Source organism: Dermacentor silvarum, chromosome 4, assembly GCF_013339745.2.
Source record: "Dermacentor silvarum isolate Dsil-2018 chromosome 4, BIME_Dsil_1.4, whole genome shotgun sequence".
Lineage (NCBI taxonomy): Eukaryota > Metazoa > Arthropoda > Arachnida > Ixodida > Ixodidae > Dermacentor > Dermacentor silvarum.
Genome location: NC_051157.2, coordinates 212,498,319 through 212,570,407, shown reverse-complemented (window position 1 = coordinate 212,570,407; position 72,089 = coordinate 212,498,319). Strand labels below are relative to the sequence as shown.

Here is a 72,089-nt window from a genome sequence, read left to right as displayed (position 1 = left end):
CTCGTGAAGAAAGTTCTTGATCACATCATGGCATTTAGGCAGTTCGGTGACAACGCAAAGCTTCTCTGCTTTGCGTTATTATCAAATTCATCTGGTGGGAGTGAATTTGCTGTGTTTATCCGGTGCAGCCAGACAGCACGGTACTTGCTGTCGCTCTTACCGCTTGGTATCACGAAAAGCGCTTTCCCGGACTACCGGCGGTTGCTACACGCAAAAGCGCAGCACCCGGGCATTTACTTTTGTATTGAAGGTACCTCAAACGCCACATGTTTTCTCAGGGCGCATTTCCCCTCTCCGGCACTCTTCTCATGTAAGCGAGCTCCCACGAGCGAAGGGTAGCAAGGCTGTTATTCGCTTGTTTTGTCACTGCATTTTTTCTACTCATCCTCTGTGTGATCTCTCTACCTCCGCTCAACCATCATATCTATGTCCTCTCTGGATTTAAGCACGTGAGTACGAAGGTAGGTGCTCCAGATTCTGCAATGCGTCTGCGGGTGGCTCGCGTGTAATTACAGTCGCCCTGAAGGCGGTGACAGCCAGTGGTGATGGCCAGCGATTGCTTGTTTCAAAGGTCTCACAGACCCCAAACAAGGCGTGTTTTCTGACGTCGTCTGTCCCGTTTTCCGCACCCCTGCCATTTAGGTTATACATGCCCCCCCCCCCCCCTCACCCGCGTACAAGACAGCAGCAGCAGCAGCAGCGGAAACGTCGTCGACGGAACCTTGGCTTTAACATGCGAAGCGTGCCATGAGCAACACGGAGTCCTTTCATATTGTTACGCGAAGGACCAGTCAGTAAGACTACCAACTACTTACAGGTTGTATTTACAACAGCGGTTGCAGCGCTGACCGGTTAGACTCACAGCGCGAGCCCAGCTCCTTCTTCCTCTTCTTTTCTCGAGTGATGGCGCCCGCGCGCATCGTTCAAACAAGCCAAACACCACACGCGTGTAGCATAATCCCCCGGCGGCAGAAGCGACATCCCGGAGTGTCTAAATGTCATCACTGGGAGGGTAATACTGCTTCAGTCGTGTAACGTGCACGATATCACAGGACTGGGAAACAGTTGGGGCGTCAGGGGCGATCTCATAGGTGACGGGAGTCACGGCACGAAGCACTCGGTAGGGGCCTGTGTAACGGGACAGCAGTTTTTTCCGACAGGCCGACCTGACGCGACGGAAACCATAGAAGCACCAAAGAAAAGAACCAGGCGGGAAGTGCACGTCTCGGTGTCGCTGGTCGTACAAACGCCTTTGACTCTCTTGGGAGTGCAGAAGGTGGTCACGGGCAATTTCCCTTGCGTGGGCAGCGCGGGCGACGGCATCAAGTCATATTCACTGGTGGGCGCCGCCTGAACAGGGAGGGTTGTGTCGAGGGGAGTGCTGGTTCTCGGCCGAACAGAAGGAAAAACGGCGAATAACCGGCTGTGTCGTGGCCGCGAGGAATTATACGCAAACGTGACAAACGGTAGAGCGAGGTCCCAGTCAGTGTGGTCGGAAGAGACATACTTCGCGAGCATGTCTGTGAGATAGCGATTAAAACGCTCCGTGAGGCCATTTGTTTACGGATGGTATGACGTGGATAGCTTGTGCCTCGTGGCACAGGACTGCAGGATGTCCGCGATAACTTTTGACAGGAATGTCCGGCCACGGTCTGTGAGAAGTTGTCGCGGAGCTCCATGTAATAAAATCACGTCGCGTAGAAGAAAATCGGCAACATCTGTGGCGCAGCTTGTAGGGAGCGCTCGGGTGATGGCGTAGCGCGTGGCGTAATCTGTGGCCCCAGCGACCCACCTGTTCCCAGAGGTAGAAAGAGGAAAAGGACCAGATAAATCTAAACCAACCAGAAAAATGTGGTTCCGCGGGAATGTCAATTGGTTGAAGGTACCCAGCAGAAGGCGTCGTCGGTGTCTTGCGTCGCTGGCATTTATCACACGCAGCTACGTATCTTCGAACGGAGCGAGCAAGCCCTGGCCAAAAGAAGCGTCGGCGGATCCGGTCGTAGGTACGTGACACACCGAGGTGACCGGCAGTGGGGAGGTCGTGAAGTTCGTGGAGAACAGCCGACCGAAGGTGTTTAGGGATCACAAGGAGTAATGCTGGGCCGTCGGGGTGAACGTTGTGGCAGTAGAGTACGCCATCTTGAAGTGTGAATAAGCGAAGGGAGCTGTCGGCAAGTGACGATTCCAGGCGGTCAATGATGATACGCAAGGACGGGTCAGGGCGCTGCTCGTCGGCGACATGGACGAGTGGAAAAACAGAGAGAACGCAGGCGTCGCCGTCAGGTGCAGACGTAGAGGTCGGGTCCTCGACTGGGTAGCGAGAGAGGCAATCTGCGTCCTGGTGTTGGCGTCCCGACTTATATGTCACTGCGTAGGGATATTCTTGTAGTCGAAGGGCCCAACGACCGAGCCGGCCAGTAGAATCCTTGAGCGACAAAAGCCAACACAGCACATGATGGTCTGTGATTACTGAGAAGGGCTTGCCATATAAATATGGGCGGAACTTTGAAACAGCCCAGACGAAAGCAAGACATTCGCGCTCGGTAATCGAATAGTTGCGCTCTGCAGTTGTCAGGAGCCGGCTAGCGTAGGCTATAACGCGGTCGAGTCCGTGTTGCCGTTGCACTACGAATGCGCCGATCCCATAACCACTGGCATCGGTTCGGACCTCTGTAGGTGCGGACGGGTCAAAGTGGGCCAAGATCGGTGGATTGGTCAGAATCGTGATAAGGCGTGAAAATGCGGCAGCCTGAGGGGAACCCCACGTAAAAGGCACGTCTGTCTTCAGAAGTTCAGTGAGTGGTCGAGCGATTGCTGCGAAATCTTTCACAAACCGTCTGAAATAAGAGCAGAGCCCCACAAAACTCCGGACGTCATTGATAGACTGAGGTACAGGAAAAGCTGTTACTGCTCGAACCTTCTCCGGGTCCGGTTGTACTCCGGAAGCATCGACGAGATGGCCGAGCACTGTAATCCGTCGGCGCCCGAAGTGGCACTTCAATGAGTTTAACTGGAGCCCAGACTTGCGGAAGACGTCAAGGATAGCTGCGTCGCGCTGAAGGTGCGTCTCAAACGTAGGAGAAAACACAAGGACGTCGTCGAGGTAACAAAGGCAAGTTGACCATTTGAAACCTTGAAGCAGAAAGTCCATCATCCGTTCGAACGTGGCTGGGGCATTGCATAAACCAAACGACATAACCTTAAATTGGTAGAGGCCATCTGGAGTGACAAAAGCGGTCTTTTCTTGGTCTCGCTCATCGATGAAAATCTGCCAATAACCAGATCGAAGGTCAATGGACGAAAAGTATTTGGCACCGTGAAGACAATCAAGAGCGTCGTCAATTCGTGGTAACGCGTGCACGGCCTTTTTAGTGATTCGGTTTAGGTGGCGGTAATCAACGCAGAAACGCCACGTGCCATCTTTCTTTTTAACGAGCATGACCGGCGACGCCCAAGGGCTCGACGAGGGCTCAACAATGCCTTTGGCGAGCATCTTGGTGACTTCCTGCTGAATAACTTGCCGCTCTGCCGTGAACAGGCGATACGGTCGGCGATGAATGGGAACAGCATCACCAGTGTTTATGCGATGCTTAACAAGGGATGTCTGACCAAGTGGGCGATTGTCAGTGTCAAATATGTCTGCAGTAAGAAATCAAAAGGCGATATAGGGTGGCTGCTTGGCCAGGGGCGAGGTCCGGAGCGACCATGGGACGTAATGGGCCGTCGAGGTTCAAGGCATCCTGCGGGTAATCAGGCACGGTTGCCGTTGAGGCCAATTCGACGAAGGTTAGGGCTTTTGGAGGTAACCGAACAAATGCTGTAGTGCATAGGGTGTTCGGTTGTGCGGGGCGAACGTCGGAAAGAAGAGGAAGCTCGAGGCACAGCGTACCGGTGGAACAGTCGATGAGGGCAGAATGCGTCGTCAGAAAGTCGAGCCCGAAGATTAGGTCATGAGGGCAACTGGTCAGCACGGAGAACAGGACGGGAACTTGGCGGCCAGCAATTCCTACGCGAGCAGTGACCATACCACAGACGGCAACAGTGGCGGCATTGGCGACGCGTACGGCTCGAGTGACGGCAGGCGTAAGAACTTTTTTGATGCGACGACATAGGGTAGCGCTCATTATGGACACTTGGGCTGCAAGCACAGGCTATGGCAACACCATCAACGGGACAATGCCGTCAACGGGACACTATCGACGTCTACTTCAATTAGGTTCGTGTTCGTGAGGAGCGTCAACGGAGGATTTGGAAAGGACGAACGGGATGCAGCACTACCTCCAAGAGTTGCATGGCCTAGTTTTCCGTCCGGCGGTTTGGCGAGGAAAAGCGGCGAGGTTGGGGTGACGGGGAGCGACGGCGTTGAGGCGACGGCGATCGCCCGGAAGAGCGGCTGTCAGGGTCATCAGAAGTAGGGTACGGACGGCGAGGTGAGTAACGGCGAGCGTCGGCGTATGGGCGAGGAGCAGGGAATGAGCTCCAGTACGGCGGCATCCAGGTGATGCGGCAGTGGCGGGATACGTGACCAACTCGGTGGCAGCGGAAGCAGATCGGTTTGTCGTCAGGTGTTCGCCATTCAGCAGGATTGCGTGGTCTGGGAGCAAAATACTGGCCATGAAAGGTTGAGGACATAGGAATGGGTGCTGAATCAGGTCGGGAGACAGAGCAGGCGGTAGGGATGCCAAGGTTTGCAATTTCTTGCCGCACAACTGCTTGTATGACGGAAATAGTAGGGGCCGCTGGGTCAAAGGTACCGTCGAGGGGTCGTGGATGAAGGGGGGCCGGACTCGCCGCTTCAATCTCACGGCGAACGATTCGCGTGAGGTTCTCCTGAAATGGTCGTGTTGCAGGAAGAGCGGAGCAAGAGGACGTGGCAGGGGTGTTTGGGAGCCGGGAAAGCTGTGGGACGACGCGGCGGCTTTTGGCTACCTCGAAGCGGCGGCATTCTTTGACGATGGCTTCGACAGTAGAAACGTCATTATAGACGAGCAAATTGAAGGCGTCGTCTGCGATGCCTTTTAGGATATGGCCCACCTTGTCAACCTCGGTCATGTGCTCGTCGACTTTCCGGCAAAGCGCGAGCACTTCCTGTATGTAGGAGACATACGATTCTGTCGACGACTGGACACGGGAAGCAAGCTCTTGTCGCGCAGCCTGTTGGCGACCTGACGGGTTGCCAAATAGGTCGCGAAGCCTCTATTTGGAAGTGTCCCAGCTGGATATCTCAACCTCATGGGTGCGAAACCAGACACGCGGTGTCCCGTCCAGATAAAATAGCACATTGGCAAGCATGATGGTAGGGTCCCAGTGGTGGCTTCGGCTAAACGCTCATGCATGCTGAGCCAGTCATCGACGTCAACGCCATTTTGTGCGGAGAATGTCCCAGGATCACGGAGACTAGGAACCGTAACGTACGTTGTGGTTGGCGCAGCAGGTGTAGGTGGCGATGAGGTGTTTCCATCGGAAGCCGTGGCTGAGAAGACGACGGTGCGGCCGCTTCGGAGCTCCGTGGCGAGGACGGGGAACGTTCCACCTCCACCAGAATGTTACGCGAAGGACCAGTCAGTAAGACTACCAACTATTTACAGGTTGTATTTACAACAGCGGTTGCAGCGCTGACCGGTTAGAATCACAGCGCGAGCCCAGCTCCTTCTTCCTCTGCTTTTATCGAGTGATGGCGCCCGCAAGCATCGTTCAAACAACCAAATACCACACGCGTGAAGCAATATGAATGCTTGCCAAAGACAGCTGTTGAGGCTCTTGATTGCGAGGCATGGTTGAAGAAAAGTACGAAAAGTAAAGGATCCTTTGAAGTAAGAATTCTATAAAAGGCAATTGATGCAATAGTTAAATGACAATTGATTGTGTGATATTAGATAACAGTGCAGATAAGTAGTGACTTTCTTTTTTGGGATGTACACAAATTCCTGTCTCTACGGTAGAGTTATGCATGTCGTGGCATTGGAAATACATGCACGGACTACAGCTCACTCTCATACTCCCCATGTATAAGTAGACTAGATTTATTCAAATTTGCAGCTTTATGGAAGCTAATGTTCGCAGCTATAACGCCAAACAACACATTTTTTCTGTTCCATGCGGTCCAAATATTGCTTATATATAATATTTTGTGGCGATACGCAATCGCCATCACCGCCGCATAGTTTCTGCTGCGTCAACGCTTCGCCCATCGAGGCGCTGCCTGCCTGGCTGCACGCTGCGACATTTGGCTTTGGCATGGGCAGCTAAAAGATCGACAGCAGATTGGCTTTGGGCGTGTTTCCTGGCTGCCCTCATGTGTGCCCTCAAGAGATCAGCATCTGACTAGCGGCGCGGTTAACGGGTCGCCGAGTTGTCGCTGCGGTTGCCGCTTTCGTTAGACGATGCTGCAATGCATTTATCATTTAGCTCTAACTTCGTAGCGCTCCAACAAAGAGCGAGACAGAAGATAAACGACATACACAATCGCTTTGTCGTTTTCCTTTTGTCTCGTCCTTTGTTTACGGGCTAAGAAGTTACATCATGGAACACCAACTAGCCCGATCTCTAACACTGGCATTTAGCGAGCGAATAAACCAGCGTATGGTACTTAATGTGGCCATCCGTCACTTCGTAATCCCCCAATTTGATAGAGACAATAATCATGCATCATATCTATATTAATTTCCGATTTGTGTCATTACGTTGAGATATTGCCTTGTGGTTACTGAAACGAATTTCGAGAAGTTGTGTAGAGCAAGCATATACTATACGGTTTCAGTGCATAATATTTACTGTTTCTATTCTATGCAACATGCCTAATGTGTCAGCAGAATGGCGTTCGAGCTTAGCTTTACACACAGAGTTTCGTTACACCAGTTTTGAAATTCACAGTTTTTGTATATCAATGTTTAGGCCGCTGGTGGTGAGGCGGTGGTTGCTGCTTTAAGGGTTTCTTGTTTTCAGTTTCGGTTAGTCGTTCTGAAGGTGCCGGCTGGGGATTCTGAGGAACTGGGGAATGCTGGGGAACTCTGAGGGCCCTACAACTGACGTCAAGCGCGAAATGGCGCAATGTCGCCTACGAGATCTCCGCAATTGTACTTGTCCATTTGCAGCTCTGATATATCGAGCACTTGGCAGCCGCTAACCGCGTTATGTACTTTCTAAAAGCTATGTGAAGCTGTCGTTGCGAAGTCGTTGTTGGCAGTGACATTGTCGATGCTTTCTACCTTGTTTTCCACCAAATGCCGCATCCTCCATCGTGATTGTGTGCTATGCTTCTGGCTCATCACCGTCATTGTCATCTACGCCATCATCATTAATTGTCATCTGTGCAATGCACACGTTGTGACCGTCGTCCACTACAGTATTGTGTGTTCTGGCCTGTGAAATACATGCACCGAGGATATCCCTCAGTGTGCAACGCAATAACATACACCATTCGCCCGTCGTTGCTCTGCCTTAGCGCCGTAGCGCGCCCGACTACCAAATGCATATCGCGGCAGCGACATGAGTTTGTAACCCGGTAGTGGTGGCTGTGGGCGAAGTTTTCTTTTCCTCCACGCAATAATGGTGTTCAAGCTGGCGATGACGATGTGGCCTGTTGCCACAAAATGACGTCGACGTCGTCGCCAGCGTAGCGGAATGGAAGTAAGGAAGCACAAGGAACACCCAGTTTCCGAGCATTTTACTGCTCTCCCAGCCACAAAAAGAAAAAAAAAGAAGCGACGAAAAGTACTAGTGGGTGTCTGTGCAGTCGTATATTATCCAGCCATCTCGTGGCGCTGCCCTTCTTTTTAACAATATTTCTCTTACAGCATTGTCTCCTCGACGGGATTGCATTAGTGTCGTGTTGGTTCCATAAGTTTATCCGCATATGCACACAGACATCAATTAGAGCTGCATAATTTGTCTTCACAAAAAACTTTACGCGTCGTTTGTTTGACCGCGGATGCAGAATTACGAAAGGTATGGGGTTCGTGTCAACAACAAAACGTATTGGTACTTTAGTGAGCCACCGATGCAGAAACAATAAATAGTGCTTTTTCCCGCTAATAGTCCTGCGGGTGAGTTCATTACCGGTCTCGCGCCCATTCACCCAGCCGGAAGGCAAATAAGGCATAATAAGGCACCACGGCAATCAAGGATAATTAATCAATAGGCGCCACAAAAGAAATGCTTCGCGCCGCGGCGCGTGAAATAAAATCACAAGGGACGTCGGCACAGTGTCGATATTAGCTACTGATTTTGTCCCTTAATTTTCGCTTCTCGGCGTGATTGCGTACGAATCTTTTCATCTTCTGTCGATCACCTTTCCACATTAAACTTACACCACCTCTGGTTTTTCCAACGAAAGCGCCCACAAGCAAGAACCGATGAAGTTGGGAGTCTGGTTTTCTTCTGCCCCTGAATTGTTGATATCCCTGTGCGTATGGCTCCCACTGGTACTGCCCCACGTTTTGTTGCCTTGCTTTCTCCTTCTTTTCTTTATCTTCTCGTCAAACGACGAGACGAAGATAAAAGCAAACCTACTTTGCACGCCGGGTGGCATCAATCTCGAAAGACGCCTCGGGGGAACAACGGTGCTGGCGGTGCTGTACGCGCTTCGAGTCTCGCTCGGCGCCAGAGCGTCCTTGCTTTTCGTCGCCAGAGAGCCGTGGAGAGAGACCCGTACTTCGTTTTTGAATTTTCTCTCTGTGGTAGTTAGATAGGCGTCTTTCAATGAGATCCCACCGCCATCGTTGAGTCTTGCAGATGCACTCGTAAATTATACACGGTGCGCTCCTACTTTGCGGCCAGCTTACGTTTGTTTTATTTTTATTCCCTAAACACCACCTCGGAGTATTTGCTTAACATTTTCCTTTTATAGGTCGGCAAGTATTAAAGGGAAATCGATAACTTAGCGTGACATACCAGCGCCCCAGGCCCCGTACTGCAGTTACCCAATGACTGGAATGGATGGGAAACGTGCTTCGTAAGAAGCAAGGAGCATTGCTCCCTTTTTCTGCCGGTAACATGACTATAATTTCTGTTGTTTCTTTATTTGAGCCTGATATATACGTACACTAAAGTAGAAAACTTCGTCTGTTTTTCTGATCATTCGATATAAAACTCATACTGATACCAAATAAATGCGCTGATTTACCAACATGTCTTTTCAGAACGACATCTCATGCAGTGAACTCGTAACAAGAAATTTGCGATCTAACATAGGATAGGTGGTTGTCAGAGTAGTTCACGTTTATGTGCATGACCAGATGAAGATGACAGTAGAGATTTCAACACCCTTCCTTCATGGACACCCGAACTTGCGTACACTTGTGTATTACCATCATCATGATTGGTGTACGGCCCTAGCAGCCAGCACTGTAACCTGCGACCTCAGGACAAGCGCGCAGACGGCACATAGTCATGAAGGAACGCTGCAAATGTAAGTTTTAGACAAAGCGCCTCTTTTATGCACCACCAACAACTATAGAGTCTGAAATAAGATTCCGCAGAAACTGTCGAAGTAAAAGGAATCATCGTCAGCAGCAGCCTATAACTATCCCAAATTGTAGTACGAACAGTGTTGCCAGGTCCGACGAGGCGGCGTAGCCAAAAGCTAGAGAAGTTGTAGCCCAAATGTAGCCGAACAGAAAAAAGTGCAAAATATTTCGTAAAATAATATAACCATTTTTATTTGTAATTTTATTTGTGTATACATTTTCATATTCGACTACGGCAATGCTTTTTTTGCACAACCCGTCGTAACAAAATGTCCGTGCCGCCATGACGGTCGGCCCTTTACATTAACAACAGCAACATCATGCTTGTACAGAACACTTTTTGGTTGGGCTCGGAAGGTCTTAAGTTCCAGCGAATCGCTGCAGAGGGCGAATCGGTGCTTTTATTTTATGAAAGACAGTACTAAGTTATTATTTTAGTTATTTACAGTAATATTAACTACGAACTCTGCTCTTTAGCTGTCGTGAACACAAAATAATGTTCAGCGTCATTGATCTCTCACGTTAGCTCTGCCTACAGCGTAGAAGTTCAGCTATCCAGTGATCTGCGACGGCGACGCACGTGCTCACGGCTTCTTTTTTGATAAACTAAAACAAGTCTTTCGCACTGTGATATCTCGCGTTGTTTGTCTGATCCTCCAATCTTGCTTTCTCGTTTCTTTGTTTGTTTTTTTTTCAATTAGCTTGGCGCGGATTAGCTTGGACACACACTACCTATGTAGTGTCAATTTACATCAACCTGGCCGCCATCTTAGGTCTCTAGCACGCCGAGAACATGCGTTAAGAAAAGGGACAGGCAACAGATGCCACTCACTGTTTGAATCGGCGTAAGCGGAGCTTTAAAAGATTACTGCGCAAACCGGCAGACTAGTGTAAGAAGCGCGCAGTCGTTTTCGGCGACGAGCACGTCCCGAACTAACTCGCTCGAAATGGTAAAAGCCGCGACGGCGCACAAAGAGCAATGCTAAACAACAAATTGATAACAGTGGTAATGCTGTGAAAACCGGTTACTGTCAAAAAGCAAACCATGTTGATCCCTAATAAAGTTGTAGAATAGGGGCCCCTAAAGTTTGGGGCCCCAAAGATCTTTGCGGGTGTTAGCATTGTGGCATGCAGGAATGAAGAGTAGTGGAATAGGCGTTTTGCGTTTGCGGATAGTGTTTTGCGTTTGCAGCGTCACTACGGCGTCAAAGAAAAGCTGTTATAAATATTAAAATAAAATACACCATTTTATGATAAGAAAAGTAATTTAGCCTTTCGTGTTTTCGCCTTTATTTACAATTTAGAACTTATTCTATTAGCAGCATGCAGCTTGTTGCGCTTAGTTTTGAGTAACCAACTTCACGCACCTTCACCCAGCCAAGTCAATCCGTGATAGGCCTACGAGCCATGAAATCGACAATTGAATTTGGAATCAGCGGTGTATAACGAATCAATCTCCATTAAACATGTTATTTAATAGAAAGAGATAACTGCAATCACTTCTTCTAGCTTACAAGCTTCACGCGTTACCACGAATCGCGCCAAGTTTTTTGGTAGGTTAGAGGCGCCGCTTCGATGGGCGCCGCCATATTTGTTGACGAAAGCTTTTGGGGCAGCTTTTGAGGCTCCCACTAAATCGATGAAGTAGCGTGCCCGACGCGAAACCCAAACACAGTTTCTGTCTTGCGCATGCGCAGTGGCTTCGACGCTATTTCTTTGGTGCCCCAATACGTTTGAGGCCCCTATTCTAAAACTCTAATAACTGCTGGGGTTTTACGCGCCAAAACCACGATATGATTAGGAGGCATGACGCAGTGGGGGACTCCGGATTATTTTTGGCCACCTCGGTTTCTTTAACGTACACCTAAGTACACGGGTGTTCCTGCATTTCGCCTTGATCGAAATGCGGCCGCCGTGGCCGGGAAGCCCGCGTCATCGATCCAGCAGTACGACACCTCACAAGCTAAACTAACACGGTGGGTGAAGGTTATGTGACGTGGTGCACTGATGTCATCATGGCAAACATTTTCGATATTGGAAGAATGAGTATCTGCATCCATGACGTTACGGGCAAACCATCTGGAAGTAAAAGCACCAGAACCCACCTTTGGCTCGCGGTCTTGTTCCCATTCTTTTTTACACGTTCTCGCATACATGGCCCACTTCCCCTTGTTTGGATTTTCTCCTCAGGGAGGAGAATCCAAACAAGGGGAAGTGATCTGATCTTACGTTCAACCTATCGAAATGAATCTCGAATCTAAGCATGAAGAAAAATTCATCTAGCAGGAAAAGCAAAATGGCAGTAAAGCTTCGCGCCAGAAACGTGGAGTAGGTCGAAAGCTGTGCCCGGCGTGATACTTCATCCTGAAGACATGGCCATGAACACACTGGAGCGTGTCATCCACCCGTGCTTCCCTTCTTTCATGTCGGCGCCACGATCGCCCGATGGCCCCGACCCTATGTTATTGCTCACTTCCTGAGCATAGCCATGTTAGTACAGTGTACTGTGAAAAACCCACTACTCCCAGGTTCATCCCGATGCCCGGGGATCGGGTGCCTAACGGTCAAGCAGGGTGTAAGTTTAAGTGCATCAAAGATCAAAGCTACCGGCTCAGACAACAGTGCATAGAGGGAAGGAAAGGCGCGGGGGGGGGGGGGGGGGGGAGGGGTCATTTCGCGCACGCACATACGCACAGCCACCTCAAACACAGCCTTCGAGATTTGCTCTGCCCGATCACAGCCCCCTCTGGGGCGTGGATTAGGGCGCCACTTATCGCCCAAACACAGCCAAGTCGCAGATTTTCAGTAGCCCAAATATAGCCACATAGCCAACTCGTCCAAGTCGACGCCAAAAAATTTTTCCCGTAGCCCAATTTGGCTATATATAGCCAAACCTGGCAACACTGGTTGCTACTGCGCGCAGACGAGTGATTTCACAGGCTTCTTAAGCACAGCACAATCTCGTGCAACAATGTCATCAACTTTCTGAGTACATGGGAGCGTGCTGCCGAGGGAGCGGCGCGGTGCTCGAGTTTAAGAGAGGTAGAAATGGCTGCAGTTAAAGCTTTCAAGTTTCACCGTATGGTAGGCATGTCTTATACGGTATAATATTTGCTTTTGTGATAGGAGGATACGAGAGCTTCTTTTTCTTACTTGCCCGAGCGTCGTCCACATGCGTGAGTTGTGAGAGCCATCTGGATACTTTTGTTGGAGAGTTTCGCGTGATCTGGGGATGTTTTGCTGGGGACTCTTGCTTCTAATGTGCGTTCGCCTGGGTACGGCGCAGGACGGCGCGCTTTGCTCGATGCCCCGTTAAGCACAGCTTGAACTTCTATTCAAACAGGATCATAACGGGCGATACAGAGTGCGTATTGGCGAAGCGGTAGTTGTTTGTCGTCAGTGGGTGCTCCGTGCCACGGTGGCGCGCGTAGCATAAGGTTTGCCGCTTCGCAGTGCACCAGCGGCAATCTGCCAGTCTGCCAGTCCCATGCTCGTGTATGACGGAAGGAGCACGTGCCACATGGGTATGGTCTGCGTATGCGGCCAAGCCATGAGCCATAACCATGAGTGTAACCTGCAAATGAATATTTTACAGTACCAGGAATTCGCAGTATCAACGTGTCATTGTGCATTGACTTGCGGCCCCTGCCTAACCGCCCGCGCTTCGCGCGGGGTCGCTGCGTTCCTCTTGGCAGGACGCTTCGTGTCAGGCCTGGTGGTGAAGCATAGGTAGAGAACTACAGCAGAAGTCAACGCGGTAACCGATTTGATAATGCACTTTAATAATAGAAAAAAAAAGATATCGAACACGCAACTCGAACAAACGGCCTCCCGATAACGAGCACAGCGCTGTGGCCGCCATGTCAGAAATGACGGATGAAGAGTAGGCCTATTTCGAAGTATGCGCCGTTGTTTCTAGGCGCGATTGCGTAGTGCATGCAGCTCGGCTAGGAACAAACGGTGCAAAGCGCATTTTCCTCCGTAGAACCGTAGCATCTAGAGAAAGGCACATTCTGAGTAGCGAAAGTCCTCTGATGTCTCTCGGAACTCACGCATGTGCACAACGTTCGGGCAAATACGAAGAAGGTCTCCAGGCGTATACAAATATAGGCACCATGTTATTCAGAGTACTGCTCACGCGTAAAACGAGGCTATTCTTCTGTGTTCAGTGGAGAGACAGGGAAGTTTAGAAAGCAAATAAATTTTTCACAGCGTCAGCAATGAATTGGCGACGTTAGACGTTGATACTTATCCGACGTTTATGAATGGGCGAAGAACTATGAAGCGATACAAGAAGGCCACGACACAGATATTTATAGAGGAGGGTATCGCTGCATTTTTCTTTTCTTTGGTGGTATAGGGTAATCAACGTACCTATAACGCCTGTTGTTAAATGATCACGAAACCTGCCCTGGTAGGTCGATGTCAAGTTGTTCGGTATACGAAGTAGGCGGTGCTAGAGGATGAAGAAGGTTAGAGTTACTGTATATGGCTCCCCCAGGGAGTTCGCTGCGATAGCCATATACAGTAACTCTATAGAAAGCCGTGCGACGCACTTGTGGGTTGCCCGGCTTTTGTTTGGTGGCAAGATCAGACCCAAAGGCCACAGGGGTTTCTTTGAGTGTAGCGATGTAGTTCTATCGTTACCACTGCCCGTTGTCTCTATCTACACATACGGATTCGGCAGAATCCGCTATCGGTTACAATAATGCGGTGAAGCTATGCAAAAATTCTGTATTAATGCTGAAGCCGACCTTCCTGCATTGCTATGTACCACGCGTATGGACATTTGAAAAAAAAATCAGCTGTCATCGTGTAAATGTTAACCTTGTAAAGACAAAGTATTTCTTGGCGAATTACCCCCGCCTTTTTGTATCGGGGATGTTCCATGCAATTTTGTGTGCCGATGTCGGAGATCGTGCCGTCTAAAAATGTGGACCAATATGTGCAACTGGATATGTGGGTACGCACGCCCTGGGCCATTTGGTGAGGCGACTGGTTGCCGTGATGTTCGCGGTATATATAAGTTGACACAGGTGGAACAGAGAACCAGTGATAAGATGAAGCATGCGCGTATGTGGAGACAACGAGGAAGACGAAGCAAATTAAGTTTTCTTCACGTTATATTTGGTGGCAATGGTGGGATTAGACAACATGCAGCGCCTGCAAGGTCGACTGGTTAGCGATTTTAAACATGTTTTGGCGGCAGGGGATCCTTCGCACAGAAAAAGGAAGCCGCGGTCATGTGTTATGTGGCACCTAGTGATAATAAGGTTGTATGCGTGAAACAGACCCGAAACGAGTGCGATGGGCGGAAGATCATGTCCGCGAGGAAGATGGTCGTGTGTGACGCGTCATCTCACGGTTCTGTTGAGAAGTGTGGCTTAGGCGATCCCGGCACGTGCTCACGACGCAGATGTCGAAGTAAGCCGCAAAGGAGTACAAGACAACAAATCGAAGCACCATAGTTTACGCTTTCACCGGTGACATATGCTGTGGCCGCCGCCATTTCGTCTACACCACGAACACCCGAGGCGAGTGCCGAACCCACAGCCGTAGAGATGCACCAGGCTCAACACCTGTGCTGGAATATGGTGAATTCAGCTTTCAATTCAATGTCTAGCGAGGCTCAAGGAGCACCTGTGTTGGCATCGATGGCAGAGGGCAAGCAGGCCCCCATCGCCATCATGCGGGCTACATCTAAGGCCGAATGAGTGCAACAAGACACGGACCTTGAGAGGTAAAACCTACATGTCTGTCTCTACGGTAATTATTTGAAGGGAGAGTTTACACTGCAAAGACTGGTGGCAGAGTACTAGCCAGTATTCAAGAAGCTGCTCACAGGTGAGAGTTGCAAGGACGAGCTCCAGCCAAGCAAGCCGGCGGCGCTCTAACCCTTGTGGAATTATGGCGTACAGCAGCCGCAGCAGCCGACTCGATTCCGTCGATGTAATTGAGAAGGGCTTTTAATAGGGCTGATTTGGGCCGTAAAGACCCTGCTAATCGGCGAGAGTCCCCGTTTTCTCATCTCGTGCTCGCCGACGCTTCTTTTCTTCTTGGTCCACCGGCGCTTGCCGGAAAACAACGGAAAACGACGCAATTTACTAGCACAAATTTCAAAAATTAATACAAGTGCGCAGGATCTGAAGAAGACGTTTGGTCAATTTAAATATATTCAACATCTTGCTTTCGCTCCTCACTTTGGCCAAGGAAATGACAAAGTTCATCATTGCAGACACAGCGTTATCTAATTGCATCAGGGCGTTGTGCAAGAATAAAAAGAACGAGCTTAGTGACTTTCACTCGCTTTCGTGAGTCGGGCAAAAAATTTTTTCGAGGGCCGCACCAAGCTTCGTTGTCTTCCTTAGGATACTTAAAGATGACCCCACGCTGCATATACAGTATTTCGCGTTCTATAGAGCCGCAACAGACGGCATTGTACGTGGAATTTCGCAACAAGGAGAAGAAAGGAAATTCTATATATTTAAGGAACGCTGTTTTTCCCAGAGAAAAATGCCTAAAATCCCTGTTTACGGGTAGCCGTACACTGATCCACTACTCGCCAAACGCGCATAGGCCTGCCGGTCTGCTGAGACGTTGTCCTTACACGCTACGTAGCATGCAGATGCACCGAAGCATCGCGAAGCCACAATAAACGACGAGCGCACTGCTATCCTAGCCGGCGACCAGCTGCAAGGATACCCCTAATGAGATGAGCACTGGACAAAAAAGCACCAGCGTACACGGGTCGAACAGCGCGTCTAGAACTCCGGCCTCGCGTGTCGCGGACACACTCTACCGGACGTCAGGGTGCGCAGGCTGTTTTGATCAGGCAGGCGACACCACGGCCGCGACCGCCGCCCTTGCCTCAGGCTGCTCTCATTACGTGGCGACGTCATCTTTCTGGCCGAGGATTACCGCGCTAATTCCTTCGGCACGCCTTCATCGCGGAAGTGACGACGCGCACCTATGTCAACTCTAGTGCACGGCATTTTCGCGCTCTGGTGGTAAGCCGCAAAGCCGCTTTCCTATCCAGACTTATCAACCCGTCCGCTGCGCTTGCGTCCGAAATGTGTTCGACCCACGCTCGGGAAGCACACTCGTACGCCAACGTATCTTCGTACCAAACTCCCGACTCCTCCCCAGCTACTCACACTCCTACTTATTCTGGTATGTACGTCGTGAGCGCGAAGACCGTTTTGTTTAATTATTATTATTATTTGATTTGTAATCATATACACGGAAAGAGAAAGTGAGGAGCAAGACTGGCAACTGCCACCGGAAGGGTCACAGCGCCTGCCTACTCTTCAGAAAGGAGGAGACAAACTTAGAAATGAAAGATAGGCAGGAGGGGAGGAAAGAGGAAAGAAAGAGGGAGATGGCAAATCTTAAAGAATAAAGTAGAACATACAGTAGGACTCGTCACTGCAGGTCACGCTACTAAAGAATGTAAAATAGAAGAAATAGTTTCTCGGTTACAAACGTGCCTCTAAGTTTGTTACTTCTAAAGAAGTAAGGAGAGCGCGATGAGCCTGATCGCGTCGAGACGAACAATCACTGGGGTACAAACATTCGTCTAGTGTGGTACACCGCAGGCCAAGGAGATGATAGTCTCTCACTAGTGACATGCGCTGCGCACTGAAAGCGGTGACACTCCAATATCAGGTGCTGAAGTGCCTCCCAGCAACCGCATGGCGTACACGATGGACTGGCCACACGTCCTTGTCGGTATAAACGTTCGCACACGTTCACACAGCCAACCCTTAGCTTCAGGAGTTGCGCTCTTGCGCGGCGAGAGCCTCGACCGCGAAAACAGGTTCGCCGTCTGGTTCGTTTGAGGTTATTGTATGATTGGCGGCATCTCACATAATCTCGGACAAACCAGACGTCGTGTACTGTGAATTAGTTCATTCAATTTTATTTCTGATGTTAACAGCACTATTGCCTTCCGCAACTCTTACATAAGTTGGGCAACTCGTACATCAATTACACAACTTTCACAAACTTTTACAGCGAAGCTGTTAAGGGCTCACTCTTCGATGGTCGCGTCCGGCAATAGAAAAAAAATCACAGCATATCCACGGGGTGAATGATGAAGAGTGGGCGAAGCTCCGGAGGGAATCATCGGATCTCCCGCTTAAGGGGACGCTAGCACAAACGCGTTAGAAACGTGCAGTACTCTCTAGTAAGGGGGAGCGGCCACAGCGTCTTACGCAGCCATTTACACATGCCGGAACGTGCACCGCGTTTGCCGACGCCATCACATGACTGCTGAGAGAGTATACCCCCCGTATTCATAAACGCTCCTCGACTTGAACTTGACTTGCCACCGCTTTGGGCAGCGCGTTCGAAACGCGTTGAAGGTAAGGCGGAGAGGCCACAGCGTCTTACACCAGCTTCTTACACGGGCCGTAACGCGCTAGCACAAACGCGTTAGAAACGCGCTAGAAACGCGGCCTTTCGTTAATGTTGGGTATTTATTGCCATCGTGGTGCGTGTGTCCATGTCCGCTTTGTGGCGTAGTGGGCTAACGCCGCGCGCTCGGAAGCGAGGGGTCCCTGGTTCGATTCCGCGCTACGGACACAACTTCGGAATTTTTTTTTCTCATTTTTCTCAAGCTGGTTACACACTACTACTACGACGACGGGGACGGAACGGGTGCCGCTATAAGGAGCTTCGCCCCTAAAAAACTCTAATTGGCCGTAGGCTGTCTGTGCGAATGAAAGCGCGCGAGGGCGAGAGACGCGCACTTTCGCGGGGAGCGAACGCATGGCCGAGAGCAAACGTGACTTAAGTGCAAGTGAAAGCGCGCGAGGGCAAGGGACGCGCGCTTTCACGGGGAGCGAACGCACGGCGGAGAGCAAACGCGACTTCCCAGTGGAAGGGGAGCGGCGGGAGAGGAGGGCGTAGAGGCACTTTAGACTGTGAGTGCGTGCCCGCTCTCCCACTGCGGCGCATGCGCACAGCCCTGCCGGCCTCAGCAGCGCCGACTCTCTCTGGGCTCTCGTCCGCCTCTCTGATAACAGTGTCCACAACGGCGTTTAGCCATTCCGTCACGTAGCCAGCGTTTTGACGGCGGTTGTGTGCGGTCACACAAACAACGCGCACAACTGTTGTCGACGGCGGTGGCGTTCGCCCGCTTTCGCACCGAACTTGCGCGGTGTTGGTGACGTGTTTATTAAGAACGTGCCAACCCCTGCCGTACACCCTATGGCGGTGTACCATAGCGACCATAAGGCCATGGTCCCTGTGGTCACTAAATAAATGAGAACCACGTGATCATATATATCTCTCATTCTTTAATAGTTCAAATAACCAATTACACCATCACATCTTAATAGTCATAATGGGAAATACATAATTTCCACCATAGTAAAGCTTCGCTGGTCCTCCATCTCCACCCCAGTGGAAGGTCTGACAGTTTTTTTCTTTCTTTCTATGAGAAAATGATTAGCCAGCAATTCCTAAAAGCGCCAGCATTACCTAATTATCGGCTATTAAAAGGCAGTGTAGTAGCCTATGTGCGGTGGGAGATTATTAAGCGAGGCTTTGTAGGCTCACAAGTGTCGGCGGTGGTGGTTTCACGCTAAAAAGTGGACCGATCCTGCTGATAGTGAAGAAAGGGTCCAAGCTCAATGGCACATACCCTTGTCATGTGGGCCGATCTTGGTATAGTGCAGAAAGGGTCCAAGCTATATGCCGCATACCCCGGTAGGCTCGGGGACCTGTAAAGTGCCCTTGAACTACCCTTGTCACACGTGGGACCCAAACAGACAAAATCACCAGCCCTTCCCCTGTCGATAAAATGGGGGTAAGCGAAGCTTGTCTGATTCTAGCTTGAGGGCTTCCGAAGCCCAGGCGAAACGTGAGCGAAGAGCCGCGGACCTCGAGTTGCTGGAGCTCGATGTTGAGGCTGAACGTCAGCGAAGAACCGCCGACGCTGAGTTTAGGGCAAACGAAGCGGAACGCCTGCGACAGCGTCGTCTCGTCACAAGCTTCGCTTACCCCCATTTTCTCGACAGAGGAAGGGCTCTGTTTCCTAATAACCACTATAAGAACCAGAGAACTTCCTCCATCTAAAACGTTATACGCTCTCACAAACGTGCAAACTGGAACATTTCCACCTTCCACTGGGCACCTTCCGATTTGCGAAATAGCGTCGCGCGTTCCTAATATAGCAATACTAAACATGCAGTTGTGTTGCGAAGATTGATCGGCATTAAGCAATTTTCGCAATGCTCCCCCCACTGCACAACGAAGCTTCCATAAAAGTTTTACATTGATTGTCGTTGTTTAAACAAAAACATTTTATTATTCCTCATCGTAGCCACAACTGAATGATACCGTATAAGCGAATTAGTAATGACGGCTTCAAGAAGAGTTGTGGCTTGGGCGGGATCGTACAGCATTTTTTGGGAAGGGAACTTGCACAACGCGAAAATGAAGGACGCATTAACAGAGGAAGCGAAGACATGCGAGAGCGGCATGTCTGTCAATTAACTGTCCCCTGTGCTCTTGCGCTGTGCTCTAGTTCTGTATATAAAGAAAAGTACACAATCTTATTTACTATTATTTGAGAAGCTTTAGCAAGTCCCAATGAACCTTTTGCCCAAGAAACCATGAAATGGCGCCCACGACTGTCCGCCCAAATCAGTGCGATTGCAGCGATGCGGATGTTCCAGTCACCTTTTCGTCGCCGTCATCCGCTGTTACGTTCTGAACAAAGTATAAATTCGGGGAGAGTAAGCGGTGCGCGCGTTGTGTGATGGTGGTCAGGTCATTCTCTGCGAGTGAGAGGATAAGCGCGCGAGGGCGAGCGGTGAAGCATATCGCTAATGTTCAATATTTAGGTTAACGACATAACAAGAATTAGCGACTGTGCATGTTTTTAAACATATACAGTGGGCACTAGCCTATTTTTACCGTGCATGGATTTTAATAAAGTTGGGCATACAGCCAATAATATTCTTATTGGACATTTAGTTTGAGCACAGTAAACTCCTTAGTAATCAACACTACCAAATCAAAACCGTTATTATTCACATATGTGCAGGAAAATGTAAGCCGTAGTCTCAACATACACCTCGAGCCTGAAAAAAGTCAGACTGTGAAAAAAATTATGTCATTAGGAATATTATTTATTTATTTATTTGTTAATCTAGCTATCTATACATACTGCACCCTGAATGAGGCTACTCAATTCGAATACGTACGTTGGTAAAATAACTCTAAATTCGGCTAGAAATTTCGGAATACTATGTAAATTAGGGCAGATGCTTCCGCCAAAAAATAATTATTTGACTTTACAATGCACTGTTTTGGTCTTATGTGAACTACTGCAATATAGAGGAGGCAAATAGAAGCAAATACGAATATTATATTTTTATCAGAGAAAAAGATATTCGTCACATCGCAAACGCACCATATGGCACACATACAACATGTCTGGACCATAAAATTTTGCCAATTCATAATCTACACTACTTAATTGCGATTGAAAATTATGAGCAACTCAGCAAATATTGTTTCTCAAGTTAATATATAATGAAAGAATAACTTCAGAACTACATTATAATATAAGGCAAGGTTCAAGGAAGTTTGGTATTCACACTTATTTAAACACATTAAGAAATAAAAACGAACGGGTCAGCTAAGTGTCGACTTTAAAGAAGGCAAGGTCGACGTACATGGTGGCTCAAATGGATCAATGATTAAATATTTAAAGGCGCCCTAAACCACCGCTCGGGCTTGGAGAAATAACATAGGCCGCTGGTAGCATACGCTACCGTGAACATCTCAGCCAAGTTTTGCTGTCGTACGCGGTGCGTGGAGCTCGCAAGCCGGAGCGGGAAGTCACCTTTCTCCCAAACGCTCTCTTTTCAAACAAAAGCCTGCTCCTCAATCTATTCTGGACGCTTTACTTCGTAATAAAGCGCATTCCCATATGCGGCTGCTATTGGTAGCTGCGGTGGGCTACGCAGCGTATATATAGATAACGCGGCCGCCGTGGGGTGCCGCCACGAGTCCACTGGATAAGCGCTCTGCGGCTCGCTGAGAACAACCGCGTTTGGTTTACGTTTAGCGCGTCGTAGGCACCGAAATCGGAAGTCGTGGTGTCTACGTTAGCATCCAAAATGAAATTTGAACTGTGCACCACGGTGACATTCCACGCCCCCCTCTACCGTAGCCTTCATAGAGCAAGGAATTGAAGAAGGAACGGGAGCATAGTGGATGCCGTGTTTAATTGCCAATAAAGTACTCCGCTTCTGCAGAACGCACTCAAGTACTTTTTGCGGCAATGTATTTGTGAAATAGCATATTTTCACTTCAAATGCCTTTCTCTGCTTGTATAAAAAAAATCACAGCATATCCACGGGGTGAATGATGATGAGTGGGCGAAGCTCCGGAGGGAATCATCGGATCTCCCGCTTAAGGGGACGCTAGCACAAACGCGTTAGAAACGTGCAGTACTCTCTAGTAAGGGGGAGCGGCCACAGCGTCTTACGCAGCCATTTACACATGCCGGAACGTGCACCGCGTTTGCCGACGCCATCACATGACTGCTGAGAGAGTATACCCCCCGTATTCATAAACGCTCCTCGACTTGAACTTGACTTGCCACCGCTTTGGGCAGCGCGGTCGAAACGCTTTGAAGGTAAGGCGGAGAGGCCACAGCGTCTTACACCAGCTTCTTACACGGACCGTAACGCGCTAGCTCAAACGCGTTAGAAACGCGCTAGAAACGCGGCCTTTCGTTAATGTTGGGTATTTATTGCCATCGTGGCGCGTGTGTCCATGTCCGCTTCATGGCGTAGTGGGCTAACGCCGCGCGCTCGGAAGCGAGGGGTCCCTGGTTCGATTCCGCGCTACGGACACAACTTCGGAATTTTTTTCCTCAGACTGGTTACACACTACTACTACGACGACGGGGACGGAACGGGTGCCGCTATAAGGAGCTTCGCCCCTAAAAGTGGTTCAGGGCCACTTTAGCATCTGTCTCTATGCTATGTCTAAAAAAATTATGGGGTTTTACGTGCCAAAACCACGATCTCATTATGAGGGACGCAGTAGTGGAGGACTCCGGAATAATTTTGACCACCTGGGGTTCTTTAACTTGCACCTAAATCAAAGTACACGGTTTTATAAATGCGAATGCATTTCTTAGTCGGGGCATGTCAGGCGTCTGTCGTGTCCGCGCGCCGGCAGGTGCTGCTCTCCGCTCTCACTCCCTCTCCCATAGCAACAGCTGAGGGCGCGCGGGCTTATCCTCGCCCCTAGGAACCGGGCGGAGGATAAGCGCGAGGATAAGTGCGGCCGGAGTAGAGGAGAGTGAGTGGAGAGGAGGAGCGCGCTCTGGCGTGTGAGGGCGCTCGCATCGCGGGAACTCTAGGGTGCCTCGATGCCCAGCGCCGCCGTCCAGGGTGGAGACAACCCCGCTGGCGCCGCCATATTGAGTCACACGAGCTGAGACTCAGCTACGCTTGCGTTCATAAATAGTGTTACTCGCGGCGCACTTCCAACTGCTTTGCCTTGATGAGGATTTTTGTATCGGTATCGCATCTGCACATCTTTATAACCAATAGCCGTTAACTCGTCGAAGGTCCAAGACGTAAATGTATGGCGCCGGGAACATGCCCCAAGTTGCCTAATTCAATTTACATTTAATATGCCGTGTGCATGTTTGAAATACGCACTATTTTTTGCGCTTCGATGCTTGGTATATAAGGTTTGCGACCCCCTGTGTGTGGAAGTTTTTCTTTTTCGCTGTTGTATTTTGTTTTACACGTCAAGCCTCCTTTACCGTAGCCAGCCACTCGCGCACGGCGGTTAGTTTCCCTTGCGGTGCGCGTGCTCTTCGCGTTCGTTGCAACTATTTGAGGATATCTACGCGCAATTTTGCTTTTTTTTGCCCACAAAACTGTGTGCTGACAGGATTAAGCTGGTGTAAAAATAACTGCGATGTGAAAATAAGGTTTAGTTAGAGCTGTAGAGAAACATGTAACGTAACTTGTCTGCGTCAATCTTGCGGAGTACACACAAGAAACCAAACGATGCACAAAATACATTTACTGATAATGTCTAGTACAATCAATCATGAAAGAGATATGTACATGAAAAATTATATGTACTGTGCGGCGCCTGAAGGTTATTTTGAAAGACGAGATAAAAAAAATTCGCAAGGTAGGCTCGACACACAATTCGGGATAGTGAGAGTTTTTTTTTAATTTATTCATTACATGAGGGGGGGGGGGTTCAAGTGAGTACATCAACCTTATTACACACAATATAAATTGTGTGTAATTGTGTGTAATTGTGTAATAAACGCAACCGCGGGTAATATTAATCAAGATATCCAGCCAGAATACATCAGCTACCATCGAATACGTCGCATCAGCCAAACACATCGATGGCGAGTACAGAACATTTTATAAATAACCATTAGAACACTGATAACTACATTGAAAAAATAAACAACACTGCATACATATCGCGTACAAAAACCGTAAATGAAACTAAGACAGTCAAATACAGATTAGCAATGTTTTTCACTTCGAAAATATAGTCCATGATGATGTAGGGCTGTTGACTTCAACAGACGGCGCCCATCCTGTCGATTTCCCTCGTACTGGTCCTCTTCAAAGTGTTTCTAAGTACAAGTAAAACAACAAAAGTGATTATTGATATGAAAAGTTACCTTGTAAATACAGAGAACCCATTACAGTGCTTAAAAATAAATTTTCGCAAAGTAATGCTGTATTACCTCGCTTCACACGTTTCGAAGAAATGCACAGGCTACAACAGACACCATGCCAGAAAGCGCCGAAACATTTTGGTCCCATGATGCCCCTTAACTCTACTACACCTGGGCATACCGTGCACAGGCATTTAAAGACCGTCACAGTACCCACTACGATCGGGAATGAGCACGAATGACCATCGGCTTACGAGCACCACGCTACAAATATATTCGTCTAAAAAATCAGCTATATAACGTAACAACCTGAGATCCGCAAGATATCTGCTGAGAATAGAGAAAATCACAATGCTTCGCTTGCCACCTACACAACAGCCGCTCTCCCCAGAAGAAGCACTGCGTTCTTTAGTCCCAAATAACCAGTAGCGAAAAAAGAAACTGAGGGGAAAAAAAAGAAACAAGAGACACACGATGTGTGCTTCCCGTGAAAAAGTAAAATAGGTGGTTTACATGACGATTTGTAGCTAATGTAAGGCTATTTCGCGGCCAAGCTTTTTCGTCAGTTCTTAAAATAAGGGTACTACTCGCATAGACTGCGCCGATCAAAACGGCAAAAGCCTATGCGACGCGCACTCGCAAACCATAGGCTACTCAGCATCGGTGCAGTGCTTAGTTCGTGAGCGAACGTAGGTACGTGAGCGAGGATCAGAGAATACTTTCTTATTTAAATGAAAAACACGATGCGATAGTCTAAACTTTCTTGACACTTACCTCGCAAATGTAGGAGCTATCCGTTGCCCTCCAGTGATACCGCTTTACTTGGGCTTCCCATCTCTTCCTTCGCGTTAGGTCCCGGGGGGAGCGTAAACAACGAAGCCCTTTACGCGTCGATCCGATGCACTTGGGAACACAACAGCCCGTCATGTCGACTCGATGCACTTGACAAGCTTGTCATTTATGCGGCTGAACATTGTCCAGCAAGTAGAAGCGTCAGCAGAGCATCCGTGCGCACTGTGTCTCGAACTAAGCACCGGCACCAAGCACTCGCAACCGCTCGCTGTGACTCAAGATGGCGTCGCAACGAGAAAGCGGCGGCGCGGGTGCGGTCAAAGGATGGCACCACCCTGAACGGCGGCGCTGGCATCGAGGCACCCTTAAAGCCCCTTGATGTTAGAAAGTAGCGAGACGCTTTGATCTACGCCGCAACACCCTCGCCTACGCGGTCAGCCTCTTCTTTTTCTCCCCCTCTTTCGCGGAGGCAGCGCATACGCCACGCTGAATGGCTGCGGCGCTCGAGACTACCCCGTCAGGTGACCCTGACGTCACGAAAACGGCGCGAAAGTTGCTTTCGCGCGCCTTTAGTTTCTCCCGCTCGCCATGAGCAGTCCAAGTGGTGGTCGCCCTGCCGCTCCGAACGTGTGTTTCCCAAGTTTTTCCATCCTTTCGTAGGAATCTCTCCGTGAAAATGCCTTGCTGCTGCTCGTTTCAATGCAGCATCAGGCCAGAGAAAGGGCAAGCCTTATTTTATATCCCCCGAGGGGAACGGAATGTCGTGCGTCGGAAGCAGTGGCTCCATAACATCGGGAGAAGGGATTTCGCCCCTTCTAAGCACGCCGTTCTTTGCGAGGTGAATGTTGCAGCTTTCCTCATATTTGTGGATGAAGTTGCATGGAGATTTTAATGCTCTTCGCATAGCCGGACTCTTCGTTCAGTTTAATACCGAGCACCGATAACTGCGCATATACTTTTTTTTAAAGTGAGTCGGCTGAAATTTTCGTTGACTCTTCGAGGGCCGTGACAAAGCTTTTTGTGTTTTCGCGCGTGAGTCAGTTTTCAAATGTATGTAATTTGTGAGTTAATGCCTGTAACTCATATTTTGTAGTTGTGTGCGTGTGTGTGTGCGTGTTTGTGTGTGTGCGTGCGTGTGTGCGTGTATGTGTGTGCATGTATGTGTGTGCGCGCGTGTGTGTGCGCGTGTGATCCTTGCGCCTGATACTTGTGAAGTCAAGTTACTATTTTACTCTTATTGCGTGCTTATTGTATCTTTGCAAAGTTTCAATACTGCGAGCATTTTTTTCTTTATGTACTTTATGTTGCGAAGGCATGAACCACAATGTATAGGTAGATAAGTGGTATTACGTATTATATATTATTCGCGCATGCTCATTAAGTACAAGCCACGCGCTTCTGATAATCTCCCTCAATTCCGATAAACTTGACATCTTGAGGTCTGTAAGTTAATTATCAAGTGCCAGTCTTAGCAGTTTGCGTGTAAGCAATCAGCCTTTTTTTTTTTGAGAGAGAGAGAGACTTAGGTTACTCCCAGAGGTGATGGAATGCAATTTCTCGTCGTTTCATAGTGACGGAATACGGGCGCGTGTGTAAAGTTCTATGTTGGCTGTTTCGCAAACACAGCACGTATTTCGCACAGTGGCATTGGTACAAAGGCTTTTGGCCCACTCATTTTGGCGAATTCACTTTAAGTAAACTATCACATTTCTTCTTGGTTACCTTCTCTGAGCCTTTTAAGAGCGAAGATTGTGAACCGAATTCTCGTTTATACTCTACGCTGCTTATATTGTATGCACCCAACACACCTCCGCGTTACGGACAACACAAGTGGCGACGTAGAGGTAAACAGCTCAGCCACTGCTTGGTACTCATTTTTTCGGAGCGCTTCCGCTTGTATTTATCGAAGTGTCCTAAAAAAATGGCACGACGTTCTATCGGAAACGTACTTTCGTCATGACAGTTTCACAAGGGATAAATTCCCATACAACGCTTCAAAGGGCCGAATAAACAAGCGCGCGCATTGGTTCTAATGCGGCTGCAGCGAGCCACTGGAGGGTTCAGCGCCGCGCCGGCCCGGTGAGGGGGAGAAATCCGAGGAGAATTGAGGAGGAAAGCGCGTGCGGGGGGAGAGTGTCGCTACTTTCTGACATAAAGGGGCTTTAGGCACCCTAGGGAACTCAGCGGAGCTCCCGCGTGTGTGGAGAGAGTGTAAGAGAGGGTAGGTGCAGTGCTTCGCCGCTCCTTCTCTCGCCGTTCGCTCTCTCTCCTCCCTGCGCCCCACTCTCCCGTTCGCTCGCTCGCACGTAAATGGAGTGAAGCGCGCGCCTCACTCTCGACCGTTCGCTGGCTGGGCGCCTCTCAAGGCGATGGCAGAAGTCGGTGAAGGCGAATGTCTGATGGCAACGGTACCCCTAGCAAGAAGTGTAATACAATCCAACCCGAGCATTACACCTCTCGCTGGAGGTGACGTCACTGCAGTAGCTTCAACGTCATCATCAACCGGAGGAGAAGAAGCGGAAGACAAGGCTGCGAAGCGAAGAGCGCGTGATGCCGAACGCAAGCGAGCGAAGCGAGCTGCCGATACCGAACTCCGTGCTCGGGAAGCCGCTGCGAAACGCCAACGCTCAACAACGTGCAAAACGTTGCAACAAAACGTGCAAACAATGACAACACAAACAGGTGCTGATGAATGTGTAAATAAATGGTTACGGTACAAATCCTCGTCTCGTCATTAATTTACGCCATTAAAATTACTACGCCGTGTACTCTCGGCGCAAGAAATGCATTCGCATTTCCTCACAATTCCCTTCGGGGAGGTGGGGGCAATTTTTTCGCATTTCGCCGCCATCGAAATGCGGCCGCCGTGGCCGGGATTCGATGCCGCGTCCTTGTGCGTAGCAGACCAACACTATTGCCACTAAGCAACCACGACGGGTTCTATGCTATGTCTTTCTGTTGCTTTTTCATGTTCATTATTCACTCATTTCGTATGTTATTCGTATCGTAGTTCAGGTGCAATTACGTCGATGTTGACTTCTTTATCGTCGACACCGGGTTGACGCTTTCTTTTTCTTTCCTAGAAGTAGTTACAACATGGATCCCGGATACACCAAATTCGTTTGAAGTCAGCGTTATCTGCGAAAGCATGCAAACTCGACTCGCGCGGCGAAAGTGTGGGGGCGTGAGAGATATAAGGGATATCCCGCACGCCCATGCAAGTAGCGTGTACTCGGCACATGGTGCCGTTAGTAAAATTTCGCGCACTTTACCAGTGTTTAAGACTATTTGTACTTCATTTTTAATTGTATCCTTAAGCGTTGACACTTGTTACATGTTCCCAACTTAGAGAGGTACCATTGGATATGATTTTTATGTTTGTGCGAAATATACAAGTAACCCAACTGACCGTATTTTTTTTATGTGGTTACAAGACAGCGCACGCGGGCTTTGTTCTTAAAAAAACGATGCGATATTTTTTTATCTTTTTGGACGAATCAGTTATGTTTTTTTGTCAATTTTGATTTTCATATAAACAATTCGTAATGCAGGTGGATTTCAAAGTCTTATTTTAACTCTTTCGTTACAAGGCCTACGGAAATTGATCAATTTGATCGACAGTTCTCCTACGCGTTTTTAAACATGTCCTTATGAATTGTCCTATACAAGCAATATCATGCAGCTTCTGAAATGACGACTGAACCTCAACTATTTGTCAGATTTGACCATTTTTGGCAGAATGGGGAGTCTGCAAAAATAAAACTTCGACTGGGGGTATTGGCTAAACTACCCTGCAGTGTTCCTAGCACTTCTTGAATAAGAAGATTCAATATTGGCGCTTTGGTCTACTCAGTATCATTTTGTTTAATTACAGCATCAGTGCGGACACAGAATATTTTCTCAGGTGGTAGATATACCGATCCGACCTATAGGCTGTTTAGCGATGTCCCAAACAATGGTAGATGTCCATGAGTCTATTTTTATGATTTTGCTCGACTAACATCAAGTGAAGTTTTATTTTCCCCCCATGGGTTGTTTTTTAAGCATTGGCACTGGGAAAGCGCATGTGGAAGTTATTACGAGCAATCCTTCCCGTCGTCTGGCATTTTCAATCTCATAAGAGCACGCAACGATTTGAGACTGACCTTCGACCGCGGCTTGACTAGCTGTCTCATCTCTTATATTTTGAACACCACATGCGCAAATGCCGTTATTCAATACTGTACACTTTTGTGCAACAATCCACATTACTGTACAGAACTGTACAGGAATTGAACAAAGCATGTGGAGGCTCTAGCGTCAGTTGAACGCACATTAGACAACCTTGCTTGCACAGAAAAGCTGATCAACCGTAATAATCAAGTATGAGGAAGCTTCTGTATGTTCTGTGACCTAACAAACATTCCTTCGTGAGCCTAAAGCTTGCCGAAAAACACATCGGTTGCCTGCTGCAATGAATAAAAACAAAAGCTCTCTTTACTATAGGAACAAACCCATTTTCACATTTGCAAAGTTACTGTTTTTCCGCATAGCATCGGCATCACAATGGTTAGTATTGACGCCAACAAATGTTCATGATTATTTTTTGCGTGATCTGACTTACAAATGTTGGGAACTAGGAACGAAGTGCATATTGCGTACATTTCAGATCTTTTAAGCAAAGCTTGTTGCGAATCGAAGCTTCGGTGGCACCATGTACGCGCAAAATTATCATCAATTAGCTAGGCGAAATCGCCTGTGTACAGAAAACTATCATCATCAGCATTGGCTCGAGCGTCGACGTCGTCTACCGCAGCTGGCTCGTTGGCGCCCTTATGGTTGCGCAAGTGCTCGGCGTGCGCCACTGCTCCCACGTTCGTCGTCGTCTTCTTCCACAGCTGGCTGCGTTGCCGCTCATCATTCCAGCGTAGAATTTCACTTCTCTTCTGTCGTCGTAATAGGGAGGCTGTGTTTACCGGAATATGACTCATTGCTTAAGAGAGTATTAACCATTCATTGTCTTACGTAAGGGACAGATTTAATTTTGAGGCATTTTAGTTTCGAAGAATCGCACGTGGCAATGGCGGGCGAATGCTGCTGACCACGCCGCCGAGCAAACTCGTGACATCGAACTCAAGCGACAACGGCGGACGAGTCTGTAACCTCATAAGTGAGAAATACTTTAATGAACCCTCGGTATTAACCAAGTGATAAACACCGGGACCGCACATTTCAGCTTCGCTTGTTGACCTTGACGAAGTCGAAGGGCCGGCAACTTTTTATTGCGATAGCAATTAAATGGACACTCCAAGCGAGTTTCTGCCGTCAGCATCAACGTCGCCGTCGCTGTGAGGTTCCGTATAAAGTCCAACGACGATGAAATCGTCGCCGCGCGCCGTATGCTGTACGTGTGAGTGACAGCGCGCGAGGGACGCACGCTTTCACGGGTAGCGAACGCACGGCGGAGCGCAAACGCGACATCTTCCGTCGCGCGAAAGGCCATCGGGGGACGGAAGGGAGGGAGGCAGGGGAGGTGACGTTTAGCTGCGGCACCAAATGCGTATTTATATAAAAAAATGTCAGTTTCGCCCTAAGGGAGAAGCAATGAATGCGATAGCAACACAGCAATGTCATACGAACTAAGGTGAGCGACTTTGGTAGCAATATGAATTGTAGTAAACACGAGCTGATTAGGTAAGCAGGTGTGCTGCGGTATAAATAAGTAGACCGACATGAAGAGAGACTCGATGACCACGAGAAGGCGCGTGTGAAACGGTGGTGTTGATGAGAAGCGCTTCCCGTGGGCAGCGCGTGCGAAGGGACACACCTGTAGTGCTGCACTGCCGATCCGGGCAGCATTGCATGTGTAGCGTGCGTTGGAAAATGTGGCCCGACTATTACTAACTGAATGAACAAGCGTGGTGTGAGCGCGCGCAAACAAACACGAATAGATCACACTGAATGACTGCAGACAACGACTGTCAAAACGCTGGCAGTGAGCCCATACGCCGCAGCGGGCGAAGGTACGTGCGGTCTATCGCTTCAACGGAAACTGAGCGGCGAATGCACGGCGCATAAAGGTCAGAGCCGTGTGGAGATAAGAGACGGTGCGGGCGAGCGACGAGCGCGGTTGTTGGCAGAGTAGAAGTGCGCCCCCCCCCCCCCCCCGCGCTCCCTCCGGCGCTGGCTTCCCGCTTCCTTGCTTGCGCGTGGGTGATTGAGTACGTTCGTTCTCCGTGATAGCGCGCGTCCCCGCACGCTTCCGCTCGGGCATACGGCGCGCGGCGAAGATTTTATCTATAGGGAACCTCATGGCGACGGCGACGGACGACGGCAACGACGACGGCAGAAATCCGGTTGAAGTGTCCATATAATGGCTATCGCAATAAAACATTGCGAGGCGAGAAGCTGGTAAAAACTTCCGACGCTGCTCGACGAGTGCCCCGTTCTGATCTCGTCGCAAACCTCCGACGACATATAGCCCTCTACTAATTTGCTAGCGCAATTGAGGCTTCGCCTTTCGGGTAAAGCTGCGACATTTTTTTCACACGCTTGAAAACACTCACAGCCCTGCTTTAACGAAAACACCCCTAATCCTCTCAAATTAACAAAAAATCCTTGGCGCTCTTTGAAAACTTGCTGCCATATTGCGCACTATTAGACACTCTGCCAATATATTCGCATATTTGTCACAACAGTAATGAGCAATGCCGTAGTCTGTCACCGTGGCAACATTTTCTATGATTCGAAACGGGATGTCACTATGGTTACAAATGAGAAGATAAATTGAGAATAAAATGATATGCTATTCACGAGGTTATCACGTTGTTTCCTCGGAAAAAAAGTGACCGCTGCAAGAGAACATGCCTCTTCAGAGGAAGAATTCGCTGATTGTGTATCATGGCGCAGCCAGTGACTTTAATGGAGTGCTTACAAATATGTTACTAACAACTTTCAACTTGTTAACAACTGTGTTACTGACAACTTATGAGTGGACATCAAAATTAAAAAAAAAATGGCAGCCGATCCACAAAGTGAATGCTGATAATGGAGCAAAGCTCCTTGGACGAACGATTACGGCTGCTACTCGATCTTTCGCTTCGGGGTCTTGCTAGCTGCTTCTTCTCGTGCTCTCAGCTCGGGGTTAGCTTCGCGGCTCGTTCTCGAAGTGTAGGATCAGAGTCACGACGTTTACGCTTACGTTCGCGCTCCTTCATACGGCAGTGCTAAGTGTAGCGACAGCGGCGCGGCGGTGCCGCAATACTTGCGCGTGGTCGGTATGCCCGCGGCGTGCGCTCTGCGAACGGTTATGCGCATGACGTCGCTTGCTTGCTCGGAGAGGGGTTTCGGAGCGGCGCCGGCGCAGCGCAACACCTTTGCGCGCTCGCTATGCGCGCTGCGTGCGCTCTGCGAACGGTTCTGCGCATGACGTCGCTTGCTTGCTCGGAGAGGGGTTTCGGAGCGGCGCCGGTGCAGCGCATACCGACCGCGCACCTGTGCGCGGTCGGTATGCGCGCTGCGAGCGCGACGGGGAGCTACGATGACGACGGCGACAACGGACATCGTGAGAGCCTATAAAGGAGCTTCGCTCCTAAAAATGATGCGGTTTTACGTGCCAAAACCACGATCTGATTATGAGGAACGCCGTAGTGGGGGACACCGGAATAATTAGGACAAAGTGGGGTTTTTTAACGTGCACCTAAGAGTAAGTACACAGGTGTTTTCGCATTTCGCCCGCACCGAAATGGTGAGTGGACATCTCTCGGCTAATTTATGCAAGTTGGTTCTATCTGCGCTTAGCTTCAAGTTGTAAGGAATGCTCGAATGGTGAACGGAGGCACATCGCAAAGCTACCGGTAGGCTCGAAAGCAGAAAGTATGATCTGGCACCGAACGTTCCTCAGTTTAAACTTATCGAATAAAGTAGTGTTTCATTCGAAAGAGCATTAACGGCGTAGCAACTCAATGCAGTATGCATATGCGTGCTTTCCAGCGACCTATTGTGATCCCTTATTTATTTCTCGCCGTTGATTTTACATGCAATTAGAATGTGCTGTTATGATATAGAATACGAACACATAGTATGTGCATTTCATAACTCAAATACTTTTTAAATTACATTTGTCCCCGAGAGTACAATGGCGCAGAGCTTACCCATGGCGCTGCGATTCCAGCAATTACCACTACGGCTTCAGCGCTTGAGCGATGCTGAAAATATTTCTGGTATCAGCTGCACAATGTAAGCTACCAGACTAAATACCGTATGCGTATTGTGTGCATGTGGCTGCTGCTACTCACAAGCACTGCGTTTTCAACCATTCAGAAGTGAGAGATAAGCCGTAGAACCTCCAGCTAATGATTTAAGCAATACTAGCTTGCCTAGACAAAAAAAAAAGTCAGAGCCCCTCCACTATAGTGAAGATGGAAGCCAGTGAAGCTGTGACTATGGTTGGTCTGCTGTAGTGAATATTGCCCCCCCCCCCCCCCCTACGATGAGAATGAGCGTATCGTCGTTGGGCATCACCCAACCGAACATGTCTATCATGAACGTTCTGCTTGAGAAACTCGCGTTGAAACCTGGCCTTCGCACCGGGGAGGTTAGCGCTAGCGTTGCCGAGGCGTGTACCACCGCTGTCGCGTTCTTGGAGGGCAAGAGCACGCTGACGTTTGGCCTCAACATCGCGCTCTCTCAACTCGGCGTCCGCGGCTCTTCGCTGACGTTTCACCTTGGCTTCGGAATCCCGCAGGCTAGAATCGGCACGTCGACGACGAGCCTTTCCTGAGCGCGTTCGCGGCGGCGTTGCTCAAACGCGTTAGGACACGTCGTCAGTTGCTCATGAATGGCTCATACCCCCGTAAATGCGGCCTCCCCATTACGCCGACAGAAGAAATGTGAAATTCTACACTGGAATGATTAGCGGCAACGCAGCCCTCTGTGGAAGCAGACGACGAACGTGGTAGCAGTGGCACGAGCGCGTGCCGAGCACGAGCACAAGCGCCAACTTCGCTCTCTCCCAGCTCGGCGATGCTGCGCACGATGAGACCAACCTAGCGAGCCTTTAACAGCTCCGCTGTAATAAAAACATCTGCGGATCCCACGCGTTGTGAGAATGGATCTATGGGAAGCTTTCAATTGTAGTTATGAAGAACGCTGTTTCTGCTGAGCGGCCATTCGCAAGGGGAGACTACACTACCTAGTTGCACATATTTAAGCTGGGAACCACCTCGCTGAACATAGACTTCTTGCGCTTGATCATGCGCATGCTGCCTATGGCCACGATGCAACGACCCCGACAAAATGAAGATGACTGTATGACGACGTCGCAATGACGACGATGGAATGACGAGGACGGCACGACAACAACGGCATAACGACACTGAAATCACAATGACAAAATTGCAACATTGGAACCACCAATGACTACAATGGCACGACGACGGTGGAGTGACGAAGATGATGGAGTGACCACCATAAGATGGCAACGATGGTTTGACGACGATGGCGCGATGAAAACGAGATGTGGATGCTGGAATGGTGCCGATGGTATGAAGAAGAAGGCATGTGGACGACGATGTGACCTTGCGAAGACGGAGCTGGAATGATGGCATGGTGATGCTTAGAATGCTTTCACGACAATGGGATCACGACAATGGGACCACGACAGTGGAATTACTACGACAAATAATGACCCCTCTCACGACTTCATGACGACGACAATGGCAGACGACAACGGACTGATGACGATGGAATGACGATGGCGGTATGAAGATGACGACTTGAAGATGGCGGTGTGAGGTGACAACGCAGTGACAGCGACGGAGTGATGTCGGCGGAAAGATGGTGATGACATGCAAAGAAATATGACGATGGTATGCAGACAATTAAAAGATGACGACGGAAGGACGACGATGGCGTGATAACGACTGCGTGTTGGTGCTCGAGCTCACGTGTGCGCTTACGTGCATCACCTGCATCCACGAGTCGTCTCGATTGTAACTATATCCGGCGTTTGCACTATGTCCGGTATCGACCAGCAGCCAGCCGGGATTACAATGGTACGACGGCTTGATGTTGACCGCATTACGAAGAAGGTATGACAATAGCGCGAAAACAACGGCATGACGACAACGGAAGAGCGATTCTGGCCTATGCAGCCCAACCAGAACATTTTCCCGCACGTATATATACAGCTGGCACTTTCAAAGTTCAAGCAGAGAGCATGACGACAATGGGAAGACGACACTAGAATCACTACGTCAGAATGACAACTATGGAGCGACCATGACGACATGAAAACGCAGGAAGCCGCCAGCAGCAGTAGCAGCCCGTAGCAGAGGGAAAGCTGAAGGACGAGGCAAATAACGCTTCACTTTAAAGCAACAGGAGAGCTGATGAACAAATGCCTTTGTTTATTGCAGGGCGCAATCAATAAGTTGTAGAACTACACGCGTCGTTTGAAATGCAAGACAACGATGAGAAAGAAAGAAAACTTGCAGCAAGGGAGAGAATGAAGTGCTGAATAGCAAAGTTGGATTTATTACAGCAGCGCCACGGATGGCTGCTGCTGCTTGCTTGCTCGGGCAGCACGTATACCGCCTTGGTGGCCTTGGCGGCCTTGGTGGCCGCTGCTGCTTCCTCGGTCTCTGGTCGCGCGGGACGTCAGTGGCATGCGCCGTTGGCACCACAGGCTGGGGCTGCTTGCTGGCTCGGCCAGCACGTACCGCTATGGTACGCTACTCGCAGTGCAAAACTAGGACTGCTCAGCGGCCTTCACTTGGACAATAATGCTTTCGCATTCACAGCTCATGAAAAGTGCTTAGGTGTCCTCGGAGCTTTTCTTCCTTGTTTTTCGTTTTTATTTCTTTTTTTCTTTAATGTCACGAGCGTCCATTCTAACCTGCCTACTTTTGCGAGGTGTTTAGGTAATGTTTCGGCAAAGCTCGTAGTGGTTGGACGAGAAATGCCGTATCGTTATTCTTTTTTTTTTGTCTCTTGAAGCAGAGCTCTCTCTTTTGATAGGACCTACAAAATGTATTGCTTTGAACAGCGTATCCTACTGCGCTCTTGACCAGCTAAAAAGAATTCGGTTGTTTTGCGTGGCCAAACCATGATCTGATTGTGGCGTACGCCATAGTGAGGGTCGCCGGATTAATTTTGACCACCTGTGGTTGTTTAACGAGCACCCATTGCACGGTACATGGGCGTTTGCGCATTTCGGCCTCAACGAAATGTGACCGCCGTGATCCGATTCCGCGATCTCGTTCTTAGCAGCACAACGCCGAAGCCAACAAGCAACCCCGGCCGGTTGTGCTCTCGACAAGCTTCGAGTGGGTGAAGCTAAGAGCAGCTAGGGATTTCACGCAGTGGTGTGCACAATGCTAACTGACACGACCTTCAAGAAAGGTAAGGATAACATCAAGAATACGAAGGTCACGATATTTCGGACGTTCTCTGCTAAGGTTAACCTTGAACAACGCATGGCCATAAATTGCAATAAATTACCTTGACCTAGGGTGCCGGGTAGTCAGCAGACTGAAGGAACACTCAAAAAGTCGATCAGGTACCGGAATGTCACATGCACGGCGGAGCCGGTTAGTTCAGTTTCAATGCACCTGTCCAGGGGCCGTATTCTGAAACGATGCACTTCGCCGATATCGCCTAGGCGACAATATCGCCGTCAGGCGTGCGCTGATTGAGCTAAATTTAATGACGTCGTGCTCAACCAGCCAATCAGCTCATCAAATCTCGGTAAAACAGTCAACCAGCACGCGCCGTTGGCCAAGGCGATAGTATCGCCGAAGTGGATCGTTTCAGAATACGGCCCCGCAGGCTTGCCAACAGGAACCTCCATAGCACTGGCGCCAGACAGAAGCCGGTGCACACATTCTCTCTGCGCAAGCACTTCTTCGTTGAATGTTAACATTATTTACTACAGATAGTACCTAATAATTTCAAGCAAGTTGTCGACCCCTATCCCGAAAGAATTCGGGAAGTTCACTATGCCTGCGACGTCGGATGGCGTGCTTTACGTCATGGCGGAGCTGAACGTGTCGCATCAAGTATTGTGTACAAATGTACAAGACTATAATGCCTCTGGAAATTCTTTCAGGCTTCCTGTGTCGTTCAAGTGGCTATGGGGGACGCACGCCAGACGTTTGCGTATGCAAGGTAATCAGAAGATACCGACAATTATACGCACGCTTGATAGGTTAAAAATAATATGTTAGCAGGCTTGTTGGTACTTACTTACTGACATAATGTAGCACGAGGGCACAACCACATACCCATGGATCGCAGGCGCTACTAAGAACCTTATTCGAAAGGCAGCGGGGCATACTATATGTACGTTTTCCAATGCGCAGATTCAGTAGCCGCAATGGACAGGCTATAAATAGCTTTATCAGATCCCCAATACCATTTGAAATAATAAAAAAAAACTATGCTCTGCTTTATGCAATACACAAGAATTCGTACAGTACTCATAAATGCATTACTTATGTTTTATGTGAAACACTGCCAAACGTTCACGTGCCTCGGCACGTGCCGTGATCATGAAATCTCGGTTGACAAGAGCAACACTTGCAATGCGCAGAAAGATGCTCAGTGAAGCCATTTTTTTAATGCATTATAGCGTGCTCTCTCATTCTATTACTCCTGCATCGGCCAGTCATTGCGACATACAACTTTCCACAAGTCGGAGGTATTTTGTACACCACGCCGTGGCGGAAGCACTGCACGTAGGGCTTGGTGTGCTTCGCTTGACAGCGTATTGTGTAGCTGTCCATGATGCGGGGACGTAGTTCGGCCAGCCCGTGGGGATGCGACAACACGATAGGCTATCGGTCACTTTTAATGCGATAGCGTTAAGGGCCCCGTGTCGCAGATAATCCGGCGTGTCGGCGCCAGCGTGCGTATCGGCGTCCGTGGCGGAGAAAATCACCCGCAACCGCGCAGGCCGCGCAGGCCCTCCGCGTGGAGCAAGGTGTTAGTGAACAAAAATTGAATTTCTCAGTGAAATTCGTCAGAAGAATGGTAAAGCACAATTTAAGGTGGCGGTCCCACTCCGCCGGCACGAGCCCCCCGTTTTCAATACGTTTGGAGCAACCGTGGCGGCTCTTCTACTTAGGATATGAAGTTGTCGTATAAACCATAAAAAGCTTAATTATTGTAGATTCCAACTATATATAATATAAAGGAATTGATTGATGTGATTTAGAAAGAAATGTTCAAGAACAAGCATGAGATACATGGTTTTTGCGAACTGTGTCTCAGTTGTGACCATATTTAGAATACACTACCGCACATACGGCATTGCGGCTTCGTCTGTAGCTTTAGGACATACTTATATAGTTCCAAGACGTAGCAAAATAATTTTGAATTTTTACTTTTTGGATAATTTGATGTTGAAAATTGCCAAATATCGCGATCTTCTGTTGTAAACAGCCCGGCAACTACATGCCCAAGGAAGCTAAATTTTGGATAAAGTAGAGCTCAAAAAATTTCCATTTAGGACGCAAAATTTCATTTATGTAAATTTATTAGTTTTCCTAATAATGCGACCGAAATTAAGCAATATTTAGAATTCTGGTTTTATTTTTGCCCATTTTTGCGGGAAGGTACTAAAGCTACGAAGCTGCGGTGTAAGACTAACAAAGGTACATGAATGAAATTTTGCGTCCTAAATGGAAATTCCTTGAACTCTACTTTATCCAAAATTTAGCTTCCTTGAGCATGTAGTTGCCGGGCTGTTTACAACAGAAGATTGCAATATTTGGCAATTTTCAAAAGCAAATTAACCAAAAATTAAAAATTTTAAATTATTTTGCTACGTCTAGGTACTAGATAAATATGTCCTAAAGCTAGAGAGAAAGCCACAATGCCGCAAGTGCGGTAGTTTATTTAAATATGGTCAAAACTGAGACACAGTTCACAAAAACCATGTATCTCCATGCTTGTTATTCAACATTTCTTTCTAAATCACATCAATCATTTTTATATTATGTATAGTCGGAATCTACAAGAATTAAGCTTTTTATGGTTTATACGGCAACTTCATATTTTAAGTAGAAGAGCCGCCACGGTTACTCCAAAAGTACTGAAAACGGGGGGCTCGTGCCGCCGGAGTGGGACCACCACCTTAAGCACAACCTAGCTACAGACATGGTGGCGTCGAACTGTTATTTGAATGTACGAGAAAACATAATTTTGCTACGAGGAAACTTAAACACAAACCTCATTTGCCAGCATTTCTACCACAACACCGGCATCGAAAGGCAACGCGGTTAACTAGAGGTAGGTGCGGTTGGCGACCCTGCACGGGATGAAGTGTAGGGGGATCAAAAATAGAAAAGGCGTGGAAAATCCGTACGCACCATTCTGTAGCCCGGATGGTCCCGGCTCTTTTGAGAGCTGGCGCTCTGCAGCTACGGCCTTCGCCATTGGTTCTTCGGTGGTACCTGTAGAGGGAGATAAATATAAAAAATGGTATTGACTAATGACTTAATGGGCTTTCTTTAGTGCCTCTTTGAGGATAACAAAATATGACTTATGCAATTGTGCATAAATATTTTTCTTTGAAATTTTTAAGGAAAGGCTTCTTGAAAAGGATAGCTTTTGTTCCTGATAAATGAGACTAGTGAGCTGAGGTCACTTGGATCGCTTTACGGATCCCGGCCACGGTGGCTGGGATTCGATACCGTGCCCTCGTGGTGAGCAGCCCAACGTGGTGGCCGCATTTCGTTGGGGGCAAAATGCGAAAGCACCCGTGTACTTATATTGAGGTGCACGTAAAACAACGCCAGGTGGTCCTAATTATTCCTGAGTCCCCCACTACGGCATGCCTCGTAATCAGGTCCTGGTTTTGGCAGGTAAAACCCCACATTTAAGTTTTGCGAACGTTCAGCTACTATTTTGCCGTTTGCAGACGCTCCAGTGCGCGTGTGCCTTGTGCCAGGTGGCTTTCCATTGCTTCTTTAAAACGAAAAAAAAGGAAACAAAATTTCCTTTACTTAGAGACTGTTAGAATAAGCACGCAGCAAAAGGGCAGCAAGTGAAAAAGTCCAGCAACGAAGTGAACATCACAAAACTAAAAAAAAAAAAAATGGCCAGCCCTTCCCCTACCGGAAAATGGGGGTAAGCGAAGCTTGAATGATCGTCGGTGTTCATCGGGAACGAATTGCACTGACGAGTACCGCGTTGTGCTCGATCCTTAACCGGTCACACACACTGCAACTGGCTCCGAAGTTGCGGTTCAGAAACTCGCGTTGAAACCTGATCATCGCACCGGAGAAGTTGGCGCTATCGTTGCCGAGGCGTGCACCACCTTTGTCGAGTTCCTGGATGGCAAGACGACGCTGACGTTTGGCCTCAACATCACGCTCCCGCAACTCGTGGTCGACGATTCTTCGCTGATGTTTCACCTCAACATCGCACTCCCGCAACTCTGGGTCCGTGGCTCTTCGCTGACGTTTCACCTGGGCTTCGGAAGCACTCGCGCTAGAATCGGCACGTCGACGACGAGCCCTTTCTCGAGCGAGTTCGCGGCGCCGTTGCTCAAACGCAGCCTGCTCGTCGGCGGAACGCCCTATGAGCGGCCGTCCCAACTGGCCGCCGAGAATGATCTGAGACGAGGGAAGCCGCGCGCGCGAACCCCCTTTCCCTCCCCGCAACACACCAAACGACCCTGATTGGCCGTGCACGTCACGTGATCTGGCGCCGGCACAGCTGCTCTACTGTAGTAGCCGGTTTTTTTTTGTGTGACCACGACAACGCCACCGAAACTTGTGAGCCAATACAAGCTTCGCTTGAAAAAGGAGCCTCGAACACAAACGCGTGTGCACAGGCACACACGCTTGCATCAAAACTAAAATGCACAAATCTTGTATTTGGTCTTACAGCCTTGTACGTCACTGAGTACAATACAGTCAAGGACATGCCTTTGGCTGCCCTTGACTCTCGCAGATGGCACTGCTGACCACACGAGCTGCTAAGTGGTCGACATACTACCTGTCTGTGAAAGGTCATAGCAGAGGTAGCAGCTCCGGCACAGCCGCTCTTTCGGATGCACCTGGCGGTTACACGCAGCCACGCAGCATATCTAGAACAAGATATCTAAAACTACACGAAATTTTACTCAAGAGCCAGGGTCTGCGTCTTCTTCAGCGTAAACAAAGTGTAGGGGTGGACGCCTCGTTTATCAAGCAGTACAAATTCGCTAAACTCCGTTTGAACGCCTACGGTGAGCGTTCTTTTCGAAATCTGTGAGAAGCTTTAGATAACAAAAAGACTGTAATGTCAAGGCTGGTGACGTGTGTTTTATTTCGTGATGATAGAGAATATTTACAAGCTCACTGCGTGCTTTGAGACACATCAAAGAATTAGCGCGAGCATGACCTTATTTTTCAACAGACCTGCTTTTTTTGTCTATCGCGCCCGTCAGCGTACCTAGGCGTAGAATTATATTACAACGTTAAGCTGAAAGAAAGTTAACGCTAACACATCAAACGCACCTTATGTGAAGCCAAGTTTTCATCAAGGAGACGTACAAAGGGAAACAGCAGCGTTCGCCCATGGCTTCTGCGAGTACGCAAAAATGCTTGAACGACATATATCAAACGCTTGCGGAAAAAAATATCGCACACCTGTCATCTTTGAAAAATCGAAAGAACCTGGGTTAACTGTTCTTGTCAGTGTTTCTGTCACTTATGGTGCACCACCCAGCCGCGCATGCGGTATGGTGCCCCGACACGGCCGTCTCGTTGTCTGATCCGAGCTCGCCTCGCTCAGTCACTTATTTGCAGTGCACATACTCGCATGGTTCCGAAGTATCTGATGGTCGGTCTTTAAGTGGCAACGTGACTTGTCGCCGAAGCCAACGAAACCGCGCCAACACTAAACACAGGCGGGTGAATCTTCCTATACCTCCCATTGGTTCTCCTATAGCCGACGCTCAGTCGACGCTAGCGCCAAGGCGCACTTCAGTTAGGCCCTAGCCGATGGATGATGGTACTACGGTGGCGAAAACAAGAAAAAAGAAAAAAACAAAAGCGGCGCGATTCCCCCCCCCCCCCCTTTTTCGCTATAGCACTTTTTTTCTTCCTTTTGTTATGATAACGTTTTTCCGCTCGTTTCGCCTTTCCCTCTTGACTTCCCTATCCCTCTCTCATGCCTCGCCTCACCCTCCCTCATGTCTCCGCGCAATGCTTTTTTTTTTAATTTCTTAGGCTATCCGCGGCGCGCTCTTTATTATTTTTTTTTTTCGTCGCGGGCGTTATCAGACGCACCGCCGGAGCGAAGCGCGCGCTCCTCTCCTGTCCGGCCGTGCAATTCGTGCTGCGTGCTTGTGCGCAGTGGATTTGTTTTGCGCTTTCATGCACGCAGTCGCGTTCATTATTCCAATAAAGCAAGCATGTGCCCAAATTGTATTAAAGAATAATTACACTTACACTACAACACTTGTCTGGACTCACTTTATTGTGTTCGTTTGCGACAACCAGAATTGGAGCTGACAGTGCAACACACTACAGAATGCAACAAAACGCGGATGGTGTTTCATGTACCCACATGTAAAAAAAAAAAAACATTTATTGTAATTGCTCTAATGGCCAATGCGCAGAATAGCTTCTCACGGCCTGCTTCTCGCTCGGTCCATAAAATCCACATCCGTGAAGTGCGCCTAGCATATTCAGCGTTTGTCGACCTTGACTCTGGGCAAACCCATTAGGTCCATCCTTCCAGCGTAGGTTAAAAACGCTTCCATCCTGAAGAACAGCGAAGATCATAAATTATAACATCGCATTTGGAACATACAAAACTGAGCTCGTTTCGCGTCGCGGCAGAGTACCAGTTGTGATATGTCTACCTTAATTCTCAGAAACACATTTTTAAACGATGGCGACCAATTAGCTAGAAATAATTGCAAAGCGCACACCCACACACGTGTTCCTTGCGGTAGGCACAGGTGGTACTATATTTAAGGAGCTTTATGTTTGCTGCTTGTTGACATAACGATTTACTGCATCGTTGTGGTGTTTTCAAATCAGCTAGCTGCTGCCTCACCACCGGACAGCCATGTACTATCCCGTTGGAAATAAACGCGAACAGCGGAGCGCGTGGCCGAAGCATAACTGAAGGTATAGTGCGCGCCGTCCTGTCATCACCATTCACAGGCGGGCACATCCGGTTTGATCGCGCTGTGCGATGGTGCACGCCCCTATCATGTGAAATTTTTGTTTCTGCTCTACTTCTCTTTTATTTGAAAACGATGAAAGTTGACGGCACTGTAATGATGACAGCGCAAACTGTACTATCGCGATGAAAAGAAAGAGCTAACCACGGAAAGCGTGGCTTTTGGCACAGTCAGCGCTAGTGCGAAGATATGGGTCCAACTCCCATATGCTTTGGCTGTCGCTATTTTCAGTCGGCGCCACCGTAGCGCTAGAGTCTTGTTCCGGCACTGCGTGTGCGTTCCGAGTGTCAGATATGACTGGCTGATGATAAGCTTTCCTTGCCAATACCGTGCTAAAAGCCACGCTTTCCACGGTTCGCGTTTCTTTTCATCCGCGATAGTACAGTTTGCGCTGTCATCATTATTGTGCCGTCACCTTCCCTCGTTTTCAAATAAAAGAGAAGCAGAACAGAAACAAAAATATTGCAGGATAGGGGGCGCACCATCGCACTGCGCGATCACACCGGATGTGCCCGCCTGTAAATGGTGATAACAGGACGGCGCGCACTATAACTTCAGTTATGCTTCGGCCACGCCCTCCGCTGTTCACGTTTCTTTCCATCGGGATAGTACGACTGCACACAATTACTATCACAAATAAAAACCGGGAAGTAAACTGCACAGTGCTCACCTGTTGTCTTTAGGGTTGCGGTAGAATTTCACGTCGCATGGCTCACTTAGTCTTGATGTGTTCGCACACTAATGAACCACACACGAACAGCGACAGCTGCGAGACATTGCGGGGAAAAGCCGACAAACGTGCAACAGTAGGGTACCACACGGACCACACTGCTAGCGCGGAAAGCGAAAACCGCAAAACTGACCGCATAATGCCAGAAAAAAAAATAACAACAAGGACAGTTGCTGCCGTTTTGGCCGTTATCAGCACGGCCGATGACGAGTGCGGTCCACGCCAGCCGCGCCGCCGATAGTTGAAAGCGAAAGAGAAACGACAAAGTTGAGAGAAGGTTGACAAGAAAAACTAAGGAAAAGCGATTTTGGTTTCGCAGCCACCTCATGGATGGCGCTGCAATTCTCGTGGACCAAAAACCAGCGGAGTTTCCGAGGCTTGCTAAACACCCACAACACGAAAGAGCGGCTGAACCAGCTGAGCTGAAAGCAGGTCAGCCGTCACCGTCTCAGACGAAATCAACTATCACACTCAGTTGAGGGAAAGATAAAGCACTTTCATTTCTTTCGCTAATTAAAACTTGTTGTAGTTTAATATTGTATTAGACATAAAAACAATGCAACAGCAAACGCAATTTCCACATTTTAATTCATACAACTTCGTTCTTTATATTTTGTTAAACAACCGTCCGCGAATGGCAGGCGCGTAATGCGAAAACGAAATTAGCGGTCGCTTTTCACCGGTTGTCTCAACAACGCACTATTGTCGTTCTTGATACATTCACGTCGTAATTTAGGCGAATAGTAGGTACAGGCATTGACACTGCCAGTCTCTGGCCAACGTTTGTCACCCGCGTGAGCAATCAGCGGACTGCGTTTCCTATAGTCACTTCTTTGCTAAACAGTGACAGCACGCGATAAAATCGATATAATCGTGAGAAAGGTGATCGGCGGCATGCCTCGTGCTTTTATTATCACTCGTAGTTGGCTCGGTGGCCGCCGTTTCTTTAGTCGCCGATACGCCACTTCGAATATGTAAAACTTTTCGCTGCAAGCTTAGGCCTTCCGGGAGTAGAAGCTTCATTATAGCGATGTTTGCGTAAGGAAATGGGTATGCTTGTGCATCGCGACGTTTTTTCCTGACCTGCAGCCAAAATTATAGCACACAGGCATGCGGATTCGCCAAGATGTGTTAGGTGAGTAGGGCCATTTTTGTTGTAATGGCAGGCATATTGCCTATCTTTTCTGTCGCTGTGGCCGAACACCGCAGACAGACGCATGAATGAGGTCAAGGATAAAGAAACAGCGCGAAAGCGCAGGCTATGCAGCAACGCAACACGCATGCAGCCCTAATTAGAACCATGAATCGCAGCCATTCTTACGACGCTGTTAACGGCGACAGAGACTAGTTTCTCAGCTGGAGCCGGTTGTAAGAAATTTGTAAGATGTCGTTGAAACTCAGTCCTACGGTGTGTACATTCACTGTGTCCTGTATTGTCGCTCGCGCTGTTTTGGAATATTCCGTAACAACCAGCTCAAGTTGCAACTCCCCTACAGGTCGAGGTTTTAATTTTTTTTATCAGAATTGTGCCACAGCAGTAAGAATACGCGGGATAGGTAGGGTAAATGTATGCTATTACTTGGAACTAATTTATTTAGAGAACAACAACAAATAAACAGATATTATGTAGATCCAGCGCCTGTGCAGAGACACAAGAAAGAATATCCCCAATCTGTAAAGCAAAAAAGTGCGCCTGTCTGTGTAATTTCTTTCGCCCTTGTTCTTAGTGCTACGTCACAATTCTTGGCAGGAACCTTGCGCCAACTAGCCCAACGACGTGTTTTATTAAGGAGAAAGTTTGAAAGAAAGGATGAAAGTTTAATGTAGCTATGATGAAAGGCAGCGGAATGGCACACAAAGGCGCATCTGGCCTGCTTTACAATAGTATTTGTTTACTAATGCAGTTGAGAGCTGGGTGAGCTTGCATGAATTCGTTACCAGGAAATGCGCGACAGGCGAGACGCAAAGAAAGGGATAAAATTCCTTGAATAATGATGCTGTTCTGCCTTTGGGGTTTTGTCTTGCATCGGTTTGGCAGAAAACAACAAAGAGCCTTTAATCAAACATGTCCAATGTATGCGTACGAGCTATAACATCATGTGCAGCACGCACGAAAAAAAAAAGAAAAAAAACTTGCTGTGCCCAACAAGTGCCGAGTAATGCTAGTAGATACTTCAAGATACCAGCTCTATACAAAATACGCGAGGATGGCGATAAAATGGCTCAGAAATGCGCGAGAAAGCGTGAGACGAAGCATGTAGGATGTGTTGAGAACGTTGTGTACGGGAACCTTGTTTCGTGTGGCGATAAGTACGGCGGCAACACAAGTAGGTGCCTAAAAGGTAGCCTTCGCGAACAGGATAATATTGATAGGACAGTGCGATATTCAACTTAGTGGAATGTTCTATGCTTCGCAGTTGGGCACTTGTTGGGGCATTTAAGGGGTATTTAGGCAGAGCTCCGGTAAAATCAGCCTTCTGTTATTAATAAATTATTTTGGTTTTCTGTATAAAAATAAATGGTCAGGGTTGATGGAGCGGACCTACACCTCGCCAAGGCTCTGACTACCGTGCATTCTTTGTGCAAGGGAAACAGACACGCACGAAAGGAGAAGCGGGGTGCAATGGTAGCAAAATATGTGACCTAGAAACCACAACAGTAAAATGTAAAAAAAACATAGAAATTAATAAACAATAAAATACGCACATCTCGACGAACAATGAGAAACCGCGAGAAGCAATGTCAATATAGTGTGCAGATATTTTTTTTCTTTTTCCACAACTTATCAACCTTTTATTCTTGTGATTTGTGAGACATCGCAGGAAATTGATTGATTCCTTAAACAAAAGGAAACACAATGATGCCCTTAAGCATACTCGTGTATTTTTGTTGAATACGAACATGACGAAGACCAAGTCTTAAAGAGCATTCCGGCAATTTTCCGTGTAGCACAGCCATGCAGTATGCAAGCAGACATAAAATAATTCTAGAAAAAACGGCCATGTCCTCATCAGTTATTTTCGCATTCTTTTTCACCCTTTCCTCTTTTTACCACGTTACTCTTAATCATATGGAGCACGTCCATTTTTCATATCAGGGCCAGAATTATGACTACAAAGGGCTCCGCTGTGCACAAGAAGACAGGGAAGTAGCTGGTGATTTGGTTCGGCATTACGGTGCCGCCTTGTTTTTTTTTTTTTTGTTTTTTTTTTTTTTGCTTAGTGTTTTTTTTCTTGGTACATGGGCTTCCTATGCCAAGTCGGAATTCACTGCTTTGTCTCTGTTGTACGCACATGCTGCTTGAACCCTAAGCGGGAATAAATGACAGGAAGAATCCAAACGGAGCGATGTTGGTGGTGTGAGCGCCTTTATCGAAATATTAGGCACAGGACCTGACTTCGGTTCCGTCTCTTAAAACACAGAATCCGGGCCAGACCTTATGATGTAATGCGAATGGACAATTTTTTTTAACCATTTGGTCGAAGCAGACTATTTGGTGATTTCCACGACCATAATGCAAATTACAAGGAATACCTCATGGTTATATGGCCACCTTTTCACAATTGTTTTGAGAAGACGTAAATGATTTTTATTGAATAATTTAGGCTATGCAGAGGATATATTTCAGATGCTTCTTTTTACTCCTAACTCTGCGTGAAGGCATGTATAGAGCTCTTTTGCCACAAAACTGCAGTTTACGTTGAATACACGCGCACACACACCCACTAAGCTAAACGTGGTTTCTTGTACGCAGTTTGCATGTGCTTATGAAAGAGACTTTGTGCTCGTGCGTGTTTGCCTGCTCGGGTGCCTGCGCGCGTGCGTAAGCGCTCCACTTTCTTGCTGCTTATATGTTTGAAAGTTACTTGCCGACAACATTCTCGCAGAGTTACTTGGCGCTGTTACATAGGGCTCTAACGTCCCATAGACTGCCTGACGCTTCTTGTCGCCATATGTGTTGACGATATAAACAACCTTAGTGACGTATGGTTGACGAACAGCAAAAAAAAATGCATACAAAACAGTCATCGAAATGGAAATGTGGCGGAAAATCACTGCTTCACTTAATTTTTTTAATATTGCCAAAGAGAAAAAGTACAAACTTATTGATAAGAGGATGGGCCCACGATAAACAGGGTGAGCCTGGATTTGCGCCAACCATTGCACAGAGCCTGAGCAATAAAACAGCGCACTCTATTATCCGCTGCGGCGTTTGATGTGACGGCAGGGGATGGAGGTGAATCGAATGACCACACATCTCAATAGTCAATTTCATGTAGTATGCGGCGTATTATTGTTCTCCGAAGTGTTCACTCTCTCTTTTATAGTTTATTCTAATTTCCCTCGATCGCAATTACGGCAGAACACCCTACTCGCACGCAGTGTTCTCCTAGCCTTTATTTTTTAATGCTATTAGCATTCTTTGGGAACTTATCCCAGTTTGCGGTATGCATGTTTGTATGTACTATGTCTACCTTTTTGCCGCCAACTTGAGTCACTGGGTAGCCCATGGTCAAACGTGCAGAGCATCGGGATGCTGTGTTGAGAGAACCAGCTTCAAGACCAACCGCTGGACAAACTTAGGTGACTGGGTATATAACACGGGTGCTCTTCAATGAACCTCTTTGAAGCCAACATACGTCACCGGCTTTGTGCCACTATGGATGTATGTGCCAGATTGGCTCACGGGGTTTGCGACACTGGATATTTCTCAGTCATCATTGAACCTATTTGACAACAACTTGGGTCACACTGTATTTGCAAGTGCGTATACACTCTCAGCACGGTAACGTTTAATAAAGGAACATATCCTCAAAATTTTGTGTACTTATAAATAAAGGTTATATAGTTTAATAAACGAGCATATTTTTACAAATTTGTGCACCTATAAATTAGATAAAAAATTGTAACCTTTACTCAAATAACGTTTAATAAAGGGCCACATTCTTACAATTTTATGCACCTATAAATTAAAAAAACTACATGTATCTATACTACACTTTACCATATAGTAACATTTGGTATAGGTACACGTAGATGTTTTTGTATTGTAACCTTTCGTATAGGCACACAGTCTAGCAAGGCTTCACACGCCTGTCCTTCTGCGCATGTCCATGAATATAGGACATTGATTCTTCGGCCAATCACCAAACTTCACCGCAATGCACTAGCGTAACTCACTGAGCAGCACTTTATAAAAATTCTACTTAAATGATCGGCCGAATTTCTACAACTTTCGTTACCAACGTCAGGAGGGTACTCTCTTCTGAAAATATAGACATTTAAGGCACTTAGTCGTAACTTCTCTGCTGCGTTATATTAGCACTTTGGTCAAGCACTGCTATAACGCAGCAGGTAAATTACGACTAAGTGCCGTAAAAGCTTATGATATCGCAAAAAAAATTGACCTTTCGACGTAGCTAACGGAAAGTTGTTGAACTTCGGCTGATCTTCTAAAAAATAATTTTTTTAAAACGCAGCTCAATGATTTACGCTAGTGCCCTGCAGTCAACTTCAATGGATGGCCTAAGAAGCAATGTACAAAATTCATGTGCATGCGCAGAAGGACGCGCCGGTGAAGACATACAAGACTGTAAGCCTATACGAAACATTACAAAAAAGAGGTTCATTAAATGGCCGCAGGGGTTATGCCCAAATTTCTTGGACAAGACTCATTGTCGAAAACTAATAAATATTCAGGACTTAAGACAAAATGACATTTAATTGCTACAAAAGCTTTATAGCGGCGACAGACAGCATTTGCGCGATAGTCAATACAATTATTTGGGGACAAATGTTTACTAATTAGCTTTTTTAATTTCTTTGGGGGACATGTAATTCCATATTGAAGGCAGCCAGTACTGAAAGCATACAAATTTGCCATAATTGTGCGTGGCACCTGTTTCGAGAAATGGAATCTTCAATTAAATGCGTTGCTGTTTAAGGTATTTCTACACACCCTGCAGCAAAATTCTGTAAATATCTCAGCTGGAACAGCAATGCATTTTATGGCATGTTCGCAATATGTGTTTTTGAGACTATTCTGTGGCCGAATGCTTCCAGCAACCGGATATCGAGTGCTGATTGGCCAGCTCTGCCGTTACCGTTAACCACGATTGTTTATTTACATGCCAATCAGTCAAATAATAATAACGCTCGTACTAATGGTGATTATTAAAGTTTATTGGCGCAATTCGTACTAATGATTATTGCTGTAATTGTGTTACGATGGCTATCAAACTTGATCAGCAGATATCAACGTTTCGTCACAAATTCTTTATTCTTAAAATTCAAGGACAGTCTGGTTCACAACGTGTAATAAACCTTGGACGCCTTGCTATTTTACAGCGCAGGTCATTTACACAAGGCAGCTTGCAGCAATTAGTATAGAAAGCACGATGCATAAAAAATTGTACCTTTTGAAATAAGCTGCATACTTGGTAATTTTAGGATTAAATGTGCAAAACACAACATAATCGATGAAATGCATAGTATGTTTTTTTTGGAGAATGCATTGTAGACAACTTCAACCCGCAACACATTTCCTTGCTATGGACTATATTGAAAGTTTTTGGAAAAAGTATTATGTCGTTATCACATCATAGTGGGATTTCTAATAATTATATTTTTCACAAGTGGGAAGCGTAGTTTTCAGAATGAATACGCATTTCTGCATGCAAGATTTTCTGTATCGAAAAAAATTTATAGAGGTACGAGGCGGCAGCACCAACATTTTGGAAATTATATGAGTAGCAGCCGCGAGAAGGGAAGCTAACAAAAACATTTAGTGAAAATGTCATGAATACGTTATTTGCATGTACAAAACAAGGTAACGCAATGTTTTCCTTTCACAAGCTAAAATACATTTTGCCTTGCTCTGTTTTCTTCACGGCCATGAAGCAATCAATAATGAAAAAAACCTTTGAGTACAGCGCTGCCTGGCAGCACAAATTTCTACAGCGTCGCGAGGAATGGGGAAAAAAGACAAATATTGAAGGTTCGTGTACAATATGTTTAAACACAAATACATATAAGTAAGTTTTAGACTATACCGAGGAAGACAATCTCATCCCTGTTGAGAACACAACCAGGTCTGTCTGCTGTTGGTATGTCAGTTGCTAATTCTCCGATCTCCTTGCTGTGTAGTGTAGCCTACAAGAACACATAAGTAATCTTACGGTCTCATAGTTACTTGTTAGTGTCGCCCTGCGAACAACAACTATTAACATGTAATGAAAGAGGCATAAATAAACCACAAATAGATGAAAAACTACCACAGAACAAATAATTAAACACGCCTAAGGTGAATATGCTCTTCTGTATAGAAAATGTCGGTAACATAAACATTCAAGATTAAAAACTGAACGAAAATGAATTCCCAAGTCAGTTCGTACTCCCCTCCAGTACAAGTACAAAATGTCACAGTTTAAGAGTCAAAACGCAATATCAAGTGATTGCAAACTGAATATCACCACAAAACACTAGTTCCGTGCATGAGGTCTAATGTTGTGCGTCTGCACAAAAGTGTAACATAAACTTCAGCTTTAAGAATAACCAACAGGATGACTGATAGTGATATAAAAACAAAAAAATAATATAAAAAACAGTGTTTATGAAGCAAGCAAGTAGTTCGCTTCAATAAAACTGAATAGTGCGAGCATGAGCATGAATTGACGGTGAAATAATATACGACAGACACACACCCGTAAATAAACAGTTGAGCAGGAAGCATTGCTTACCTAGGTGACATTTATTGCTGTCTTCGGCATTCGTTACAGCAGTCACAACACAACCGATGCTCACCACTCTCAAGTAAGCGAAGGACTTTTAGTATTGGCCATCGGCAATGCGTCTCGTCGCAGCGGCGACGCAGCACGCCAAGTATGTCCCTGCTCCACGCCCGGCGGCATGACTTCTTTTCAGCCGCTCGCGCGTCCTTAGGAGTCTCTGGTAACTGTACCACGCGTCACGAGTGACTCAGACACTCAAAACGCTTGGTAAGCGCACGCCACCAAAGCGGAGAGCGTAAAAACGTGCTTAAAGCTATGAAACAAAGCGCGACACAACCGTTTCGAAACGACAACACCGGCGATACTCTTCCCGGTATGCATCACGGGAGCAGCACAACGCAGAGGAGATATGGCGACGTTCATGTCTCATGTTTGGCTGAAGCTGAAACACGTTTGATTACGCCACGCATCTCGCGCAACTAAAGATAATTATCAAACTACAGTTCCGTCAAAGTGTCACAGGAGCATATATCATCATCATCAGCCTATATTTATGTCCAATGCAGGACGAAGGCCTCTCCCTGCGATCTCCAATTACCCCTGTCTTGCGCTAGCGTATTCCAACTTGCGCCTGCGAATTTCCTAACCTCATCATCCCACCTGACTTTCTGCCGTCCTCGACTGCGCTTCCCTTCTCTTGGTATCCATTCTGTAACCCTAATGGTCCACCGGTTATCCATCCTACGCATTACATGGCCTGCCCAGCTCCATTTCTTCCGCTTAATGTCAACTAGAATATCGTCTACCCCCGTTTGTTTTCTGATCCACACCGCTCTCTTCCTGTCTCTTAACGTTACTCCTAAGATTTTTCGTTCCATTGCTCTTTGTGCGGTCCTTAACTTGTTCTCGAGGTTCTTTGTTAACCTCCAAGTTTCTGCCCCGTATGTTAGCACCGGTAGAATGCAATGATTGTACACTTTTCTTTTCAACGACAGTGGTAAGCTCCCAGTCAGGATTTGGCCATGCCTGCCGTATGCACTCCAACCTAATTTTATTCTTCTGTAAATTTCTTTCTCATGATCAGGGTCCCCTGTGAGTAATTGACCTAGATAAACATATTCCTTTACAGATTCTAGAGGCTGACTGGCGATCCTGAATTCTTGTTCCCTTGCCAGGCTATTGAACATTATCTTTGTCTTCTGCATATTCATCTTCAACCCAATTCTTGCACTTTCTCGATGAAGGTCCTCAATCATTTGTTGTAATTCCTCTCCATTGTTGCTCAATAGGACAATGTCATCTGCAAACCGAAGGTTGCTGAGATATTCGCCATCGATCCTCACTCCTAATCCTTCCCATTCTAAGAGCTTGAATACTTCTTCTAAGCATGCAGTGAATAGCATTGGAGAGATTGTGTCTCCTTGCCTGACCCCTTTCTTGATAGGTATCTTTCTACTTTTCTTGTGGAGAACCAAGGTAGCTGTGGAATCCTTGTAGATATTTGCCAAGATATTCACGTATGCCTCGTCCACTCCTTATATATATACCATATATATCAAGCTGCTTATATATTGTTTCACGATGTTGCTGTTCGTTTGTAGTTATAAGTTTACTCCCTGCTCATTTGGCTGGCCGCCATTGTGGCCACATACCGTAAGCGCACGTTCATCTCTCTACGATACCTTACTGGAGCGGCTGTCGCCCGCTGTCATATGAATGTAGCGGCGTCTGTCTCGCGTGTTAGTGAGCGGGCAAAATTGGTGCGTGTCTGGTGTTCTCTAATGAACCCGACATATGCTACAATTTAGGAACCACTCCCTCTAATACTTCAAAAATGCAAAAAAGAAATAAAAACAGGAAAAAAAGTGCGGTCGCAAAACATTCCGTTGCTGTGTACAGTAAGGCTTTTACAAAGCATCTTTCGCGCCCTGCAGATTAGTTATTCGGCCTGCTCAACGCTTTGATTCTGTCGGTCGTCGAGCTTTTACAGTACTCCTAGCGTGCGCCCACGTGCGAACTTCAGTGTGCGCCTGCGGTTAGTGGATGTCGCGTTTCAGGAAAATATAAAACAAACGCGACTAAAGGGAGCATTGATACACAAGGAAATAATAAAAAAAATATTGGGTACAAATATATATTCAATCGCCATAATGCATCCGCTTTTAGTTTTGTGCAGGTATACAAGTTTGTTTTATAGCACAGCCTAAAATGCCTGCAGTGGTAGCGGGGGAGTTTCCACCACATTAAACCATAGGGACACGTATGCATGTTTATCTTTCACCGGTGGCCGCTTTCCACCGGCTAACAAATGTTAAACGTTATCGCTCGGCGCAGGTCGCGCCTGCATCGGAAGCTTCTCGAACGTTATCGATGCTTCTATCCGTCGTCTGTGGTCACCGACGCTCATGTAACCTGATTGTATGAGCGACGCGAATTGTCTAGAACTTTCTAGAAGACACGCGGGCACCAGGGATTAATCTGGAACATTCGATGACTCACGTATAAAAGCCGACGCGTTTCGCCGCTGATGAGATTTCGACGACCGCCGACTGTGTTCGCCGATATCGTTGTGCTTTGAGTGTAGCTTGCTTTTGTGGGCACAGGTGCGCCCAATAAAGAATCAATTTCGTCATACGCAGTTTTAAGACTGTTTTCTTCAGCGTCACTACTACGTGACAATAGTGATAATTCATTCCACAACATCGTTTGCCACAATATTCTCCGATGTATGTTAACTGTTTCTGTGGCTTCCTTTTAGATGATAATGGCACTTATGCAGTTGAGATCGGTGACGAATGAATTGCTGCTGTCTGAGTTGAGCATACGCTCGTGCAAGATTTAAACATTTTCTGATATTGCGAAACCAAAGATCCCAACTGGTACCAATAAAATCTTAATGTAGTCCAACCTGCCTCATTCCCCCGGCCGCACAACATATCGTACAGATTAGAGGTTACAATCGAAAGCTTGCAAGGCATTCGGCATTCCAGTAACCTTTAAAATATACGCTTTGACACATGTAGCCTTTAGTTGCGACGGAAATTCAGAAAAACTCAAAGATCAAGTTATTTTAGTTGCCGAGTAACCTTTATGTTATAGGTTACTTGCAATTTTAGGTAAACTTAAACGTTACCGTGCAAAGATATATATATATATATATATATATATATATATATTGTAAGCACTTTTAACGTACTTCATCGTTCTCGTTTGTATATAGCCATCATCATCCCTGTTCTTCTTCTTCGTGTTTGAGCCTCGGCCGTGCCTGCGGAATAAACGGGTCTGCCAGTGCTGCCTGTCCTGGTCGTCATCCGTCTTTCAATATATATATTCCACTGTTCAAAAAAGCTCTTTGATGCCAACCAGGTTTAATGGGCATGTTCCGCCGTTTAGTAATAATTGGTATATAAAACGTATATTCAATAATTACGATAATAATAATAATATTCGATGGTTCATACCACTTAAGTCGATAATCATCCCTAAAGGATGGATGCAGCGCTCATTTTTTCTTCATTGTTTAGTCTTGCCTCTGCACAATGCTCGTGAACGTTACTGGAGAACGGATACGGAAAAATTCGCGGAGACTGGATAAATCAGTTCAACTTTGTGGAAATCATGCTTGGTGTAGCGCAACAGCTTCAATTTGCTTATGGTTTTCACTACATAGCAGTTTCAACTTATTGGTACTCATTGATTGCCTTGTTGCGCTAGGACAGCCACAAGGGCTTTGTACTTCTTCTATCAAGTCCACGCATGTGTTTGTGCGGCGTCCGTGGATATGACTGTTTCACAAACGATGCCTCAGTGTGTCGTGAGTGATACCTATTTAGTTAAAAAGATGAATGCTAACTTACGCTTATTATAGGTGTAGTGCTGTGATTATACAGCAGCAAAGGCAAGTGCAAAAGTGATCAATCTTTCTTTGTACTCTCTCGCAGGATGATGACGTGCCGTGCGCAAGACTGACAAGGCAGGATGCAGATCGACTACCTGAGTAACTGCACCTTAGCAGGCATGGCACCTGCGTGGATGTGCACGCCAGGCCAAGTCTACCTCTACCCGGTGGGCGGAAACGGCAGCTCGGACCTTGCATGCGCCGGATGCGATTCTACTGAACTGTTCGATGCTTCATCCATACCAGAACCGATCGCCGACGAATCCTCATACGATGCGCTCTTAGAAAGCAGCCGTTTCTGGATACAGCGTGTACTAGTTCCCATCATAACGCTCATCGGTGTCATTGGGAACACCGTGACGATCGTTATCATGACTAGGCGGCGGATGCGGTCGTCCACCAACAACTACTTGGCCGCACTCGCCATCGTCGACATGTTGTACCTACTGGGCGGTTTCGCACTCTCGCTCAAGCACTACGAGTTCATTCAGGAGAAAGGGCTGTTCATCTATTTCCGATCCTTTCCCTTCCTCATTCTATTGACGGACACGTGCAGCAACACGTCCGTCTGGCTTACGGCGACCTTCACTGTGGAGCGCTACATTGCCGTCTGTCACCCGATTAAGGGAAAGGTACTCTGCACCGAGTCTCGGGCTAGAAAGGCCGTCATAGGTGTCGTCGTATTTTGCTTTGCGCTGACTCTACCGACACCGTTCGAATACGCTGTGGTCGAAGAGAATGACTCAGCCACCAACATGACCAGAGTGAGCCTAAGCTATTCAGAGTTTGGGCGCAATGAACTCTACAAGAAGATATACTACTGGCTGACAGTGGTGCTCTTCACTCTGGTGCCCTTCTGTCTCCTGGCTGTGTTCAACGCGTTTCTCGTGCGTTCCGTGCACATTTCGCGCAGGCAGCGTTCCAAAATGGTACAGAGGACCGACTCCAGCCGCGACAACCAGGAGAACAAGATCACTGTCATGCTCATTGCCGTGGTCATCCTCTTCTTTCTCTGCCAGCTTCCTACAGCCGTCACGCTGCTCTACACGTCCATCAGAAGCCCGGAGGAAGGTAGCGAGCAGGAGAAGCTCGTCTTTATCCTGGGAAACATTTTTAACTTCCTCATGTCGCTCAACGCGGCCGGTAACTTCATACTTTACTGCCTCCTGAGCCAGAAGTACCGGCGCACCTTCCTGCAGATTTTCTGCCCTTGCGCTGAGGGTCGGTTCGTGAGGCTACAGTCTGTTTACCAGTACACAGGAACCGGCCTAAACCAATCGGACGACCATACCACTGCGACCAGCCGTCGTTTGAGCTCCGTGCGCTCGGCACGCTCCAATTCGTCGGGACCTCTTGACGCCAATGGAAAGAAGAGTGCACCGGCACGCGCTTGCTTGCTCAACGTGCCCGAAGAGTCCACCGGCGGGCGCAGAGCCAGTGACGCGTCTACCTGCGCTGGCCGACCGACAGGCTACACTGGATCCTTCTGGTCAAGGCTTCGGCGCTCTACTAGCAGGAACAGTGGCCGAGCCAATGCGGACAATCGTGAAAAGGCCAAGGACTGCGTGGTAGTCATCACTTCTCAGGGTGTGACGGAGAATAGGTGTGTAGGACCGAAGGCATAGGCGCCGTCTTTCGAAGAGCCCACTGCTGTGTGGAACTGGCGCTGCGCGTGCGAACGTTTACTGGCTGGTGCTGAGTAATACTGGCAAAAAACATTTTGCCCTTTCCGAGGCCTACGGTTGTCGTGAACTTTTCAGTGGTGTTGTGCGCCTATTCAGCGGAAATCTTCTTATTAGGCCGGTGCTGGAACACGCTAAAAAAACACTTCCAGTTTTTTTGTGCCATGGCATCGCTGCATAAGTTAAACGCTCAGCCGAGTGAAGGGTGATGCTGCACAGGGCGGCCCCTTTCATCCTCGTGTTGGTGGCCATGCTCAGAGAAATACTCTGAGCATGGCATTCAACTGCAGGAAACTCCTTAGTGACAGCGTCAGGCAGCAGTAGCACTTTAATGAGATTGTTCTCTTGTACGCGTCCACAGTCATTGAATTAGGAAAGCAGTATGCGAATGCGCAGTACGCATGTTTTACCTTCACTGGTCACCTACATATCAATAATAAATATCAAGTGACAATGATGAGCTATGGGTTAAAGCAAAAACGAAAAGCGTCGGCTCTGAGCAATGCATAGTGAATATTCGACACAATTTCTGTGAACGGGAGTGCCCCTCGTAAGCATTTAAATTATCAACTATGTGTTTTATTCATTTCTAACAACACTAGGCTAGATTCACGGCGAACAGTGTTGTGAAGGCAAGGAAGGCGAAGAGTTGATGACAAATTAGTAGCATTCAACACGCCGAGCTTCAGGCACACCTGATTTAAATGAAGCACCATGTGCATAAGAAGCGTCAAAGCCTCCTACACAATGTTTTTTTTTCTTTCTCGTCACTTAGTAGCGTTTCAATGCCTCATGCGTTCCTGGCATGCAGGTCGCGGTGCTTTTTTGGGGTCATATGAAACAGAGGGCCGGAGGGGGTGATACCTTCAGGGTAGTGTGTTACCATTCTTGAGTGTCTTCTATGTAGGTGTAGTTTTTGTCACCCACGTCATGCTAGGTCCAACAGTGTAAACGTTATTTCGCCTTCACATTTTTGACCACAAATGCACACTGATGAACTCAGACACTGGTCGTACATTTGCGTGTTCCTTTACCAGTCATCCTTCGAGTGGCTAGTTCGTATCTACCCAGCTTAAGCGTGCTTCCCAACGTTTGTTATGGTTTCCGCAGATCCTGTTGTCGTAATTTAAGTGTCACGAGTGCTTCTGAGAATCGAAATAAATACTTGTTGCAATTTTTTTTCAGACAAGGATGACTTGTGCTGCTGTTGATATCCCATCCTTTGTTTGCCGTCCCTGCCTTTCCTCATTTAGCTGATAAACGTCCGACCACCTACCCCACTCGCAGCTGCCGGAGATGAAGAAATTGGAGAGCGAACTGCAACGAGCCATCGAAAGCATTTCAGTATGCAAAAAATGGGGGCCCTTCAGTGCATTAAACGACCATGCGTCTAGAAATACCCCGTTAGCACTTCAGCGGATTGTTTTCTAGTATCGAGGAAGGCATCTGTACAGGCTCATTCCCACCACTGCCTCGAGGATGTTGCTCGACCACTTGCGACTGGCGACCAAAAAGTGACTGAAGGTGACCGATGCTCACACCGGCAAGTGCGACCGGCCAGTTGCCATCTACTTGCAATTGAATCGCCACGTAAAATAGGTATCAGCGTACACAGACGTCCTATTCTCCCCCATTCCATTCGTTCAGGAGTTTTGCGACTGCGGTCGCATGACTGAAAAATCTAGCACCAAGTGACTAGCCCAAAATTGGCGCATTTCAAGAAAGCACCCATTTGCTACCATTTGCGACTGGTCGCATTGCGACGAACTTGACCACGCGAACGCTGTCAGCCGCCGTACGGCATTCTATTTCACATTGGTGATGCTCTCCTGCTCTCACCACTTATTAAGGTGCCATGCACTTAACTTCTTGAAAAGGCTTCAAAACTAAGCGTGAGGGAAGGCAGCATTTCACCGGCCGTGGTGGTGTAGTGGTTTTGGTGTGGCGCTGCTAAGCCCTGAGTCGCGATAAAAATCCTGGCCGCAGCGGCTGCATTTCGATTGAGGCGAAATGCGAAAAGTCGCGTGTACTGCGCACTTGGTGCACGTTAAAGAACAACTGGAGGTTTAAATGATTCCAGAGTCACGCTCTACAGCATGACTCATAATCATATCGTGGTGATATGATTATGATTGAATATGATTATGATCTGATTAACAGTAAGACACGTAGAATTATAAAATTAAGATTACACTGTGCATTTCTGCGTCTGTTATGCACGTCCTTTCATTGGAATATAACCCCAGCACCGATAGGGAAATCGGTCATTACCATTGACCAAGCACGGTGAGAATGAGCACGTGCGCGCGAAACAATGTGCGTTGCTTCTGTTGTCTGGCACGCTGTACTTGAAGTGAACTCAGCCCCTGCCCCTTTTCTGCTGGCACAACGGAGTAATAAAGACTTCACTAGAATCATGTCTGCCGGAGGAAAACCAAATTCAGGTAAGCAAGGCTTGTTCCACGAAAGCGCTACTCTAGTCTGCGTATCTTCGAGGGAGGCATACGCAAGCGAAGTTGTCGCACACGCACAAGCACAGAGAGTGTTATTCATTGCAATATGCATGTGCGCGTCGTAGTGTTTGAAAGAATCCAACTCAAGGAATTTAAGCACTACTTGGGAGGTCCAAAGTGTGTTAATCTGCATTTTGCTGGAAACTGAAACCTCACTAAAAACTAACGTCATCACCATCATCAGCAGCCTATATTTATGTCCACTGCAGGACGACGGACTCTCCCTGCGATCTCCAATTCTCCCTGTCTTGCGCTAAAGTCCCTAGATATTTTTTTTTTGCTTTCTTTAAAAAAAAGAGCAGAAAATCTGGGGTCTTTATCTTGCGCTAACTGATTCCGAGTTCCACCTGCAATTTCCTAAATTTATCACCCCACCTACTTTTCTGCCGTCCTCGACTAGGCCTCCCTTGTCTTGGTACTCATTCTGTAACTCTAATGGCCCACCGGTAATCCACCCTACGCATTACATGTCCTGCCAAGTTCCATTTTTAAAGGTAGTCTTTCTTGTGCTACCTAAACGCGAAACACTGTGTGGCTGTCGGTCTGTCTGTCTGTCAGTCACTCGATTCAACCGCCCGGCCAAAACGAAGCATGAGGAGAGGAGGTGCATAGAGAGAAAGAGACAGACAGACCGAGAGTGAGAGAAATAAATAAACAAAATAAACTTTCTTGGATTCGAACCCGCGTAACGAAGGCGAGCGTCATAACCACTAGGCTATACACCCACGCATGTAGAGCATGCATTTGTGGGAACCATATGATTCCGTTGTACCAACAATTGTAACAGAACTTGCTATGGGTGAGAGAAAGAGAAAACATTTATTTCGATCATCTAGGTCGTTGATCTTGAGGAGGAGTGGGTGGTGTCCTCATTCCAGGACCCCACTGGCCATGGCTGCTCGACGTACTTGCTGGACGAGAGCTTCTTGTCCCGCCAGGGTAGCGCCGGTCATCTGTACCTCCCATCGCTCAAATGACGCGCTAGGCGTCTTTAAGTGTTGAGGTTTGCCCCCGCACGCCCACGAAAAGCTCAGCACTGAAAAGGCAGTAGCTCTCAGGCTTATCCAAACACATTCAAAAACCTACACAAGTACAGCAAAATATACCGACAAACATATCACGGCATCTGCTCCACCTGCGGCGACACACGCCCTACACTCTTTCAGAGCGAGAGAGAGAGAGACATTTAAAGAAAGAGAGAGAAAGAAAGAGAAACCCAGACAGAGAGAAAAAGGGAGACAGAAAAAAATGCAAAATGAAACGCTGCAATTGAAAAAATAAAAAAAAATATGAATTTTATGTGCCAAAACGACGATCTGATTATGAGGCACGCCGTAATGAGGGCCTCCGGAAAATTTCGACCACCTGGGGTTCTTTAACGTGCGCCTAAATCTAAGTACACGGGTGTTTTTACATCTCGCCCCATCTAAATGCGGCCGCCGTGATCGGGATTCGATCCCGTGACCTCGATCTTAGCAGCCCAACACCATAGGCACTAAGCAACCACGGTGGGTGCAAATGAAAAAAAAAAATTAACGCGTTAGAAATGGTGTCGAAGAGACACTACGCGCTAAAAACAAGCCGAGTGAAGCCGCGGCTCTGTAGCCGTCTTCAAGCCAACAGTAATAAAAGGTCCCAACAGATGGCGCGAGAGCAGGGCGAACGTGGGAAATTTGAATTGAACTCAGCAAAATCTCGATTGCATCCATCATGAAAGGAGTGAGAGGGGAGGGGAAGAGCGTGAGGGGCGGAAGGGCGGGAAGCGAGGGTGTTACGTATCAGGGGTGGCAGAACACTATCGTCTTTCGACGTCATTTGCATCGAAGCAAGCAGATAAGCGTCCATTTTTTTTCTCTTAATGTCAGTTAGAATATCTGCTATCCCCGTTTCCTCTCTGATACACACCACAGGTGTGGATTTGGCCCTCTTTTAATTTCTCGACTACTAAAACGTGTATATTTGGATGTCTGGAGGCACGTTTGACCTCATTAGGCAGAGTGGTTTACTTGTTTTTAAAAATAAACCTGGAGTATTAATTAAACATTTACAAACCAAATGAAGCCAGGTGCATAGCGATCCATCTGTTACTGGTATAATAAAAGCCCCTGGATCTTCTAAAACCAGCGAGAACTACCAGCAGCGCCTCCAGGTGTCTGCCAAAATAAAAATATTTATTTGCGTGAGCCCTGCGAGGGCCATGTTACATTAGGCTGCCAATCCAGGAGTAAGACGCCTACTTTAAGCCGCTCGATCCTTTCGCTTTCCGTTTCCGTGTGCAAACGGAGAAAGATCCGGCAACTGCGAAAGAAGTTATCCTCATTTCAAAGCCATATCATATGAAAGGGCACATTCGGGCGCAAACGTGCGCGCCTGTTCGCTACGTAGACCGTAGCGCTCTAGGGGAGTCTCGCGTACCGGCTGCTCCTGGCTTAAATCAATGCGCTGAAGTTACCTTCCAATCGGTAGCTTGGTGGAAAGATCAAAGCCTTTCACAATAAACTATCTCTATCTCTCTAAAGCCTTTCGCTACTTTTATTGCGATAGCAATTATATGGACACTCCAAAGCACAATTCTGCCGTCGGCGTCGCCGTCGTCGTCGCCGTCGCCGTCAGGTTCCGTATGACGTCAGTGGAGATGAAATCGTCGCCGCGCGCCGAACGCTGTATGTGCGAGTGAAAGGGCGCGAGGGGCGCGCGCTTTCACGGGGAGTGAACGCACGGAGAAGAAAAAACTAGTGGCTTAGCTCGGCTATGCCAGGATATACGTAGCGTTAGCAAAGGTTCAGCTGAAGGTCCGAGTCGCACTGGCGCTTTCGCTGAGTCTCACAGTATATTCAGTCGATCGGCGAGCCTTGAAGTCATCGACGGCGTTTTCTTGTTGCTGCAGGGGTGGTGGGGCACGTCGCTCAGCCTCCTGGCGACGCCGCTTTGCTAGACGTTCGTCCCTTTGCTCCACTGTCTCCGCAGCACGTTTAGCCTTCTTCTGTTCATTCCTCCTACGCTCAACCGCTAATTGCCAGGCAACTACTTCGGGATCCGATGAGTCAAGCTTCTCCTTTTTTCTGCGCTGTTGAGCAGCATTTGCGCCCTCCTTCTCCATGGCTATACCACACTGGCAAACGCCAGTCAGAAGCGCAGCGGCTCCAGCGCAGTGTCAGACGGCAACTGCACAGCGAGCGCGCGCCGGCGCCAGTGCGTCTACCACGGCTACGACGTCACTCCTCTGGAATGCGCAGAGCGGCGGCGGCGGAGTGCGCGAGAGGTGCCGGCTCCGGTGGCTCCGGTGCGCAAGCCGTGTGATATCACTGATCCTTGCGCATGCGCAGCACGGCTCTTGATGTGCCGCGCGAAACGGGCTTGGCTAGGCCAGTGTAGCTAACGCTACAAAAACGCGCGTTCTGCGCCGTGCTCCCTTAAGGGCTGCAGAAGTCTCTTTCCTCCTTTACAATCACCATATATGTAGAACAAACGCGCCTTCTTCCGACGCGCGAAAGGCCGTGGCGGGGAGGGGAGGGGGAGGGAAGGGAGGCGACGTTTAGCTGCGGCATCAAGTGCCTATTTATGTCAGACGCTCCGGCAACAGTCACCAACGCCGTACGCATTTTGTGCGAACGCGGGCAAAACGCCGACGGCGTCGACAACAGTTCTGCGTGTTGCCGGTGCTGCTGCATGTCCAAGGGTATACACCTGATAAAGCTACTATACTTACTCCGTATAGCTCTCTACAAATTTGCTATCGCAATTGATGCTTCGCCTTTCAGGTGAAACTGCGACAACTTTTTTGAATAACCAAAGGCTATAGTATAACGTATTGTTGCCGCCATCTTACGAAAAAATCGCCACTCATTTTTGCAAGGAGGTTCGCTCCCGTATTCACAAACGCACCTCGACTCGACCCTCCACTCGAAACGCGCCTTGAGTGAAGGAAAGCTCGAGCTTTTTACTCGTGAATCTCAAGGTAGCCCCGCAGCTACCTTGAATCGCTCCTCCAGTGCAGTTTGTGAGCAAACATGACTGCCTTGTGACCAGTCGCTCGCCTAGTCAGCTTTTATTGCGATAGCTATTATAAGGACACTCCAAGCGCATTTTTGCCGTCGCCGTAATGTTGCGCGTAAAGTCCAACGGCGATAAAATCGTCGCCGCGCGCCGTGCGCTGTGTGCGCGAGTCAAAGCGTGTGAGGGTGAGCCTGCAACCGCAGCCTAATCTCGCGCACGGTCTTCGTTCATGCGCGAGGTACGGGGAGGAGGCGACGGAGACGGGAGAGGGGGGGGGGATGGTGTGTTCTGCTTACGTGGCTGCTGCTCACCGGAGCTATCTTGAAAGCGATCTGTTGGCGCTGAGCCGTGCTCCCTCAAGGGCTGCAGAAGATAGCGCCAACCTTTCCCTTTCCCTCAAGAACCACTTATCAAAGCGATCTGCGACGCGGCCGAAGTGTGCGGCCGCGGGAGCCTCATCTTCAAAGCAATGTGCAATGGTCCAAAGTGCATTCGCCGAGTGCCGGTAGCTTCGTATGTGCTGCGCTTTCGACGTTCAGTTGTCGTTGAAGCGAGAGCCAGCACGAAGGTCAATTTGCTCCGGCCGCTGGCGCGCTTTCTCACTCCAGCGCATTCACGAGCTCCCGCGGTCATCGAGCGAAATGTGTTCATGTTTACCTGTGCGCACGTGACACCGTGCTTGTTTATTTAGTTAGTTAGGGAATATTTACAACTTTATACAGCTGATAAAAGTACTATCCTCATTTCGTATAGCTGTCTACTAATTTGCTATCGCAATCGATGCTTCCTTCGCCTTTCGGGTGAAACTGCGACTTTTTCCCATCAACGTCACTTCCCTCCGTAGCTTTTCTTTCGTTAACGATGCTCCGCATTTTCTAGGGAAGCTTTTTACGGACCCGTGCAATTCTCTGGAACGCTTCGGTAACGGAGTAGTTCTACTGCGGCGTCGAGACAGATCGGCCGTCCTGTCAAAATGACTGTCAGCTAGTGCAGTGATCTGTGATCTTATTCTGTGCCAGTTGATGACCTGAATACGGCTATTATTTGTGCGAGTGCTCCAAAACTACTATCGGCGCCAGTAAATTCACGTGTTTCTCGCGGCTGATCGTACAAACACGCACCAATTTAAGCACGGCACTATAAGCATGAAGTGAATAGCATTGGATAGATTGTGTCTCCTTGCCTGACCCGTTTCTTGATAGGTAACTTTCTACTTATCAATCTTTGTAGATATTTGCCAAGATATTCACGTATGCCTCCTGTACTCCATGATTACGCAATGCCTCTATGACTGCTGGTATATCTACTGTATCAAATGAGAAGAAAGGGAACCGAGGGGCCGATTTTTAATAATCATATCATAAGAAGCCAACAAACATTAACACCAAGGACAACACCTAGGTTTGTGAGTAGTGGCGCTAGCTAACACTCCCAGGGATTGTTCTAGTTGTAAAACATAAGTACCCCAGAAAGTGGATGGGAAAAGGGCTCCGCGGTAGCTCAATGGTGAGAGCATCGCACGCGTAATGCGAAGTCGTGGGTTCGTTCCCCACCTGCGGACAGTTGTTTTTTCATCCATTTTCATTTACATTAATTTATGACTTCTTTAATTAAATTAATAAAGCACGAGTAATTTCCCCTATGTTGTCCTTGGTGTTAATGTTTGTTGGCTTCATATGATACTGTATCAAATGACTTTTCATTATCTATAAAAGCCACATAAAGAGGTAGGTTTATTGTACACCGCAGATTTCTCGATTACCTGATCAATTAGATGGATGTGATCCATCGTAGTATATCCCTTCGTGCGTAATATGTAGGATGGATAACCGCTGGATCATTAGAGTTACAGAATGGATACCAAGAGAATGGAGGCGCAGTCGAGGACGGCAGAAAACTAGGTGGGGTGATGAAGTTAGAAATTTGCAGGCGCAAGTTGGAATCATCTAGCGCAAGACAGAGGTAATTGGAGATCGCAAGGAGAGGTCTTCGTCCTGCAGTGGACATTAATATAGGCTGATGATGATGATGATCATCCCTTCCTGAAGCCAGCCTGTTCTCTTGGTTGATTGAAGTGTTGCCCTAATTCTGTTGGTCATTAGCTTGGTGCATATAATACTAAAAAATAAAAGTTCAAAATATCAAGGCTAAAGCTTAAAGTGATGTGATTTTACTGGCGGAGAAGGCTGCACATCTCCGGGATTGGCCCACGAAAGAGGTTTGAAACATACCCGATACGGAAAAGTGGTGGTAAAGTCGCTAAGAAAGACGTTGTCTTTCATTAATAAACATAAATGTAATTGTCCGACAGCATGATTCAAACAGAGGACACCTAGCACAACAGCTCAATCTTCAGGCCACGGGAGCATGCCTGAGAAAACGGAATATAACATTTTAAGTATTTCCCGCGTGCAAGCAAGTGCGATGGAATGCTTGGCGCGTTTTATGAACACACAGCGCGATTTTCGCCTTCATCACACATTTCACATAAAAATACTGAGGCCATTAGTTTTAGTGTATTTTCAGAAGAACATTACTCACTTTAACTGAAGGATTTTAGATGCGAGAGCATCTTATGCTCAGGGCAGTGTCCGTTCTGCGGCGGCCGCACCTATACTGCGCATGCGAAACTCTCCCTCATTCTCCTCTCCTATGCAGGTGTGCGCTCTACTCCCCTCTCCCCCTTCCGCCACAGGTGCGACGCAGCAAATCATTGCATATAACCCACCGAACACACATTGGTCTAGAAGCCGTCTTCAAGACATCTTGACAAGATAAGCAAGACATCTTGGAAACCATTTTAAACGTTTACAAGACGTCTTTGAGACGTTCTGGCAAGATATTAAGAACTTCAAGTCATCTTACCAAGATTTTGTCAGACGTCTTAAAACGTATTGTAGCCGTCTCTAAGACCGTAATGCACCGCCAAATTTGGGATATCAGACGTTTTACAAGACGTCTCGTAGACGTCTGGTAGAAGTCTGATATATGGCTAGAAGACGTCTTGCACTGCATCTTGGGAACGTTTTGAAAACTGCTACAAAACGTTCTTCTGGACGTTTTGAGGATGTCTTGAAAACGTTTTTAAATGGTTTAAACATCTACTGGCCAACTAAGGCATGGCATTTTCTAGTGGCTCGTATTTAGCTAATTAAGCCCTAAATTGTTTTACAGTATTTAGAAATGATAGTGAGTGTACATATACTTAGTCTAAAGTGCAGAGGACGTTAAATCTGAACACGACGTAGGTTATTTCAACACAGAATGCATTCCATAAAGTTACCAAGTCTTCACTTTGTGGGAAAAAAAGTGAAGAAACAAATAAGCAACAAACATGGTGACTGTGAATATATACATACTATATAAAGTACAACGGACTTGACCTCTCTAAATTTTAGTTCAACACCTAATCTATTGTGAGCTAGGGGAATCACTAGCACATTTTAAATAGTCTCTAGAAGCTAAAATTTCGTCATATTACACTCCAGATGGTCTGTCTCCTTCCGATGTCAGCTATCCAACGAAATGCTTAGCTTCAGTAATCTTGCTAGAAACCGCATACACTGCACAGTAGGGTCGGGGATGACCCAATGTCATTTTACGTCCCTTGTCCCTTTTTCTTTCCCTCTTCCCCTTCCCCAACGCCGAGTAGCTGGCTAGAGGAATTAACCTCAGGCCGACCTCTCTGCATTTCGCATCATTAAACTTCTTTCTCTTTCACTTGTCAACACTGATCCTAGATTTGTAGATGGAATAATATCAAAGCCTCCTGCAACACTATTACAGAATTTTCCTTTGCATGGATGTTTGGCACGCACAAGAATCTAGATACACAAAACACCCTTCCATTATAGCATTAATTATAAAGGAATTGAGTGTCTCCCTCTTATCTGCTACATAGAGAAATCAATGAGGATGTTCGTACTCCTCGCTATATTGAAAAAAGGTTGGCTTTACCGACAGCACCAATCCCAATGGCCCATTTCTTACAACCCACCATAGCAACACTGAAATATTGGCAAAGCCACAAAAGCGACAAACACGTATCAAAGCCACGTACGCTTAACATAAAGCATGATTGTTCACGGACGACGACGAAGTGATTCTTGTACAGATCAGTGTTCCTTCGCGCTGCAGTATTTTTGGTTATTACCCGTGGTTTAATGGGAGACGCCGCTCCCATTGCTACGGCAATGGAAGTGGAGTCAACAGAACGCCGACGGGACGTTACTACCACGTCAGGAACCGGCCCGAGGAAGAGAAACTGCCCTCCAAGTCAAGCCGGCAGTGAGGACACTGTGTTGTACTCCTGCTCAAGCGATGACGCCTCAGATGATGAAGGCTTCGAGAGAGTGGTACACCGGAAGGCCAAGAGAAGAAACATCAGCGAACGGTCTTCGTCAAGTAAGTCAACTGTCCTGCCACAGCGAAGGCCGTCGGCGCACACACTTCTCTTTATGCCTGACAGGCCTGTGGACAACCTCAACCGCCTTAATCGACAAGCGGTTTCTGTTACTCTGGAGGCTCTTGTACCAGGAGAGATTACAGATATCAGGATTAATAATCGAAAGAATGTCCTGGCTATTGATGTTCGCAACCGAAGCGCAATCAATGCTTTGATGGCCGTAAAGCTCCTGGGCAACATTAATGTCCACTACCTCGTGCCGCAGGACTACGAAACCACGGCTGGTGTGGTTTACGATATTGATACATCGATTAGCGACAGCGACCTGCCAATTTTAATCAAACCTGCGACAGATGGTATTGCCTTACTGCAAGCTCGGCGCCTTGGCAACTCGAGCTGTGTAAAGCTCGACTTTAAAGGTGACTGCCTACCATCGCACGTAAAGGTCGGACACTTTCGTCATGTGGTACGGCCTTTCGTACCAAAACCACTTCAGTGCAGAAGATGTCAAAGACTTGGACACGTGAGTGCTGTCTGCCGAAATTCAACGGTATGCCCACGATGTTCCGAACAACACGACGCTGACACCTGCCGTGCAACGGAGCTCAAGTGCACAAATTGTCAAGGATCGCACGCTGCATCCTCAAAAGACTGTCCACGTCTAAAGAAAGAGCAGAAAATCTTGAGGAAAATGGCCAGAGACGGATCATCACACAGAGATGCTTCTGCTGCAATAAGGCGACATCGCTCCCGAAAAGGAAAGTCCACGAAATCCTCTTCAGGCTCGAGGGAGATGACTCGTCCTGCAGTGCCGCCTCCTGCTCCATCTGTCTCCAATAAGAGCACGAATGTCAGCGAAAAAAGCAACCATGGTGTTGACACCTCTTCAAGTGAGGAGTGGCCAGCGCTGCCGAAGACATGCCAAACACCAGAGCCACAGCATATGACTCGCCACTTGCAGTCCAACGTCGCTGCAGTTGACCACATACGAGACAAGGATTTGCAAGTGATTGCTATGCTGAAGTCGCTCACGAATGTCATGCGTCTACTACTAACAAACATGGATACTCCGGCTGCTCGTAGCGCTCTGCAAGTACTGGACACGTTGACTCCAGTGCTTGAAAGCTTCGTATAGCACTATGGCCCGCTCCTCGCTGCCATTCCACAAGGAAGTCAAGAAAGCCTCTCTGTTGCAGTGGAATGCCCGGGGCCTCAAATCAAGAATTTCAGATTTTAGACACTTTGTCTTCGAAAACCGTTTTCCCATCCTCGTAATTTGTGAACCGAACGTTCAAAATGCCATCCGCATTTCTGGATATGAAGCATTCATGTCCTCTACCTGTGGTGATGTGAGCAAGGTGATTGTATATATAAGATGTGAACTGACGTACGTGTTGCACCTAATCCCACCTCACGACACCAACCAGTACGTTTGTTAATCGTAAAGACGAAGAAACTTACGTTCACTCTCGTCGCTGCCTACATTGCTCCTTCAAGTCGCTTCGACTCTAAACGACTGCACGACGTGTTATCCACGACACCCGGCCCTACAATCCTCACTGGAGATTTTAATGCTCACCATCCGCTTTGGGGGAGTTTGAAGATGGACTCTAGGGGAAAGAGGCTTGTATCTTTTGCAACACAGCACGACCTTTATTGCCTCAACGATGGTAGTCCAACATATTTACGAGGAATTACATACAGCAGCTGCCTAGATTTGACCCTGGTCTCTCGGCGTCTTGAACGAAAAGTGCAATGGTTCTCAGATATCGAATCACATGGCAGCGACCATATTCCCACGTATCTGAAGATCAAGGGACTATTGAAATACTCCTCCACGACTCTCCAACGAATTGACTGGCCAGCGTTTCGGTCACACATGGAGGAAGTATGTCAGGAAGGAAACCATTCTAGTCTGGAACACGAAATTCAAACAGCCATGAAAGAGACTACGCGCGGTTTTCAGCCGTTCCCGAAATATGAAGAATTTGAAGCCGAATTGCAGCGACTACGAGCGATTCGCCGGCGGGCGGAAAGAAGATACAGGAGAACAAAATCCATCCACGATCTCAGAGAGGCAAGGCGAATACAAAAGAAGATTCAGCGGCGCATCGATGCGCTCCAATCTAAAAAATGGAAACGATTCTGTGAGTCGTTGGATCCACGTCAGCGCTTATCTCAGATATGGAGGACCGTGCGTGGACTTCGCATATCACCGCAACAGCGTGTTCCTTTCAAATCTCTCGCTTTGCACCAAGATTGCAGAGAGATTCAGATTGCTGAAGAATTTTGTTCAAGACTTGCTGGCTTGCAGCCCCAATGTGCACTTACACCATGTGTCACTCCTGCGTCCCGGGACTCCCGTATGGATGTCATGTTTTCGATGGAAGAGCTTGATGCGGCCCTGGCGACTTGCAGGCGCTCTTCGTCACCTGGGCCAGACGGCGTTACCTATACGGCGCTCGGCAATCTTGGCCAGAAGGCGCAACTCGTGCTGCTAAACCATTACAACGAGTCTTGGCGCAATGGTGTGGTTCCACGTGAATGGAAATGCAGCCGCTTGGTACCACTTCTCAAACCAGGTAAATCACCGTTAGATTTGTCATCATACCGCCCCATCGCTCTGGCCAGCTGCATCGGAAAAATAATGGAAAGAATGGTTTTGACGCGCCTGGAATGGTACCTGGAGAAATACAATGTGTACCCAGATGCTATGGCTGGCTTCCGGCGTGGGCGCTCATCCATAGACAATGTCATCGATTTGGTCACATTTGTTCAACATCAAAAACGTCTGAAACGACTCACTGCGGCATTGTTCCTTGACATAAAAGGCGCCTACGATAACGTAGCACATTATGCCATTATAGAGGCTCTGATTGAAGCCGGAATTGGTGGCCGCACTTTTCAGTGGCTATGCAGCTATCTGACCGACAGACATTTCTTCGTGATGACCGAGGATGGCGCCACGACTCACTACCAAACATTCCGTGGAGTACCACAAGGTGGGGTGTTGAGCCCGACACTATTCAACTTAGTGCTCGTTGGCCTAGTCAGATGCTTGCCCAACACCGTTGGAATATCAATCTATGCTGACGATATCTGCATCTGGGCGTCTGCTGTAACACGACTGCAGGTACGAGCAAGGCTACAAAAGGCAGCTACGTTAACATCACTGTACTTACGAAAACAGAACTTGGAGCTGTCTTCAGAGAAATGCTGCCTTGTTACATTCACTCGGAAGGCAATGAGGCCTTACTCTGTAAGTGTCAATGGGCAAACAATTGCAAACGCACGGAAACACCGCTTTTTAGGGGTAATTATCGACCGCGACCTTTCATGGAGCCCGCACGTTTCATACCTCAAGAAGAGGTTAACGACCATAACACACCTCCTTAAATTCCTCGGTGGAAAATCATGGGGCACATCGGTTCGGTCAATGCTGCAGCTTTATTGTGCCTTATTCCTCGGTTTCGCAAGATACAGCCTCCCGGTGCTAGGCAACACCTGCAAAACAAACCTGCGTGTACTCCAGGGACTACAAGCTCAAGCCCTAAGGACGTGTCTCGGTCTTCCGAAGTGTGCGTCTACGGCGGCAACGATTGTCATTGCGCGAGACCACCCAATAACAACGTACTTAGCCACCGACGCCCTCAGGGCGCATATTCGGCACGTTGCCCGACTACCTTCCCACCATCTTGCATCTTTACTTACAGAAAGGCCACACACAACTTTCAGTCGTATAATTGCAGCCAATCATACCTCGTTGCCATCGAACTACATGCCTGCAGCAAGACCATCCTCACCGTTATGGTGCCTGCACAAACCTGACATACGCCTCACCATCCCAGGAATCACAAAGAAAGCTCACATGCCGTCATCTGCCCTGAAACAGGCCACGTTAGGACTTTTACATGAGGTTCACAGTGCCCGCGTACATGTTTATGTCGATGGCTCAGTCACACCTACAAGTTCAGCTGCCGCAGTGGTGATTCCAGCAAGATCCGTCAAGATGCAG

General features: G+C 47.7%; 1 protein-coding gene across 1 annotated transcript; it reads left to right on the top strand.

Annotated features, from left to right (window-relative positions):
• Nucleotides 1-44,792: 44,792 nt before the first annotated feature.
• On the top strand, nucleotides 44,793-58,346 carry LOC119450933 (FMRFamide receptor). Its single transcript, XM_037714398.2, has 2 exons — nucleotides 44,793-44,982; nucleotides 55,522-58,346. The coding sequence occupies exon 2, from the start codon at nucleotides 55,559-55,561 to the stop codon at nucleotides 57,101-57,103; it is 1,545 nt and encodes a 514-aa protein (XP_037570326.1). The 5' UTR covers nucleotides 44,793-44,982; nucleotides 55,522-55,558; the 3' UTR covers nucleotides 57,104-58,346.
• Nucleotides 58,347-72,089: the final 13,743 nt, after the last annotated feature.

Excerpts from the sequence above, each read along its gene's own strand:
- LOC119450933 (XM_037714398.2), top strand. The coding sequence starts at position 55,559 with ATGCAGATCGACTACCTGAGTAACTGCACCTTAGCAGGCATGGCACCT.